General features: G+C 52.2%; 4 protein-coding genes across 6 annotated transcripts in view; 3 read left to right on the top strand and 1 right to left on the bottom strand.

Annotated features, from left to right (window-relative positions):
• Window positions 1-3,735, top strand: part of LOC115080169 (nuclear factor 7, brain-like) — a gene marked incomplete at its 5' end in the record, with an annotated part of 6,429 nt that extends 2,694 nt beyond the window's left edge. Inside the window, one exon of the mRNA XM_029584267.1 lies at window positions 1,157-3,735. Coding sequence (XP_029440127.1) covers window positions 1,157-1,629 — 473 coding nt within the window. The remainder of the gene's footprint in view (window positions 1-1,156) is intronic.
• A 12,148-nt stretch (window positions 3,736-15,883) lies between these two features.
• Window positions 15,884-25,714, top strand: EGFL8 (EGF like domain multiple 8). 2 transcript variants are annotated; one of them, XM_029584266.1, is made up of 9 exons: window positions 15,884-16,148; window positions 17,504-17,664; window positions 18,143-18,262; window positions 18,512-18,624; window positions 22,241-22,336; window positions 23,125-23,283; window positions 23,668-23,741; window positions 24,512-24,674; window positions 25,371-25,714. In XM_029584266.1, the coding sequence occupies exons 1-9, from the start codon at window positions 15,927-15,929 to the stop codon at window positions 25,421-25,423; spliced, it is 1,161 nt and encodes a 386-aa protein (XP_029440126.1). In that variant the 5' UTR covers window positions 15,884-15,926; the 3' UTR covers window positions 25,424-25,714. The 2 variants fall into 2 exon arrangements, with proteins under 2 accessions (XP_029440126.1, XP_029440125.1); XM_029584265.1 differs by lacking the exon at window positions 15,884-16,148 and adding an exon at window positions 16,631-16,827.
• Window positions 25,715-28,997: 3,283 nt separating this feature from the next.
• On the bottom strand, window positions 28,998-53,654 carry AGPAT1 (1-acylglycerol-3-phosphate O-acyltransferase 1). 2 transcript variants are annotated; one of them, XM_029584742.1, is made up of 8 exons: window positions 53,536-53,654; window positions 48,672-48,733; window positions 39,707-39,896; window positions 39,367-39,500; window positions 38,761-38,936; window positions 36,290-36,385; window positions 33,649-33,721; window positions 28,998-33,361 (listed from the first exon to the last, which is right to left on the bottom strand). In XM_029584742.1, the coding sequence occupies exons 1-8, from the start codon at window positions 53,613-53,615 to the stop codon at window positions 33,204-33,206; spliced, it is 969 nt and encodes a 322-aa protein (XP_029440602.1). In that variant the 5' UTR covers window positions 53,616-53,654; the 3' UTR covers window positions 28,998-33,203. The 2 variants fall into 2 exon arrangements, with proteins under 2 accessions (XP_029440602.1, XP_029440603.1); XM_029584743.1 differs by lacking the exons at window positions 48,672-48,733; window positions 53,536-53,654 and adding an exon at window positions 40,410-40,541.
• A 280-nt stretch (window positions 53,655-53,934) lies between these two features.
• Window positions 53,935-58,202, top strand: RNF5 (ring finger protein 5). The gene is made up of 6 exons (XM_029584744.1): window positions 53,935-54,174; window positions 55,645-55,663; window positions 55,930-56,042; window positions 56,145-56,199; window positions 56,340-56,451; window positions 57,391-58,202. The coding sequence occupies exons 1-6, from the start codon at window positions 54,032-54,034 to the stop codon at window positions 57,489-57,491; spliced, it is 543 nt and encodes a 180-aa protein (XP_029440604.1). The 5' UTR covers window positions 53,935-54,031; the 3' UTR covers window positions 57,492-58,202.
• The last annotated feature ends 11,185 nt before the right edge of the window (window positions 58,203-69,387 follow it).

Below are 69,387 nucleotides of genomic sequence, written 5' to 3'. Positions count from 1 at the left end.
AGAGCACGCGTGCACACACAAACACAGACATGCACATACCCCTACACACACACATACATAGATAGAACAGGCACACATGCAAGCACTTACACACACAAACATATCTGCTTACACACACACATGCATGCACACAAACACAGACACGCACATACATACATGCACACACAAACACAGACATGCACATACCCCTACACACACATACATAGACAGAACAGGCACACATGCAAGCACTTACACACACAAACATATCTGCTTACACACACACACTTACAAACACACATACAAACACACATATCTGCTTACACACCCACCCACGCATGCACATACAAACACACATATCTGCTTACACACACACATGCATGCACACACACACACATACAAACACACTCTGTTTGTATGTGTGTGTGTGTTGTATCTGCTTACACACCCACCCACGCATGCACATACAAACACACATATCTGCTTACACACACACATGCATGCACATACACACATACAAACACACATATCTGCTTACACACACACATGCATGCATACTTTAGCACAAGTCTAGTTTGCACTTTGGCGCTGTAGGCAGGATGTCTGTAGAGGTCCCAGTGCTTTCCAGAGTGGGTCTGTTAGCTTTCCAGGACCTTGCTCTCAAGGTCCCTCTCACAGGCGGTGAAAGCCCACTAAGCCTGCACACGCAGACACATACATGCGCCCGTGCCTGTCACACTCAGCCGTGCCCAGACACCTAAACCCACCCACCCGAGAGGCAATGCGTCCGCCTGTCTTGTTTCCAGTTTGCGCCCCCTGGTGTCGGGTGTGTGTGCCTGTGCGCTTCGACAGAGCGTGCGCCTGCAATTTCCTGCTTCTCTCCCCGGGTCCGTCCGCAGGAGGACGTGGCCGGCTGGACCAGCTGCAGCAGGGATGGGGTTAACCACCTCCACTGGCTCCCTCTCACGGCAGCTCTCAGGGCCATGCCCGTGCCCGGATGTCCCTGTGTGCACATACAAACCCTGTGCATATATCTGTGTCTGGCTGTGTATCTGTGCCTGTGAATGTTTTGCCTGTGCGGCTTTCTAAGGCAACGAGAATCGGACAGTTACGAGACTGCCACAGAGAGAGAGAGCGCGCCAGTGGCTTCCCTGACTCTTTCTTCTCTCTCCTGCAGCTCCAGCTTCCCTGACCTTCGATCCTCTCTCGGCTAACCCCTACCTGGTCCTGTCGGAGGATGGGACGAGTGCCCGGTACTCCTACGTGTCTCAGCCACTGCCGGAGAGCCCCGGGCGCTTTGCGTTCGGCGCGTGCGTGGTGGCCTGCCAGGGCTTCTCTGCGGGCCGTCACTATTGGGAGGTGGAGGTGGGGGATCGGCCGGATTGGGATATCGGAGTGGCCCAGGAGTCCGCGGACAGAGAAGGCTGGCTCGTCCTCACCCCGGACAACGGCTACTGGACCTTCGGTCAGGTGACCTGCGGCAGCATTGGTGTCTACCTTGACGTCGAGGCCGGACAGGTGTCCTTCTACGACGCTGAGACGATGAAGCACCTCCACACCTTCAACGGCACCTTCTCCGAGAAACTCTACCCTTTTTTTTTCCCGAGCGGGGACTGCAAGGCCAAACCCCTCCGGCTGCTGCGGCCCTGATCTGTGGCTCGCTGCTGCAACCGGTGTCACATCGTATGCATCCAGCGTCAAACCACCACCACCACTGACTCATCCCATCAGCCATCTCTCATCACTGCAACCAGTAACGCATCCTATTCATCCAGAGTCAAACTACCGCCAGCAGTGACGCATCCCATGCATCCTCCTCTCATCACTGCAACCAGTAACGCATCCTATTCATCCAGAGTCAAACTACCGCCACCAGTGACGCATCCCATGCATCCTCCTCTCATCACTGCAACCAGTGCACATCCTATTCAGCCAGAATCAAACTACCGACACCAGCAACGCATCCCATGCATCCTCCTCTCATCACTGCAACCAGTAACGCATCCTATTCATCCAGAGTCAAACTACCGCCACCAGTGACGCATCCCATGCATCCTCCTCTCATCACTGCAACCAGTAACGCATCCTATTCATCCAGAGTCAAACTACCGCCACCAGAGACGCATCCCATGCATCCTCCTCTCATCACTGCAACCAGTGCACATCCTATTCAGCCAGAATCAAACTACCGACACCAGCAACGCATCCCATGCATCCTCCTCTCATCACTGCAACCAGTAACGCATCCTATTCATCCAGAGTCAAACTACCGCCACCAGTGACGCATCCCATGCATCCTTCTCTCATCACTGCAACCAGTAACGCATCCTATTCATCCAGAGTCAAACTACCGCCACCAGCGACGCATCCCATGCATCCTCCTCTCATCACTGCAACCAGTGCACATCCTATTCATCCAGAGTCAAACTACTGCCACCAGCGACGCATCCCATGCATCCTCCTCTCATCACTGCAACCAGTAACGCATCCTATTCATCCAGAGTCAAACTACCGCCACCAGCGACGCATCCCATGCATCTTCCTCACATCACTGCAACCAGTAACGCATCCTATTCATCCAGAGTCAAACTACCGCCACCAGTGACGCATCCCATGCATCCTCCTCTCATCACTGCAACCAGTAACGCATCCTATTCATCCAGAGTCAAACTACCGCCACCAGCGACGCATCCCATGCATCCTCCTCTCATCACTGCAACCAGTAACGCATCCTATTCATCCAGAGTCAAACTACCACCACCAGTGACGCATCCCATGCATCCTCCTCTCATCACTGCAACCAGTAACGCATCCTATTCATCCAGAGTCAAACTACCGCCACCAGCGACGCATCCCATGCATCCTCCTCTCATCACTGCAACCAGTAACGCATCCTATTCATCCAGAGTCAAACTACCGCCACCAGCGACGCATCCCATGCATCCTCCTCTCATCACTGCAACCAGTAACGCATCCTATTCATCCAGAGTCAAACTACCGCCACCAGCGACGCATCCCATGCATCCTCCTCTCATCACTGCAACCAGTAACGCATCCTCCCCTCTCTATGTCTCTCTCTGAGTTCTGAGTGCTAAACCTGCACTGCTGTGCTTCCCCGAATCTCGGCTGTCTGCCAGCGTGAAGCACTTCGGGACCCGCCCCCAACAGTGAACGCCAGGTGGTGCCATCACCCCACAGCAGCCGAGGCCGAAGCGGATCCCTCCCGTGCACTTCAGTCATTCGGAAGAGGAACAGCAGGGCGGGAGGTGTTTGAAGATAACAGTAATAGCAGGAAATAAAAAACCAAAACAAAACAACCCAACAACATTTACTCTGACTGAAGAACAAAATCATGAAAAGATCCCGCCTCTTTTCCTTCTGCCCACCACCACCATTCATTTACAAAGTCTGCTTATGATTTCATTCCTGGGGCGATATTATCAGCAGAACAAAAAATAAATAAATAAATAACCAGAACACATCCTGAGCTTTGCGATCCAGCGCCGCGCCGCAGCAGCCAGGCGGGTACCGCGGCCAGATCCGAGGAGCCCTGCACGTACAGGCAGCACCCTAAAGGATCCTTTTATACACAGGGACATTAGCTACAGAAAGAATAATAATAATAATACTAAAACACATCCTGAGCTTCGTGCTCCGGTGCTGCCCTGCAGTACCCTGACTGTGAACTGCCAGCCTCTTTTCCCCTGGGAGGCAGAAGCAGCTGTGCCCGCCCTCACATTCTGTAATGTTCGGGGGGGGGGGGGGGGGGGGGGGAGGTGGCTCCAGATAAAATAATTTGTTTTGGGCCTCTGCAATCTTGCTTCCGCTCTGGCTTCCTGACCAGCAATGACCTGTTTCCCTCTCACTGCACATGTGCTGAGACAAGAAGGGGACGGAGGGATTTTTTTTTAAATGAGATTTCTGTCAGCACAAAGCGCACCGGGAAGGGGGAGGCTGATGGTGATGTCACCCCAGGATGCGCCCACCCTGGTTCCGGCTGTAAAAATATCCCAGGCCTTCCACCCGCTCCTAACCAAAGAAGTTGAGATGTCTGATTTGCAGTATTTCCAGCCCCTGCGCTCTCTGCATTTTGCTGGAGTCTCCCTCGGGTATTTCCAGCCACTGCGCTCTCTGCATTTTGCTGGAGTCTCCCCCTGGTATTTTCAGCCCCCATGCTCTCTGCATTTTGCTGGAGTCTCTCCCTGGTATTTTCAGCCCCTGCGCTCTCTGCATTTTGCTGGAGTCTGCCCCTGGTATTTTCAGCCCCTGCGCTCTCTGTGCTGGAGTCTCTCCCTGGTATTTCCAGCCCCTGCGCTCTCTGCATTTTGCTGGAGTCTCCCTCTGGTATTTCCAGCCCCTGCGCTCTCTGCATTTTGCTGGAGTCTCCCCTCTGGTATTTTCAGCCCCCATGCTCTCTGCATTTTGCTGGAGTCTCCCCCTGGTATTTCCAGCCCCTACGCTCTCTGCATTTTGCTGGAGTCTCCCCCTGGTATTTTCAGCCCCTGCGCTCTCTGCATTTTGCTGGAGTCTCCCCCTGGTATTTTCAGCCCCTGTGCTCTCTGCATTTTGCTGGAGTCTCCCCCTGGTATTTCCAGCCCCTACGCTCTCTGCATTTTGCTGGAGTCTCCCCCCTGGTATTTTCAGCCCCTGCGCTCTCTGCATTTTGCTGGAGTCTCCCCCCTGGTATTTCCAGCCCCTGCGCTCTCTGCATTTTGCTGGAGTCTCCCCCTGGTATTTCCAGCCCCTGCGCTCCCTGTGCTGGAGTCTCTCCCTGGTATTTCCAGCCCCTGCGCTCTCTGTGCTGGAGTCTCTCCCTGTTATTTTCAGCCCCTGCGCTCTCTGCATTTTGCTGGAGTCTCCCCCCTGGTATTTCCAGCCCCTGCGCTCTCTGCATTTTGCTGGAGTCTCCCCCCTGGTATTTCCAGCCCCTGCGCTCTCTGCATTTTGCTGGAGTCTCCCTCTGGTATTTTCAGCCCCTGCGCTCTCTGCATTTTTCCGGAGTCTCCTCTGGTATTTTCAGCCGCTGCGTGCTCTGCATTTTGCTGGAGTCTCCCCGTGGTATTTTCAGCCCCTCTGTTCATCCTCAGGGATCAGTCCTGTGGCTGGTTCTGTTCAAGCAGTTTTCAGATGTGAAACTGCAGAGGGATTAGGACCCATTTGTCTCCTTGCAGGTGGTATTAACATAGCCAGTTACGTGGAAGGCAGTGGGGGAGGGATGCCTGGGAGGCTGGGGTTCTGTACATACCATGTCCGTAGGTGTTGAAATGAACCTCAGGTGGCTTCTCACCTCAGAGGAGGTTTCCTGGCTTTGACTCCGCTAACTCCGCAATAAACAGCCATCTACACAGCAGGAGTGACTCCAAACCGGCCTGATTTATTTACCCAGGAGGGGCCCGAAACACGTTTGCAGTCCACACATGCAATGAGTGAAACAAGTTCTCCATTTCTAGGATGAGGCTGGGCCTTAGCTCACCACTGGGATGCTTCCCCAGGCTCCTTGGATATCCCATCCTTTTCGCCTGTCTCTTCAAATCCTGAGATATCGGGGTAACCGTATTCCTCTCTGCTGCTCCAATGGGAAATGTCCCCTGCTGTAACCGCCGTCCTGGCTTAGGCCGGGTACTGGGCTTCCAGGCAGGAGCTGATCCTCCTCCCCGGGAGCTGCGGGCCCACCAGGCCAAAAGGAGCTAGCTGGCCTCTGTCTGGTAGATGGTACTGGCTGTAGCTCCTCACGGCTGCCTCCTGGACCATCTGCCAGAATCTCTTCCAGAATCATTCCTAAGAACATGTGAGGGAGAGGTTCTGGAAGCTGAAATCCAGAACCTCCAGGGTGGCCTTCTCTGAAACGCTCCCTGCTCCACGCGCAGGTCCCCAGAGGCAGGAGGAGCTCCGGAGTCTCAATGTGTGGATGAGACGATGGTGCAAGGAAGAGGGATTCAGTTTTGTAAGGCACTGGGGAACCTTTTGGGGAAGGGGGAGTCTCTTCCGAAGGGATCTGTACTTGGACCGGTGCTTTTTAATATATTTATAAATTACCCTGGAAAGGGATACGATGAGTGAGGTGATCTAATTTGCTGATGACACAAAATTATTCTGAGTAGTTAAATCACAAGCAGATTGTGATAAATTGCAGGAAGACCTTGTGAGACTGAAAAATTGGGCATCCAAATGGCAGATGAAATTTAATGTGGATAAGTGCAAGGTGCTGCATATAGGGAAAAATAACCCATGCTATAGTTACACAATGTTAGGTTCCATATTAGGTGCTACAACCCAAGAAAGAGATCTAGGCGTCATAGTGGATAACACATTGAAATCGTCGGTGCAGTGAGCTGCGGCAGTCAAAAAAGCAAACAGAATGTTGGGAATTATTAGAAAGGGAATGGTGAATAAAACGGAAAATGTCATAATGCCTCTGTATCGCTCCATGGTGAGACCGCACCTTGAATACTGTGTACAATTCTGGTCGCCACATCTCAAAAAAGATATAATTGTGATGGAGAAGATACAGAGAAGGGCTACCAAAATGATAAGGGGAATGGAACAACTCCCCTATGAGGAAAGACTAAAGAGGTTAGGACTTTTCAGCTTGGAGAAGAGATGGCTGAGTGGGGATATGATCAGGGGCGGTCACGCTAGTCATGTGGTCTGCCGAGCGCAGCCGTGACAGAGCCGCACTCGGCAGACCACGTGGTATCTCCTGGGCCGGCCTGGGCAGTGAATCCCCGGGCTGGTCTTCATCAGGAATCCACCGCTGGATAGGATAGAGGTCTATAAAATTATGAGAAGAGTAGAATGGGTAAACGTAACTTGGTCATTTACTCTTTCAAAAAAATACAAAGACTAGGGGACACACTATGAAGTTAGTAAGTAGCACATTCAAAACAAATCAAAGAAAATTCCTTTTCACTCAATGTACAATTAAGCTCTGGGATTCATTGTTGGAGGATGTGGTTAAGGCAGTTAGCATAGCTGGGTTTAGAAAAGGTTTGGATAAGTTCCTGGATGAGTTCCATAAACTGTTATTAAGCAAGAAGACTTAGGGAATAGCCACTGCTTATCACTGTGAGATAGTTGCATGGGATATATTTAATGTTTGGGATCTTGTGACCTGGATTGGCCACTGTTGGAAACAGGATACTGGGCATCATGGACCCTCGGTCTGACCCACTTTGGCAATTCTTATGTTCACTAGATGCTCTGGTATAGGGGTCTACAGGTCTGTAGCCTTACATAAAAGTTACAAAAAGATCTGCAACAGAGTGGACTGGATAACCCTCGAGGGAGCAGACGCGATCTAAGACAGCTCAACGCGTGACCAAAACGCTTGTCAGCTGAGATTCAATGCAACCAAACTGTAGAGTCCTGCATTTGGGTGCCGAGAGTTCGAAGGGAGCAGCCACATGGGAGCAGGAATGAGAGACTGGCGCTCAACAACCAGGAGAGAGAGAGAGAGAGCGAGACAGACCTTGGGGAGGGGGATTGATCAATATATCCGAGGAGCTGAAGGTTGCCGAGCAAGGCAGAGCTGGAGGGACGTTGGGTTGCGTAGGGAGAGGCGTTCCCAGCAGGCGAAAAGGCGACCCTGCCTCCCGCGGTCGGCGAGGCCTCGTCTGGAGTACGGGCAACCAAAAGCCCTGTGAGATGAGGACTTTGAAGAGGGGGATAGGGTAGACATTCAAATACTCCAAAGGTGTTATAACGGAAATGAAGTCGGGCAGGCGAGAGGAGCCTCGCGGCCCGGGTTTCTGTGCTCGTCTCCCGCGGAGCTCTGGGCGGGTTCCTTCGTCCGGGGAGGGGGGGGGGGTGCCCATGGAGTCACGCGACCCGAGCCCGATTACTATCCGAGAGACCTTCGGCCTGTTGCCGACCGCCCCCCCCCCCCCCCTTACCAATGCCTCCCAGGTCACCCACCAAATTCCAAAGAGCGAAGGGCGGAGGAGGAGCGAAATATTTCCCCAGTGACCGAAGCTCCAGATGTGGCCGACGGAGCCGGCGCGGCCTCGACCTTTCGCCCCCGCCCACGGAAGGTGGCACAGGGCGAGGGGCCCGGTGGCCACGACGGCACATGCCGGCGGAACAATGGGGCACCTCTTCTCCTGCCCCCAGGGGTGGGGGGGGGGTTTCTGGAATTCCCAGCCTCGGGGGCTGGAACAATGAAGCCCCTTTCACCGTAAAGGTCCCCCCCACCACCGCTGCCGCGGCAGCAGCATCGCCCGCTCTCCCCGAGTCTGGCAGTCTCGAGCCGCAACGAGACGGGGAGCGAAAAAAAGGAAAGAAAGTCTCTCTCTCTCTTTTTTTTTTTTTTTTTGTCATATGCCTCGATGACTCAAGACCTTCCCAGAAGCCGCCGAAGCACGAAGAACAAACAGGAATTATGAAAAAAGCTTTTATTTTAATTCCCACCCACCCCCCCACCCTCCCGAAGGCAGCCGGCCGGCTGTGGGAGAAAAACTCTGCTATTGTCCTCCCAGAGTGACGGAAAAATGTCAGGGGAACGGCTGGGAGAGGAGGAGAGGGGGGAGAGAGAGGAGGAAAGAGAAGGAAGTGAGAGAGAGAGAGAGAGAGAGAGGAGGAAGAAGAGGAGGGGTGAGAAAGGACAGAGGGGAGAGAGACAGATGGGAGAAAGAGGAAGGGGAGAGAGGTAAGAGGGAGGGATGATAGAAGGGAGAAAGGGTTGGTAGGGACAGGAGGATAAGGGGGAGAAAGGATGGTAGGGGAAGATGAACAGGAAGGGGAAGAGAGCCTGGAGGAAGAAGGGAAAAGGGAGGGAGACGAAAGGAGGGAGAGGAACAGAGACAGGAAGGGGTGCGGAAAGGAAGGAGAAGAGGAGAGGTGTGAGAGGAGGGATAGGGGAGATAGGAGACGAGAGAAATAAGCAGAGAGAATGGGGCATTAGTTAGAGCAGCATTAGGAGGAACGGGTCAGGATTAGGTAGAAGGCTAAGAGTGAATGGTCAGGGTTGAAGGTTAGTCTTGCGATTAGGGGTGTGCTCAAGGCTAGGGTTACTGGGTGACGTTAGACAACAGAGCTGTGAGTTATGGATGGAATTAGGATGAAGGTAATGTTCAGATTAGAGGGTGGGATTAGCAGTAGGGTTAAGGTTAGGGTTGGTGCTGGGTTTGGAGTTGGGAAGCTGGGATTGGGATTGTGGGTGGGGATAGGGCTAGGGTTAGGGGGCTTAGGGTTGGAGTTGGGAGATAGAGTTATGATTAAGGTAATATTAGGACCAGGGGTTGGGATTAATGCTGGAACAGAGTTAAGGATCAGGTTTAGGATGGGCTTAGCATTACAGTTAGGGTAAATGTTAGTGTTCAGGTTGGCAATTTGGTTGAGAGGTTTAAGGCTCATTAATTAGTCATTAGGGTTGGTGTTGAGATTAGGGTTACTGGTTAGTATGGGTTAGGATTAGTGTTGGGGTTACAGGCCAGTGTCGGGATTGGGTTAGAATTAGTATTTAGGGTTAGGGTTAGTGGTTATAGGTTGGCATTTGGGTTAGCATTAATGACGAGGGTAAATATTAGGATTAAGATCAGAGTTAGGTATTGGTGGTTAAGGGGTTCATGCTGGAGTAAGGATGAGGTTTGGGATTAGGACAGAGGTTATTTGGGCTGTGGTTAGGGTTAAGATTATGGTTCAGATAAATAGTCGGGATGAGAATGTCTTAAATTACATTCTTCCTGACCTTAAACCAGACATCTGTGCTATCACTGAAACCTGGTTTAAACCAACTGACCTTGTCCTCATCAACCAACCCCCCACTCACTTCTACGATATCTTCTCCATACCCAGACAAAAAAAACGTTGGGGTGGTCTCCTACTTGCTGCAAAAAAAACCCCTCAATCTCCGATCACCACCCATAATAACTGAACCCAGATACGAACTTGGCCTATTTAAATTTCCCCTCCTCCAAGTATGCCTTGTCTACACCCCCCCTCCCCCCTCATCGAATTCATCGCAAAGAACATTGACATTGACTCCCCCGCCATCATTCTCGGTGACTTTAATCTACACGCCGACTCTATCCCTCCTTCCCCCAACTGCGAAGCCTTCCTAACTTCTCTGGACGCCATGGGCTTCAAACAAATTATCGACAGCCCAACTCACAAAGCTGGCCACACCCTTGACTTAATCTTCATAAACTCCCTCATCCACCTACCTGAACCCCCTTCCTGCACCATGGTCCCCTGGACCGACCACTCAATAATAAAATCAACTCTCTCCATTAACAAACACCCCAGCTCTCCTCCTAATCACAACACCTTCATTCAATACAGAAATCCATGCAACAAAGAAGACCGCATTTCCTCATTCCCTTCAGCCCTAATTGAACTAGACAGCTCAAACCCTCACAACGCCCTTTCTACCTGGAACGATATCAACACTAACGTCGCCAACAAACTCTGCCCCCTCATATCCAAACAAATAAATCCTGACCTCCATAACAAAAACCCCTGGTATACCCCAGAACTCAAAAACCTCCAACGCAACCTAAGGAACACTGAAAAGAAATGGCGAAAAGGGCCCTCGCCATCCTGACTTGCATCCTACAAATCCACCCTTCACAAATATAGAAATGCTATAATGAAAACCAAATGAGATTTCTACGCCCTTAAAATTCATAACTTCCAATTTAATGCCAAAGTTCTCTTCTCATATGTGTCCGAACTCACCAAATCTTCCCCACCCCCTATACCTGACCCAGTCTCCAAAATCAAATGCAACACCCTTGCCAAATACTTCAATGACAAAATCACTAACCTCATGATAAATCTCACCCCCCCAACCCCAATAAAAACACCTACCCAATTAATCCTCACACAATCATCAACTCCTTCAACACCATCTCTGCTTCCGAAACTGAAACCCTCATAAAGAAAATAAAACCCGCAGCCCACCCAGCTGATCCCATCCCTCCCAACTCCCTTAAATCGATCTCCTCCATCCTAGCCCTACCCTTAGCTGACATCATAAACTCTTCCCTCAAACATGGAATTGTCCCTGACACCTTGAAATACGCCATTGTCAAACCCATCTTAAAAAAAAACCAACCTAAATCCCTCTGAACCAGCCAACTTCAGATCTATCTCCAACCTCCCCTTCCTTGCAAAACTCCTTGAGAAGGTCGTCAACACCCAACTCTCTGACCACCTCGAGAAGCATAACATTCTCTCCCCCTCGCAATTTGGGTTCCGCAAATACTTTAGTACCGAAACCCTGCCCCTCTCCCTCTCCAACACCATCATCAAAGGTCTTGACAACGGCCAATCCTACATCCTAGCCTTACTCAACATTTCTTCAGCTTTCAACATTAGCCACAATATTCTTCTATATAGACTAACTGAAATTGGCTTAACTGGCTCTGCCCTCAACTGGTTCAAATCTTACCTTGACAACAGATTCTACAAAGTTAAAATAGGAAACAACGAATCCATCCCCATCAAATTAACCCGTGGTGTCCCACAAGGATCTTCCCTATCATCCATCCTCTTCAATATCTACATGTTGCCTCTCTGCAGACTCCTGTCTGACCTTGGTCTCACCCACTTCATTTATATGACGATGTCCAAATTCTCATTCCCATCACCGAATCCATCCCCAAATCCCCTCCAATTCTGTGAAAATTGTCTATCTTCTATTAATCATCTCCTATCAAACTTAAATCTTGCCCTCAATACCTCTAAAAACTGAATTACTTCTCATCTCTCACAACCAAACCACCAATCCCTCCACTAATCCCCTCCCCAATTCCCCAACTCCCCACACATTACATCAGGTAAGGGACCTTGGCGTCATACTTGACTGCAATCTCAACCTCAAAAAAAAAAAAAATGTATCAGCGCCACCATGAAAGATTGTTACCACAAACTTCATATTCTCAAAAAACTACGACCCCCTCCTTCACCTTCATGACTACCGCACTGTCCTCCTTCACCTTCATGACTACCGCACTGTCCTCCAAACAGTAATCTTCTCCAAACTTGATTACTGCAACTCCCTCCTACTTGGCCTCCCTGCTTCTTCCCTCAAACCCCTCCAAATGCTTCAAAATGCGACGCCAGAATTCTCACCAACGCCCGCAAATGCGATCACATCACCCCCACCCTAGAAGACCTCCAATGGCTCCCTATCTCCTTCAGAATATTAAGACCCTCACCATAATTCAACAAAACCCGTCACAATCCTAACATGCTGCATTTTACATATCCCCCCTCCTAAACCCACACACTCTCTCATCTCCACCAGAGACAGAGCATTGTCCATTGCTGGCCCCTTCTCACTGGAACTCAATGCCCCCTGACTTACGACTTGAGCCCTGCTCTCAGAAATTCAAAACAAAAATAAAAGACCTGGCTCTTTAATCAGGCCTTCACCTGACCCCTCTCCACCCCCTTACTGCTACCACATGACCGCAATTACCTGTACATATTCCCTTTCTGAGTTATTATTAATGGATTCTGTTATATTGTTACTTCTGTCCTCTCCTCTCCTTGCCTTATCCTCCTTCCACTATCTCTCTATTCTCTAACCTCTACTTGATGCTATATTATTCAACCAGTTAAATTGTTTAACGTATTTCTCTACTCCTTCTCTCTATCCGTTCTATGTATACCGATGTGATGTACATACGAACTTCGGTATATAAAAGCGTTAACTAACTAAATAAATAAATAAATAAACAAAACAAATAAATAAATAGGGTTGCTGTTGTGGTTAGGGTTTAGGGTTTGGATAGGGGGTGATGATTAGGCTTGGGGGTTGGGTTAGAAGATACTGGGTTTGTGATTTGGGTTAGGGTGAGACTGAGGGTTGGGTTAGAGGTTAATCCGTAGGGTTGGTGTTTGGTTAAGGTTTAAGGTTGGGGGGGTTTACGTTTTTTACTGGTTCAAGCTGTGCCATGACTGATTAACAGTTAGGGGTTTGGGTTCGGTTTGGGTTTAGAGGTCAGTAAATTTGTGGGTTAGGGGTTAGTGTTTGGGGAGAGTTTGAGATTGATCATTGGGGGTTAGGGATGGTGATGAGTTTAGGGTTCGTGCTTAGGGTTGGAATTAAGATTTAGTGTTAGGTTGAGAGACGGCGCTGGGTTAGAGGTTAGTGGGTTTGTGGTTGGATTTAGGGTGGGTGTTTAGGGTTAGGGGTTAGTGGTGAGGTAAGGCTGAGGGGTTAGGTTAGAGGGTAATCATTAAGATTAGTGTTTGGGTTAAGGCTCAGCTTTGCCGTTGGGGCTTAGGGTTACCGGTTAGGATGGGATAAATCTACGTAGTTTCCACGCCTCCATCCCATGTCTGAGAGACCCTGAAGAAGGAGGTGGGGGGGGGGGGGGGACGACACTGTTCAGTCTTTGTGCAAGGGTTGGGTGTGGAAGGCGGGAGGTGGCAGAACAGCGAGTTAACACCAAGAATATCAAAGCAATTAGGAACAAAATGCCCCAGTGTACGGACAGCTGGGCACAGGCCAGAGCGCTGCAGGGCTATGGGTCTCTGGCACGCGGAGGGCCTGTGCGTGAGGAGATGGACTGGAGAGAGGGAGGAGGGAGAGGCTGACAGGTTAGGGCCCCAATCACCTCCAGTGTGCCCAGTGTGCTTCAGGAAGAGGATATTAATCCAGGTCACAAAATGCACTTCCCTGCTAACCCAAACTCTAAATATTTGCTTAACCTCAGAGATAGGGGGAAGGGAGATGTCTCTTCCTTGAAAGCCAGACAATGCGAGAGTCCTTAACTGGAGACAGAAAAGCCACTTCTCTGCATTTTCAGCCTTTTTGTTCTTGGCGTTTTGCTGGAATTCCCCTCTGGTATTTTCAGCCCCTGCGCTCCCTGCATTTTGCAGGAGTCTCCCCCTGGTATTTTCAGCCCCTGAGCTCTCAGCATTTTGTCAGAGTCTCCCCCCTGGTATTTTCAGCCCCTGCTCTCTCTGCATTTCTCAGGAATCTCTCCCTGGTATTTTCAGCCCCTGCGCTCTCTGCATTTCTCAGGAATCTCTCCCTGGTATTTTCAGCCCCTGCGCTCTCTGCATTTTGCCGGAGTCTCCCCCTGGTATTTCCAGCCCCTGCGCTCTCTGCATTTTGCCGGAGTCTCCCCCTGGTATTTCCAGCCCCTGCGCTCTCTGCATTTTGCCGGAGTCTCCCCCCTGGTATTTTCAGCCCTGGCACTCTCTGCATTTTGCCGGAGTCTCCCCCTGGCATTTTCAGCCCTGGCACTCTCTGCATTTTGTCAGAGTCTCCCCCTGGTATTTCCAGCCCCTGCGCTCTCTGCATTTTGTCAGAGTCTCCCCCTGGTATTTTCAGCCCCTGCGCTCTCTGCATTTTGCCGGAGTCTCCCCCCTGGTATTTTCAGCCCTGGCACTCTCTGCATTTTGCCGGAGTCTCCTCCCTGGTATTTTCAGCCCTGGCACTCTCTGCATTTTGCCGGAGTCTCCCCCCTGGTATTTCCAGCCCCTGCGCTCTCTGCATTTTGCCGGAGTCTCCTCCCTGGCATTTTCAGCCCCTGCGCTCTCTGCATTTTGCCGGAGTCTCCCCCTGGTATTTCCAGCCCCTGCGCTCTCTGCATTTTGTCAGAGTCTCCCCCTGGTATTTCCAGCCCCTGCGCTCTCTGCATTTTGCCGGAGTCTCCCCCCTGGTATTTCCAGCCCCTGCGCTCTCTGCATTTTGCCGGAGTCTCCTCCCTGGCATTTTCAGCCCTGGCACTCTCTGCATTTTGTCAGAGTCTCCTCCCTGGCATTTTCAGCCCTGGCACTCTCTGCATTTTGTCAGAGTCTCCCCCCTGGCATTTTCAGCCCTGGCACTCTCTGCATTTTGTCAGAGTCTCCCCCTGGTATTTCCAGCCCCTGCGCTCTCTGCATTTTGTCAGAGTCTCCCCCTGGTATTTTCAGCCCCTGCGCTCTCTGCATTTTGCCGGAGTCTCCCCCCTGGTATTTCCAGCCCCTGCGCTCTCTGCATTTTGCCGGAGTCTCCCCCCTGGTATTTTCAGCCCTGGCACTCTCTGCATTTTGCCGGAGTCTCCTCCCTGGTATTTTCAGCCCTGGCACTCTCTGCATTTTGCCGGAGTCTCCCCCCTGGTATTTCCAGCCCCTGCGCTCTCTGCATTTTGCCGGAGTCTCCTCCCTGGCATTTTCAGCCCCTGCGCTCTCTGCATTTTGCCGGAGTCTCCCCCTGGTATTTCCAGCCCCTGCGCTCTCTGCATTTTGTCAGAGTCTCCCCCTGGTATTTCCAGCCCCTGCGCTCTCTGCATTTTGCCGGAGTCTCCCCCCTGGTATTTCCAGCCCCTGCACTCTCTGCATTTTGCTGGAGTCTCCTCCCTGGCATTTTCAGCCCTGGCACTCTCTGCATTTTGTCAGAGTCTCCTCCCTGGCATTTTCAGCCCTGGCACTCTCTGCATTTTGTCAGAGTCTCCCCCCTGGCATTTTCAGCCCCTGCGCTCTCTGCATTTCTCAGGAGTCTCTCCCTGGTATTTTCAGCCCTGGCACTCTCTGCATTTTGTCAGAGTCTCCCCCCTGGTATTTTCAGCCCCTGCGCTCTCTGCATTTCTCAGGAGTCTCTCCCTGGTATTTTCAGCCCTGGAACTCTCTGCATTTCTCAGGAGTCTCTCCCTGGTATTTTCAGCCCTGGCACTCTCTGCATTTTGTCAGAGTCTCCCCCCTGGCATTTTCAGCCCCTGCGCTCTCTGCATTTCTCAGGAGTCTCTCCCTGGTATTTTCAGCCCTGGCACTCTCTGCATTTTGTCAGAGTCTCCCCCCTGGCATTTTCAGCCCCTGCGCTCTCTGCATTTCTCAGGAGTCTCTCCCTGGTATTTTCAGCCCTGGCACTCTCTGCATTTTGCCGGAGTCTCCTCCCTGGCATTTTCAGCCCTGGCACTCTCTGCATTTTGCCGGAGCCGCCGAGACAGTCCAGCGGAGCAGGAAGACCCTGGGAATGTGACCTTTCCGGAGCGGCAGTGCTCAGTGGGTACATGAATACCCCTCTGTGTGTTTCTGTGGTGGAGTTACGGGAGGACACAGCAGCCCCGGCTTCCTCTGAGAATGCCCCTCCGCAGCCCAGCTGCGAGGGAAACAGCAAGAGGGAGGCGGCGAGGAGGGGATTGGCCCCCAGAGCAGGGAACCCTTGGTCTGTCTCTCCCAGGCTGCGTTTGAAGGTCCGGAGAGGGGATTTGGGATTGAGGAAAAGGCAGAAGGTAAGGGTGCTGGATTGGGTGATCCTCCGGGGACAGGGACCACGGGAAAAGATTTGGGTCTCTCTCTCTCGTTTCCTTTCTGTCTATCAGTATCTGTCCGTCTGTCAGTCTGAGGGACAGGAGTACAGGAGAAAGGTTAGACAGAAATGGGGGCGAGACATTCAGTGGCTCTCAGAGGGACCCCCCTTTACTGGCAGCGTCCCGAGACCCATGACAGATTGGGATGGGATGGGGGGGGGGTGTTTTAGAAAGGGGGGGGGGGCAGTTGCTCAGGAGTCAAGCCTAGAGGGGACTTATACAAGGATGGATTAAGGGTAAAATAGTATTTGTATGCGAATGGGAGTATGCGGGACCCCTCCCTGTTTCTCTCCCCCCCCTCACCCCTTCCCTATCACAGGAACAGGAGGATCAGAGAGACAGGAAAGAATGATGCCGGGTCCCTCTCTGCTGCCAGGGAATGGGGAGGTCCCCTCGGCTGGGGGGGGGGGGGGGAGAGGGGACTGGCGGCGGGGCACGGCCGGGTGCGCGGAGAGATGGGATCCTGACTTCGGCAAGGGCAGCCGCAGACGAGTCGGGAGCCGGGGAGCGGGGCCACCTGCTGCCCCAGTCACCTTCCCCCCCCCCCCCCCTCAGGAGGCTTGGGGGGGTGCCTGAGGAAGGACCGCGGCGCCCTCTGAAGGTGAGGCACCCCCACCGGGGTTATCCCCGTCCCTGGAGAGGGAGAAGCCGGGCCGGTCCCGCCTGCCACCTGTCCGTCCGTACAGGAGAGAGAAGAGGGGACTGTAGCGCTATACGGACCGGGGAAGGATTGTCACCCTACAAACCTTTGCCGGGCAGACTGGAGGGGGCATTTCACCTGCCGCGTTACTGTGGGAAGCACTGGGGGGGGGGATACAGGGATGGGGGGAGGGGAGGAGGGGGGAGGGGGGAGGGGGGTCGCGCTACTAACGGGTGCCCATCACAGTTCAGGGATTACGGAGGAGCGTCAGGGTCTCTCGCTTTCAGGGAGCAGCAGGGAGGGGGCTGTTTGTGTGTGCTGGGGGGGGGGGTTATTCCTGCAGAGGGGGGGGAGAGGGAGGAGGGGTGCGCGTTGGGGCTTTTCACGGAGCGGTGAGAGGGTGCCACCTTTTCCCGCGTCTCGGGGGGGGGGGGGGGGCACCGGGGAGGGAGGCGCCGTTTCCTGGGAGAACACCCCCCCCCCCTTATACGACCTGCAGATGCGATTCAGGGAGCCTCGAGCTCTGGGTTCCAATCCCCAAGTTCTGCCTCCTGTCCGCCCGGTGCCTCAGCTCTGTCGCTGGGCTGCGGCCTCCGGCCAGGTCACTCTGTCCCCTCTTTCTGTTTTTCTTTTCCAGCGGGGGCCTGGTCCCAGGCTGCGATTCTGCGGAGAAGGGCCCAGCGGGGGGGGGTTCGGACAAGCACTGACCATGAGGCTGCCGGGGCTGGTGGCTGCGGTGCTGACCTGTGCTTTCAGCATGGACCTCGGGGCCAGAGCCGAAGTACTGAAGGAAGGGAGGTAGGTGGCCCCCCCGCACCCGTTTCAGGAGGGGGGGGCCTTGTGGCGAGGGGGGGAGGTTTAACGTGCACCTCTCCTTATCTCAGATCCTTCCTGGGGGAGGGGGGGTGTCCCTGCACCTCCCCCCCTCCTCTCACCATCTAGCACCATGTATCCCTACCACCCCCCATCTCTCTCTCTCCCCCCCCCCCCCTGCCTCCCACTAATATGGTATCGATCGATGCCATCATGGGATTATTATTATTTATAAACTTTTCTATACCGATATTCTTCGAAGCGACCTCATATCAGTTTACAGTATAACAGCAGGTGGAAATTACAATGAACAGGAACTGGGGGGGGGGGGGGGGAGGGATACTAAGGCTGTGTAGCTAAGGGTGAGAGGGGGACCCTTGTTCTGCTCCCGTGGCATTCCTCTGTGTATACTGAAGGGGGCTTTTACCCCAGCTCTATCCTTTTATTCCCCCCCCCCCCCCAGGGGAGTCTGCTCCAAGCAAACCCAGCGGCTGCCGCTGGTCTACAACGAGTCGTATATCCAGCCCGTGTACCAGCCGTATCTCACCACGTGCAAGGGTCGAGGTACCTGCAGCACCTACAGGTAACCCCCAAGGGAGGGGGGCAGGTATGTGTGTGGGGGGGGGGCTGCAGAATTATTCCTCCTGACTTTAAAAGTTTATGCCTTTCTGGGGGGAATCTCTGAGGCATCCCAGCCGAAAGCTGTGGTTGTGGGAGGTTAAGTGACCAGCTGAAGGTCACGGGGCAGCTGGGGGGTGGGTAGGAGAGTGAGAGAGACAGGAAGAGAACCCCCCCATCCCCGTGCCCACCTGCTCCGATTCTGTCCCGACAGGACCACGTACAGGGTGTCGCACCGGCAGGTGAAGAAGGACGTCTTGCAGACCAGCGTCACCTGCTGCCCTGGCTGGCAGAAAAAGCATCCAGCGGCCACCAGCTGTGAGCAAGGTGAACTGGGGAGGGGTGGGGGGGAGGGGGGACACACACGCCTGCAAGGTCCTGCATGTTTCTGTTTCTTATTCTGTGTACGGGGAGGGTCTGCCTGGCTGTATTCTGCGTGTGCGCGAGACAGAGGCGAGGGACTCTGCAGGGCTGGCTCTAGGGCAAATGGCGCTCTGTGCCAAAAGTGGTTAATATGGCACTGCCCGCCCCCTTCCCCAACTGAGCGCTGCTCCTTGGCAGCAAAGGGTAAGGTAAGTCAGACTGGGAGGAGGTGGGAGAAGACCTCCCCCCCCCCCTTCACACCCCCGATTGACATGGATTAGGGGCAGTGGGCAGGTGTTATCTCTCACCCTGACCTCGGCCCTCTCCCCATTCCCCATCTCCGTCACCACCAGGGCCGGCCTTAGAAATACAGAAATAGACATTATCTCCATCCATAAATCCTGCATCTGCAGAATAAAAAGAGATCGTTTCATTTCCTATCAATCACATATCCCGGGATCACACATCAACAGCAGAACTGAGGCCAAGAAATCTCCAACACAAATTTCAAATTTTGTCGAAATAACCAAGAAGTAGAGCCCATCCCTAGCCCAGGCCCACCTTGGCCTGTCCTTAACTTTACCTGGCAACCAGGCTACAAGACATTGCAAGAAAAACTCCTGAGGGCCCTACATTTACACCGACGACATTCAACTAATTCTACCCATAGAGGACACTCTAGAGAAAACATTAAACCTAGCCAACATGTACCTAAGCATTAAAAAACAACTACTGACACAAACAGAACTTGTAATTAATATTGATAAAACAGAATTTCTTCACTTAGAACGAAAAAATTCTGAAATCAGTCAAACATCAATAATACTCAAAGACAACCAGAAAATTGAACTAGCAGAAAAAGTACGTAACCTGGGAATAATAATAGACCCTGAAATCAATCTGAAACAACACATATCACTAAAAGTAAAGGAAGGTTATGCAAAACTCATAGTACTCAGAATACTTAAACCACTGCTAACTCAAAATGACTTCCGAACAATACTACAGGCACTAATCTTCTCCAGCACAGATTACTGCAATGCCCTTATGTTAGGACTACCTAATACAACATTAAGACCGGAAAAAGAAAGCGGGACCATATAACCGAAACCCTAGCAGAGTTACATTGGCTACCAATTGAACACAGAATTAAATACAAAACCCTAAGTATCATTCACAAACTAATTTAAGATGAGAAATCAGACTGGTTGAACACAGCATTACGGGTACACGTCCCATACAGGAACCTCCGCTCAGCAAATAAAGCCCTCCTAACCATCCCAACAGTTAAAACAGCAAGGCTGACCCAAGTGAGAGAAAGAGCCCTATCACTAGCAGGACCCATAATCTGGAACACAATGCCTCCAGAGATCAGGCTACAAAGTGATCTCAAGACATTCAAGAAAAACCTAAAAACATGGCTTTTTAAACAAGCATTTTACAAAGAGACGGGAAAATAGAGAGAAATATTTCAGGAAAAGACAGAAAGGCACCAACATACAGTCCTTAGGACTATACAGTAGATTAGTCTATGAACTCTACACCACAATAAAACATAACTATAATACTATGTGTAATAAAACTACCGGTGTAAGTACCTCGGTACAATTGGTCATGAACTACTTCGCTAAATGACTATGTCTAATGATATATTGTAACCGAACATTTGACGGCACCTGTTAGAATGTACTATAGTACACTTTTACCTACACTAAATATGTGCCTACATGTAAACCGCTGCGACGGTATTTAACTTAGCAACGGTATAGAAAAGTTTTAAAATAAATAAATAAATAAATACATGCAATAAAGAAAGCCCTGACCAGCTCCAGCCACCCAGCAAAGCTAATTTTAAACCCATCTGACAGCATCGCATCAAGAGTTTTAAAAAACGGATGCAAGATGTTATTCAGATGATATTTAACTCCTCATAGATTACAGAAAATATACCCAAGGTGTCAGTTACCTGTTGGAGATGAAATACGTTACAAAGAGACCATAAAGCAGAAATAAAAATGTGCAGACAGAAATTGAACTGGAAACCACAACAAGCCAGACAGTGTATGCAGTGCCACATTACCATCCCTCATAAACCATCAAAGAATAACATCAAGAAATATAAATCATGAATTAATAATTGTAAAACCATACTATTAAAAAGAATACATGTTTCAAAACATAATTTTAAAACTTATACATTTCCCAAAACACTAATAAAATATTTCAAAACAGCAGAAACATCAAATAACATTCAATAATTAAAACTAATAAGGATTTAGAAATCTCCTGCTCTCCAAACCTGAGTTCTTTTGATTTCCAGTCATCCCAAGATTGTTGTGATCGTGGGAGGTGGGGGCCGCACAAAGTTCATCTCCTCTCTCACACATATTTACACATTCATTCTCTCGCACCCCCCCCCTCATACACATGCCTATGTTCTCACATACATTCCCTCTCTCATATATACACAGGCTCTCTTTCCTTCTTATACACACACACATGCACACAGGCGCTTACACATACATCAGTCATAAAAGTAAAACTATACTAACAGAAAGAATAAATATTTCAAAATAGCTGATAAACAGGACATCATTCAATAATTAAACACACTTTCATTTAAAAAGTTATCATAAACCAATAAAATATTTCAAAACAAAATTATCTCCTACTCACCATATCTGGGATCTTTTGATTTCCAGTCACTCTAAGATTGTCGTGGATCGGGTGAGGGGACTGCATAAACTTTATTCTCTATCTCTCATACGCATACATACACATACACTCCCTCTAACGTAAACATAGCAGTGTTCTTGCATACACAGGCTCTCCCTCTCTTTCTGTCTCTCTCTCTCTCACAGGCTTTCATGCAAACCCTTTCTCACACACACACACACACTTGGGCACAGGCATTCACATATGCACACAGGCTCTCTCACACACCCAAATATGCATATAGGCTCTCTCATACATCCACACACTCACACATGCATACAGGCTCTCTCTCTTTCTCTCTCACAGACAGTCTCACAAACATATATGCATACGGGCTCTCATGCTCTCTCGCACACACACAGGCTTTCTCCCAGGCATGCACAGAAAACATACTCACAGGGCCTCCCCTTTCTTCACGCCATGGCAAGATGGGCTATGCTGTGGCACCACAGGGACTTTAATAATCCGGCTGCAAAGTCCTTTTTGAAGAGGGGACAACATGACATTGTACCTCTACGGTGCCTCCTCACTCACGGCACCCTGTGCGATCACATGGGTCAAACCCACTCCAAAAGCTAGCTCTGAGTTTCTGTCTAGGGATCGGTAGCAGTCCGGCCTGTTCTGTTTTCCCAGTAGGAAGTGTATTGGTATTCTAGGACCCAGTGCAATACCTGGAGTGCTGTTTTTTTCAGAGGTAGGGTTGTTGCTGTGGGAGTCCTGGCAGTTAGTGCTGTTATCATACAGCAGACTTGCTACGCTGATACTGATGGGGATTTTGCAGGGTTTTGAGTCCTAGTGGCACAGTTTCTGGCAGTGGAGGGAGTCTGCATCACATCTCGGGTTCTTTCTCACTCTCCCCGCACAGCGCTCTGTCGCAAGCCCTGCAGGAACGGAGGCTCCTGCTCCAGACCCGACGTCTGCCTGTGCGTTCCAGGCTGGGGAGGCAAATACTGCCACATCGGTGAGTTACCCCCTCTCTCTCCATGGATTCCAATCACCGCAACCTCAGCCGACTCTACTGGAGATCTCTTACTCGCCTTTGCACTCCCTCATCACCCAAAGCTCTTCCTCCTATCCCCCCCCATCACCTCCCTATCTCCCATGACCCTGTTCTCTCCCTCTCACATGCTCTCTAATCATCCTCTTTCTCCTCTTCCCCTCCCATGCTCTCCCTCTCATTCCTTCTCTCCTGCTTACATGTTGTCCCCTCTCCCTGTTCTGTTCTCTTCCCCTCCCATGCTCTCCCCTTCGCCTGTCTCTCCCTCTCATTCCTTCTCTCCTGCTTACATGCTGTCCCCTCTCCCTGTTCTGTTCTCTTCCCCTCCCATGCTCTCCCCTTCGCCTGTCTCTCCCTCTCATTCCTTCTCTCCTGCTTACATGCTGTCCCCTCTCCCTGTTCTGTTCTCCTCTTCCCCTCTCATGCTCTCCCACCTCTCCTGTCACCATCTCTCATTCCCTCTCCATCTCACACTCTCCCTCATGCTCTCTCCCATTACTCTGTCCCTTCCTTCTCTCCCTCTCTCTCTTGCTTCCCCCTTCTCTCCTGTCACCATCTCTCATTCCCTCTCCCTGTCTCTTCCTTCTCTTTCTCACACTCTCCCTCATGCTCTCTCCCATGACTCTGTCCCTTCTTTCTCTCCCTCTCTCTTGCTTCCCCCTTCTCTCGTCACCCTGTCTCTCTCATTCCTTTTCACCTCCTCTCCCCCTTACTCCCTTTCTCTCATGCTGTCTTCATCTCTCTATTGGTAGATATTGATGAGTGTCGGACCCCAATTCATTCCTGTTCCCAGCAGTGTGTGAACACCCCAGGGAGCTACCACTGCGCATGTCACCCTGGCTTCTCCCTGGGTCCAGATGGGAAATCCTGCCAGGAGCTGCCCAGCCCCAGCCCTGCCTGGCCAACCTCAGGTAATGTCTTTCCCCCTTCTCACCCCTGCCCAGGCAGCACTACAGCTCCCTCACTGACAGGGAACAGTGTCAGTCAGCTGCAGGAGGGGAGCTAAGGTGACTCACTCGGTCACACATAGTCAGTGACAGATCTGGGGATTAGAACTCAGGCACAGAGGGGATGAAGTGCCTCACCCCATGGTCACACACTCACAGTCACACAGTGACAGAGCCGGGGATTAGAACTCAGGCACAGAGGGGATGAAGTGCCTCACCCCATGGTCACACACTCACAGACACACAGTGACAGAGCCGGGGATTAGAACTCCCAGCATGGAGATCCAACTCCCCATGTGGGTGTAGAGTGGCCCTGGGTAACGTTTCCTGTCTCTATCAACTCTACAGGTCCGAGTTTAGCCTCAGAGGAACTGACCAACGAGGTCAAGGAGCTCCGAGGAAAGATGGTGGACATGCAGGAGGTAAATCTCACGCAAAAGCTATGACATTGCACAGGGTAGGGTAGGACAGCTTCAGGTGCTACTGGGATGCCTGGGCCCAAGAGATAAAGGATCAAAATCAGCAGAGATAATACAAAGATCAATGGCCTGGCCACTGTGGTTAGAGTGACCTATGTTCTGGCCATCATGACTAGAGAAGCCTCCAGGCCAAAGAGATCTACAGCCCAACCAACGCGCCTAGAGAGATAGCCCAGCCACCATGGCTATAGAGGCCTAGAGCTGGCCACCATGGCTAGAGGGATCTATGGCCTGGCCTCTGAACCTACATATAGCAACAGCCTGGCCACCATGGCTAGGGAAAGCTCCAGGTTGCCCAGCCAACGTTGCTTGAAAGACCTTTAGCCTGTCCAGCCACCGTGGCCAAAGAGACTTGGATAGCCTGGCAACCGATACTAGAAAGACCCTACAGGCCAGCCACCAGGGCTAGAGACCCACAGCCCAGCTAGAGTGACTTATAGCCCGCCACTGTGGCTAAACAGACTGGGGGACCAGCCACCACAACTAGAAAGATTCATAGTCCAGGCGCCGCTGTCTTACTTTCTAGCATTCAGTCGTCTCTCCTCCTGTGTCAGCTACTGATGAGGTCTTTCAGTGTCTCTCTCCCCACGCTATGGCAATGACCTCCTTTCCCTTCCCGCCTGCCCTGAGCAGCTGCCAACTTCCTCTCTCCCTCATCTCCCCTCTCTGTCTCTCCAGCGGCTCTGACTTCCTCTCTCCCCCCCTCCCCACAGAGGCTAGAGTGGACACTGAGTACCTTCCAGAAGCTCGTCCCCATGCGGCTGGAGGACATTAAGGCGGAGCACGTGCAGGAGCTGTGGACCCGCCTCCGGCAGCTGGACCACCTGGAGTCACTGAGTGACCAGCTCATGTACATGGAGGAAAAGATGGGGTCCTGTGAGTATTGCACACCCCTCAGGGACTATAGGGAAGGGGGGGGGGGTAGAAGAGATCCCTCTGGCACCAGCCTCTAAGCTTCCTGTGAAGTCGGTGTACAGAAGGGGGGGTCCTCTTCCACCCGACTCCCACCACTGAGAGACCGGACATGTCGAGCACGACAGATCCAGCGTCTTCGCTGATCCAGTGTAGGCAGGAAGCGGCAGCTCTGATCGCCCGGGGGGGGGGGGGGGGGGGCCCACCATCAGGACCCTGGGGTGGGATGACGACCCTCGGTGGATACCAGCCCAGCAGTAGCAGGCTCGGAGTCCAGCCTGAGCGCGCACCACCCACTGCATTTGCGGGCAACGCCGCGCGGCCCGGCTAGGCCCGCACCCCCCTCTCTCGCCGCACGTTAAGGGTCACGGCTGGAGCTGGCGGGCACGGGGGGGGGGGGGAGGGAAGGGGTGGGCAATGACACCAGTAACAAATCAGGGCCTGGTGGGCAGAACAAATCCACCCCAGTCCCAGTCTACAAAGGTGGTAAAACCACCAAGGCTGGATTGGCCCCACCCTTGATGAGCAGGAGCCACGTGACCCCCCCCCCCATCAGTTGTACAGGTCGAAAAGAGCGCTGGAGACTCCAGCAGAATAGAGGGGACGGAGGACCAGAGGTCGGTCTGACTCTCTCTCTCTCTCTCTCTTTCTTCCGCACAGGTGCGTGTCAGGACAACGAGATCGGCTTCAGGTCGGATCCCGGCACCCAATGACCCCCCGACCTCCCCGAGAATCCTCCGCCCTGCGGCCTCTTCATCTGCCAACCCAGAGCTGGTGCTGAACACAACCCTCACCCCCGCCACATCCTCTGGAGCCAAGCATCGGGGTGAGGGGGGCGGACACCCCCCCTCACCCCGCCCCTGCGGCCTACAAAATCCGTCAGTCTTGTCCACCCCCCGCCTGCTGAAACCGGGATTTATTTTTCATATTTTAATCTAATTTATATTTGCAGTTTGGGTATTAATTATTAATAAAAAGAAACACATTTCTGATTTCTACGGGGAGGAGGCGTCCGGGATGTTTTATACAGAAGTCAGGGCCAGGGTGCAGCAGGTAACTCGCCCCCTGTCTCTCTCACCCATGCACTTTGGGAAATTTCACTCCACTTTCAAAGAAGCCCCTGAGCTCTTGGCTGCCTCTGGCCTTCTGCCTTTTCTCCTTGGCCTTAGGCCGGCCCATGCAGATGTTTGAAGGAGAGGGCGGTGTCACCCTCCCCTCCTTCCACCCTTCTTGCCAGGTCCTGAGAGCTCGAGATAAGCGGCTGTGAGAAGCTGCTCCACGCAGGGAAGTGAGTCAGTGCTCTGGTACCACCGGCACCACCCCCCTTCCCTTCCTGAAGCACAGCTGCCATGCCCCAAGGAGCCTCCGGCAGCAGCCCCGGCAAAGGAAGCGAAGACTCACGAAGGGGCGAGTCCCTCCAGCTTCCCAGCACCGGCTCCTCAACCCCAGGCACTGCCGAAATCCCAGCTCCGCTGCTTGGGTTGCTGCCTGGCTCCGAGCTATAGGCGGCAGGGCTAATCCAGGCCTGGTTTTAAAACCCCCCCCCCATAGGACATGCTGAGATCTCTACTTCGGATTTGCCCAGTAATTTCCCAGGGAAAAAAAAAAAAATTTCAAAACCGCAAGTTCCAGCCGGGACCTGCTCAGCCTGCACCCTAGCCACGCACCCTTGCCACGCACCTTCAGCTGCTTCTCCCTCCCCCGCCGTGGCGTGGGCAGGATTGAAAGGAGCTGCACACGCATCCGTGCACGTCGTCACGCAAACCGACGGGGCGCCATCCTGTGCGGCGTCCCCCGGGGGCTTTCGGGGGGGGGGGGGGGGCGTCCCGCTGCAAAGGATCGCAAAACCACATGGCGAGTTTTGAAAAGGGTTGGTTCTCAATTTCACGGCCTCCCCTGGGACGGAAGGGTACACGGGAAATATACACACACACAACTCTGAGGTCATATCATGGGTATAAAATTCAAAGGAAGCACTGCAGGAGTCCCTGGCCAGGGACGAGGGGGTCTGGGAGCCACAAAAGCCAGAATGGACAGCCGGGGCCCCCCCCCCCATCTCCTACGCCTGGGTTATGCTCCGGCGAATTTCTGGAGAACGCCACCGGCAGGTCTGTACCACCAGTACCTCGTGGGGTTTTAACATGCGTCCCCAGACGAAGGTGGCCCAGCTTTTTTTTTTTTCCATCGTGGCACAGGTGTGGCAAGGCCAGGAACTGTGCCACGGGTTTCCTTCAGAAACAAGGGGGCTCTGGGAGCCCCCTTCCAGCTCATCAGCTTGCAGAGACGACAGCGGGTAGGACTCCACCAGTGTTGCGTGTGTGTGGAGGGGGGGGAGAGGGGGCAGATTCCCTGAGATTCATATCTCGTTCAAACGCTGCGGAGCGAAAGCCAGGCGTGCCCTGGAGGACGACAAGAAGACCTCTAGTGCTAACCAGCAGGTCACGGCCCGAAGTCAGAAGCTTTACAGGAACATTAGGGGAATGCCATCTGCAGGTCCAAAGCCAACGACAATGTCCAGGTTCCCCGCATCCCATGGTTCAAAGCCAACGAGGATGTCTAGGACACAATGTCAAGAAGCAGGGCCGGTGCTTCCATCAGGAAACGGCAAAATCCCGCCGGCGCGTGGCACTGTACCAGAGCCGATATCACCGAAGCAAGGAGCGCCGCGCGGGAGCCACTGCCGCTGGAAGGAAGGAGCGCCGCGCGGGAGCCACTGCCGCCGGAAGGAGCGCCGCGCGGGAGCCACTGCCGCCGGAAGGAGCGCCGCGCAGGAGCCACTGCCGCCGGAAGGAAGGAGCGCCGCGCGGGAGCCACTGCCGCCGGAAGGAAGGAGCGCCACGCGGGAGCCACTGCCGCCGGAAGGAGCGCCGCGCGGGAGCCACTGCCGCCGGAAGGAAGGAGCGCCGCGCGGGAGCCACTGCCGCCGGAAGGAGCGCCACGCGGGAGCCACTGCCGCCGGAAGCAAGGAGCGCCGCGCGGGAGCCACTGCCGCCGGAAGGAAGCAAGGAGCGCCGCGCGGGAGCCACTGCCGCCGGAAGCAAGGAGCGCCGCGCGGGAGCCACTGCCGCCGGAAGGAAGGAGCGCCACGTGGGAGCCACTGCCGCCGGAAGGAGCGCCACGCGGGAGCCACTGCCGCCGGAAGCAAGGAGCGCCGCGCGGGAGCCACTGCCGCCGGAAGCAAGGAGCGCCACGCGGGAGCCACTGCCGCCGGAAGGAGCGCCACGCGGGAGCCACTGCCGCCGGAAGGAGCGCCACGCGGGAGCTGCCACCAATTGTCACGTTGTTGGGGGAAGGGGCGTGCGCACGCACACGACCAAAGATTCACCTAAGGCGCCAAACGCTCTTGCACGTGCCCCGGTCAGATGTTCCGGCATCCAGGAGACGATGTCAGAAGGTTTGGAAATAACCACCGGGTCCAGAGGACGATAGCAAGAGAGTTCAGGGCTAACCAGAAGATTAGGGGAATGATGTCAGAAGGCCCAGAGCTAACCACGAGGTCTGGGGGAACTACCTCAGAGGGCTGGGTGCCTAACCACCAGGGTCCAGAGGAAACCCGCCTTTGGAAGGTCTCAGGCCGTGCACAAAAAAAATGAGTTGACTTCGTGACGGTCGCAGGCGCTTGGTTCGCAAGAAGCGACGGGATCGGTCAATCCTGCGGCAAACCGAGGAGCAAAACAGCTTGAACGCGACAGCAAAAATCACACAGGGTGGGGCAGAGAGGAGAGGAAAGCAAGCGGGTTTTCTGAAACACAAAAGCCACGCACCCGGGTGGAAAGGCAACCGAAAGCCGCCAGGGGGAGCGGCTTCTCCCTGTCCTGCGGCGAGGGCGGCACTGCTGCCCGGTTCACCAGCAGGTCACCCACGTCCTTGCCACCCAACGCGGCCCCGCGGCCCTGACCCTCCCCTCAGGATCCACCCCGCACCGAAGTTTGCCCGGTTAAAACGCTAAAGCTGTTGAGCGTCACCCCCCTGGTGCTGTGCGGTCCACGCCAACGAGGGACGGTCCCTGCTCCGTGCAACTTACACATTTTTATTTTTTTCGTCGCCTCTGAGGGGAGGGGAGAGAGGGGGGGGGGGTGCTATAGGGAAGAACCGTGTCGTCTCCGAGGCCTATCCTGGGGGAGTTATAGTGAGGCATCGACACACCCGTGGCCTTTCTATCCAGGGGAGCGTGAGGTGGATCCTGGAGAAATTACAGTGAAGCGTCGCCCCATGTGAGGGCCATCTCTGGGGGGGGGGGGGGGGGATGTGTGTGTGTGTACAAAACAGCAGACGCAGAGGACGGTGTTAGTAACCAGGTGAGATTTATTAACAGGTGGTCTTACTACAGTATCACTGTGTGTTACTACATTATACAGACAACCACAGAACACACAGCCACATCTACAGGGACTGTACCCCCCCCCCCTCAGGAGGAGCAGGGCAACTCTCCTGCGGGCGTGCTGCTCCCCGAAGGGGCTCACACATCCAAAATCCCTCACAGCGTGTTTCCCCCCCTCCTGCCGTGCGCTCGAAATCTTTTTCCAACCTGGGGGAGGGTCTGGGAACAGGCTCGGGGCGTTCTCTGCTTTCCAAATTTACCGGGATTTGCTTTTGTAACAGACTGAACGGCAGGAAGGAAAATTCCCAACCTCAGAAAACGGTTAACGGAGCCAAAAAAAAAAAAAATATCTGCAGCGAAGCTCCCCGTGTGGAACCGATCCCTCTGCCGAGCGACACTGGAGCACAAAGCTCAGGCTGCGTTTCCTTTCCGTAGTCAATGTCCCTGTGTGTATAAAGGAGCGCTGCAGGCGATGCCTGCGAGCACAGTACTGCTGGCTCTGGGTCTCAGCTCAGATCACCGGTCGGGCGCTTTTGTTTGCAGTGGCGCGCCACAATTTAAAGCTCAGACCATGGGCCTTCTTATAAACAGCTGCTTTTGCAAACAAGGGGGGGGGAGTCCCTCTCGAATGCTGTCAGCAGCTCAGGAGAGAACCCTAGCTGCTCTTTCCTGTCCCATGGCACATCTGCGCTGACAGAGGATGTAACGGTACAAAAAAAACAACTTAATTTTCATGAGTTAAAACTGTTGAGTGCTGAAGTCACAGGGTAAACACACACGTGAAACTGTTGCAGGAAGGGAGGATAAGATCCAAACGAACACCTTAAAAGACAATGTCCCTGGGTCCTGCTTCCTTCTCCCCCGCACCTGCCAGCAGTCGCCCTGCCACTCCTCTCTCGGATGAGCCTGACTTCCAGGCCCACAGGTCAGGCCCCCCCCCCAGAGCAGGGCAAAGTCCGATACCAAATCAGTGTTTCATGGGATTGTGGCCCTGCTGTTCCCCAGGGCGGCTGTGGCCACGCAACCTGCTCTCGTGGCACGGTGCGGGCGCGCCTGTGTGTCAAGCCTCAGCTGTCCTCTATCCACTCACCTCCCCCCCCCCCCCCCCCCCCCCCCCCCCCCATCAACCCCACCTGCCTCTGTCCACTCAGACAAAACATGACAATCAGGACTCTCCCTCTGCCACACGCGACACACGATACCCTCTTTCCAACGTAAGGATTAACACTAGACATGACGGGACGGCAGCCGGCGGGAGTTCTGGGAACAGCGCTCTCTCTCTCTCTCTCATTCTTCCCCCTCCCTCCTCGCTGCCTTTCCTGACAATCAACAAATATCAGAAAACGACGAGAAGGGTCTAAACGGTAACAGACTGAAAAATAACCAAAAAAAAACAAACCAAAAAACTTAAATATAAAATAAATAGATTTACAAAAAAAAAAAAAACAAAACAGTAGCAGCACAGGTCACAGTTCTAGAATAAAAAAAAAGAGACATCTGTCAGCGAGGACAACCGGCAGCAGAGGCGGGGGGGAAATGTAAACCTTTAAGGAGTGACGAGAGCGGAAGTGAGCTGCCCTCTCCCCTCCAAAGCATCCCCTCACCCACACAAAGAAAACTCATAATCCCTTGGCAAGAAAGCAAATCTCCATGGCACCGGGTCAGGAGAAAGGGAGCAGAGCAGAGCAGCGAGCACGGCGCGCTCTCCTCCTCCTGCTGAGGACATCTTATTAAGTGCTAGGAAGGGGGCTCAGGGGTGGGATATCCCTGCCCTGAAATTCAGTGGCACTCCATAGGCTGTTGCTCTGCACCCCCACCACCACCCTAATCTCCCCCTTCGTCCAAGTGGTTGGATGGGGGGGAGAGGGGGGAGAGGAAATTACAGAGTTCCAAAGGGGGCACAAGGGCATAAACGAGGAGCAGGACTGGCACATGTGCACGGGGAGCAAAGGTCACACTTTGCGGTGCCAAGAAATATCCCGTTTTCCGCATCCCGTCTTAAGGCGGCAAGCGCAGGACCGGGGGTTACTCTCAAAAGGGGCCGGAGGAAGGTAGTGAGGTGAAAGGGGATTCCCCTGTGTGCACCTTGGGGATCTACTTATTTGGGGCAGGAGGGGAGATGACATTATCCCTGCACCCCAATTCCCATCTTTGTGGGAGGGAGCAGAAAGAGAAATGTAACAACCAAGAACAATTCACATTTTTTTAATGCAACAAATATATATATAGATATATATATGTGTGTGTGTGTGTGTGTGTGTGTATCTCTAACAACCGGGCTGGCTCAGAGTTGACCTACTATAGAGCTTGAAAACCTCAACCCTACAGCCTCCCTCCCTCCCCGAGGCACACTGGGTCCACAAAGAGGTCCAGGAAGGCTGAGATCCGGGGAGGTTCCCGCCAGTCCCCCAAACCTAAAAAGAGCCAGGTCCCTTATGCAGAAAGACTTCCCTTCCCCCTTGCTCCCTTCCTCCCATCCTCCTCAGAGATGAGGCTCCGGTTCTCTTCAAATAAGGAGGGACACTGGGGAGGGAGGGGGAGGTAGCACCCCAATTTTTCCCATCCACATGAACATTTCCGGTCCTTCACCATCTTTAACGTTCACTGTACGATAAGTCAAGGCAAGGCAAATCTATAGGGGGTCCTGATCCGGTAGTTACACGGGGGGGGGGGGGGGCAGAAGGATGGTGAGGCTAAGACGAAGCTGTGGCCCTTCTCATACCCTCACTCTCACCAACACGGACGTGGTGAGACATTCAGTGGTGCGGGGGGGGGGGGGGGGGGGTCTGGGACCCTCGCTTGCATCCCAGCCCTAGAGACATGGACAGAGCCAAGGTGTCCGCCCTGGGCAGCTCTTCTCCCTTCCCACACAATACAACAACATGGTTTGCGTAAAAATTGTACAGCTGCACCCTCTCTCCTTGGGATAACAGATTACTCAGAGTTGGGGGAGGTGTGGAGAAGGGGGGGGGGGGGCCTTCGAATCCCAAAAGGTGATTTTATTTCCAGAGAAGATAAAACGCATTCAGTTGGGTCACCCCTGCTGTGTTGATGTGAACAGACCCCCCCAACCCCTCCCAACCCCGTTCTCCCCCCAAACAGGCTGAGTGACAGTCAGGGCCCCTAAAAATGGAGGTGGACATCTTAAGCCAGCTTCCCCCTTCCAGGCACAGCCAAAGGGAAAGGCAAGGTGGGAAAACAGGAAGATCACCGTGAGAGAAAAGTTGACTTTTGGCCTCGGGTTTGTGGCATCCGGCCTGAAGAGCGGAGAAGGTCCACACCAGTGTCAAATCGGGCAAGAAATTCGAGAGCGGCGTCTGGAGGCAGAAACCCAGGTTGGGGGGGGGGAGGGCTGCCAACGCCCATCCAAAATCCTTTAGGAGAAGCTCAAGTCCTAGGTCCTACACCGGGGGGGGGGGGGGGGGAGGAGTATAACACCCCCCCCCCCAGAACGTCCCTCTTCGAGCACTGGGTGGGACAGCAGCTCATCTTCAGCCAAACCTGTCTCTGTGTGCGTGCGTAGGGGTGGGGGGGGAAGACATCGGGGCATCTCTCGGGGACACGGGAAGGAGAGGGCTGCGGGACGCCGCACGTTGGCGATCACCGCCGAAGAGAGAGCGAGGAGGGGAGAGGGAAGCTGGCAATCATTGGCACTTATAGAACGGATCGCTGGAATTAATGAGAAGAACGGTGAGCGAGTAGGGCGGGGGGGGGGGAGGGATGGGGGGGCCGCGATACCGTGGTCGGCTGCAGACGCACTGAACCTGCCCTGGTCCAAAAAAAAAAAAAAAATATGGAACATGCCATGCTGCTGCGCAGTCCGAAATGACTGAAATAAGGGATGGACCGTGCCATCCAGCTGAGCTGGCAAAAGGGGGAGGGGCCAGTGTCCTTTCACCGTCCCCCGTCACCTGCCACTGGAATGAGATGCGCTGGAGCAAAGTCTGCGGCGGGCGTGACGTCGCGCGTGACGTCGCGCGCGCAACGTCGCTCTCTGTTCAGGGTCAGCCCTCAGAGTCCTTTGTAAGAAACGCGTTTTACTGCCGTCGTTTGGGTTTTCACTTTCCTTCCATTCCTCGGGATCGCGCTGCTGGTCCTCCACTTCCCCCCTTCTTTTGCTTCTTCTGTGCTGTGGCCCCAGGTCTGGGCCCCCCCCAACTCCAGGGCCCCTTTCACTGGCTGCAGACGTCTTTCGTCTGGCCCGGCTCTCCCGACAGCTCCAGGAAGGCGGCGAGCATCATCTTCCGGACGCCGTCCGTCAGCTCCGGCACCCCGTCCGGTCCCAGCCCCCGCGTCTCCACCTTGGGGAGGATACGCACGGTGCACTTCCCTGGGGGGGGGAGGGGGGGGCATGGACAGAGAGAGAGAAAGTGAGAGAGAGAGAGGAGAGACACAAAGTAATAAAAATACCTCCAAAAAAAGAGAAAAAATCCCATCAAGAGAGGAGACCAGAGAGATATTGAGGGCGCGCCCCCCCCCCCCCCCCCGGTCACCCCCTCCTGTGACACATCCCTGTGCTGTGATGTCATCCAGTGCGCTACAAGCCACCATGACATCGAGGCGGGGGGGGGGGAGGGGGTAAAGCCTCAGTCTTCAATCAAAAAGGGGATTCCTCACCTGTGGTAAAGCGGCGTTCCTTCTTGTTGTAGAAATCTTTATAGGACGACATGACTATGGGGATGATGGGAACCTGGGGAGAGAAGAAAGTCTTTTAACCATGAGGCCTCGGGTTCTAATTTTCCCCTCCTGCGCGGGGGTTCTCCACCCATGAGGTATCTGAATGTCAGGACCCATGCTTGTGCTTTTACTGTCCTCCTCCTCTGACTAATAACCCCATCCTCACTCGCCTTCCTTCCACTAATGCAGATCTTACTTCAGCCCCTGAGTAATTTTGCCCTCCGTGTGAAAATATTCCATGGACTGAAGACTGTAATACAAAAGAATGCAGACAGGGAGGAGTAAATACATATCTAGGAGGAGGAGAAGAAGAAGATGCAACCATCCAGCATAAAACACTGAGAGACAAAATCAGCAAAAACTTGAACTTATAGAAGCGTGGATGAAGACACAAGCTATCAAAGAGCTTGCAATCTCTGCAGTTTCATACAGCTTTGGGGGTGCCGACTGGCCCAGAAAGATGTCAACCAGTGGGAAGTAAGAACAAGGAGATGGATCGGTGCCTGTCTCTGACACTGACACACATACTCTGCACACCACCCCTTGGGATGCCACATCCAAGCACACATATAGCAAAATGAAACTTCCTAAAGGAAATTAACCAAAAACTTTCTGAATGCTGGTGTGAATACCATCTGGTCCGGGCGATTTGCTACTCTTCAGTTTGTCAATCTGGCCTACCACATCTTCCAGGTTCACCGTGATTTGGAAGATGTAGTACCCCAGACTGTCAAACCGAAGAGTAGCAAATTGCCCGGACCAGATGGTATTCACCCCAGGGTTCTGAAAGAACTTAAAAATGAAATTTCCGATCTATTACTAGTAATCAGTAACCTATCATTAAAATTGTCCTGTGTACTTAAGAACATAAGACTTGCCATGTTGGGTCAGAACAAGGTTCCATCAGGACTGGGAAGTGGCCAATGTAAGACCAATATTTAAAAAGTGCTCCAGGGATGAACTGGGAAACTATAGATTGGTGAGCCTTACTTCAATGTTGGGAATAATTATGGAAACTATTCCATAGAACAAAATCACAGAACACATAGACAAACATGGGACACAGCCAGCATGGATTTATCCAAAGGAAGTCCCGCCTCACAAATCTGCTACATTTTTTTTCAAGAGGTTAACAAACATATGTATAAAGATGAGCCGGTAGATGTAGTGTATTTTTGTATCATCTGCAAATTTGATCACCTCACTTATCATTATAATGTATTAAAAAGCACCAGTACTGATCCCTGAGGCACTCCACTGTATACTTCTCTCCATTGAGAAAACTGGCCATTTAATCCCACTCTCTGTTTCCTGTCTTTTAATCAGTTTACAATCCACAAAAGTACATTGCCTCCTATCCCATGACATTTTAGTTTTCTTAGAAGCTGTTCATGGGGGCTGATGTCAAATGCCTTCTTAAAATCCAATTATTCCGAGTTGTTAAATTACAAGGGGATTGTGATAAATTACAGGAGGACCTTGCGAGACCTGAAGACTGGGCGCCCAAAAGGCAGATGAAATTTAATGTGGACAAGTGCAAGGTGATGCATATAGGGAAAAATAACCCTTGCTGTAATTATTTATTTATTTTATTTATTTAAGGTTTTTTTATACCGGCATTCAAGAACTCGTTCTCATCATGTCGGTTTACAGAAAACAGGGGTGCAAAAATATAACCAAAAACATAAATAAACATGGAGAAGAGAAGCAGTTACAATTAACAAGGGTTCATGAACTGGGACTATAAGAAATAAAAGAGATAGATGAGGATAATTATATACAAGTGTACAATGTAAATAAGGAGTCCTCTATAAATACAAGAGAACAAAATAAATTACACGATGTTGGGTTCCATATTAGGTGCTACAACCCAAGAAAGAGATCTAGGTGTCATAGTGGATAACACATTGAAATCATCGGCTCAGTGTGCTGCAGCAGTCAAAAAAGCAAACAGAATGTTGGGAATTATTAGAAAAGGAATGATGAATAAAACGGAAAATGTCATAATGCCTCTGTATCGCTCCATGGTGAGACCGCACCTTGAATACTGTGTACAATTCTGGTCGCCGCATCTCAAAAAAGATATAATTGCGATGGAGAAGGTACAGAGAAGGGCAACCAAAATGATAAGGGGAATGGAACAGCTCCCCTATGAGGAAAGACTAAAGAGGTTAGGGCTGTTCAGCTTGGAGAAGAGACGACTGAGGGGGGATATGATAAAGATTTATAAAATCATAAGTGGTATGGAACAGGTTAATAGGGATTGGGGTTTTCACTCTATCAAATAGCACTAGCACTAAACTAACCAGTAGCAGCTCGAAAGCAAAGTCTGTGGACAATTAACCCATGGAATTTGTTGCCAGAAAGGGCCAGCAAGGAGGCCGGCTTCAACAAGCAGACTCCAAGAGATGCTACCCTGTGAGACTCGGGGGGAAGGCAGGCCAGAACCCTTCCAAACTAAGCTCAGGTTCCAAGTTGGGTGCGCCTTCCGCTGGGAACGTACGCCAAAGACCAAATGCTGGGCCGTGATTGTACCAGGATATCCACCCCCCCCCCCCCAGGGCTCCCTCCGAGTCCTCACCTGCGCCTGCACTGCCAGATGGAAAGCCCCTCGCTTGAACGGCAACATCGATCCGTCGTGGTTGCGCGTGCCTTCCGGGAAGACCCAGACCCGGACCTGCACGGGGAAAGGGCGAGACAGAGAGAGAGAGATCGGTGAGGATTAGGGAACGCTCAGACCCTGCTCGGAGACTCAGAGAGAGATTATTAAAACAAAAAAAAAACCACACACACACACCCACACGCACACCCCTCAGGGATCGCTTTTCCATGTTCCACCAACAAGTTGGGACAAGGCAGGCACGCGCTGCACGGATCTGGAGCCCTTTTCAACTCTGGCCCTGTTAAAAGTTGACCTCCACCCACACAGTACTTGTTTCGCTGCCGTAGGCCGTGGGCATTGGTTGTTAAGTGTGTGTGTGGGTGGGGGGGGGGGGGGGAGAGGGTTGTTTTAAGGGGATATTCCGTCTGTTGTAACGCGCCGTCGTATACTCGTTCACCGACGTGTGTGGCGCTCGCTGTCACTCGCCACATACTGAAAGCAATACAAAATGTTTGAACATTTAAAAAAAAAAAAAAAAAAAAAATCACTCTTTGCCCTTATCGGATCGAGGTCGGCTACCATAGGGTGAATCTCCGGGCTGACCTCCCTAGAGCGCTGCCGGAGGAACCCTCAGAACCGCCACGCGGTCCGAACAGCTCGGAGATCAAGCGCCTGCCGTACGCAGATGATCTACCCATTCCGTCCCCCCGGACAATTTTCAAAGTCATTTACATGGGCAAACCCAACGCAATGGGCTTCTAGCCACGTTTAGGGGAGGCACATCCCCCACCCACCCCCCCCGGGGGCAATGTTTTCCGCAGAGCTGGAAGACATCACGAGCAGACTCGCGCTTTCCAGACCATGCGTGTCGTTTCTGAACGAAAAATCAAGCGTTACGAAAAGCAGACTCTGGAGTCGGCGGGTACTTCACACCCACGGCAAGTTTTACAGCGAAAATCCGTGGGTGGGGGGGAAAAAAAAAAAAAAAAAAGCCAGCGCAGGTCTTGACCCGTTGCAAACGGATTGAGGAAAAAAAACCAAAAAAAACCCCAACAGTTCCCAAGGCTGCTGGAGACCGTGTGCGAATCCTGGACCCCGAAACGCGAGTCTGGGAAACGCATTAAAAATATTAAAAAGACGATTTTCCGGAAAAAGCCCCCAAATCTTCTTCAAACTCAAATTTTACCTAAATAACCCAGAAGCAGAGCAGGTTGCAAAGATGCTACAACGGGGCTTCCCAAACCGTGAGCGACAAAACCTTCAGCTGGGATCACAAGTGCCCTCAGGCAGCAGCGCTCTTAGCAGCAGGCAGCAGTAGTGGAAGCCGGCGCGGAGCCTTTCAGCCGGCACGGACCCCCTGGCCCCGCAGGCCCCTCTTGCGCGAGTGTCCGAGGTATCAGGAAGCTCTGCGTGAAGAGGGACCAGGGGGCCTGCGAGCCTGCCCTGACTCCTGGCCTCCGCCCTGACCACTGCCGCCTGCGGATCACCGTCAGGCCTGGGACCTGCCGCGAGAGGGAGGGGGAAAGGCAGAACCTGTACGGGGGCCCGGTGGAGACCGCATAGCTCCTCTCTTCACGCCCCCCCCCCCCCCACTGAACCCGCCCGAGAGGAAAAGAAAACGCTGCCCCTGTCATCAGTCTGCCTCCTCCCTCCCGTCAGATGTCATCCATCAAATGTGGACAGTGACCCTAGCCAGGGAAGGACCAAATGCAGGAGGGGTTTGAGGGAGGGATTGGCTGTGGAGAGTGGAGGGGAGGGGGGGGGGGGAACGACAGAAGATCAACTAGGGGATGTAGAGGAGGATCTGGGGAGTGATAGGAGGGTTGGGAAGCCCCCCCCCCCCCCCGCGCCACAAGGAACAGCTCTAAGCCCCTACGTGCAAAGAAACTCTTGGCCAGCTCCAGGCCTCCAGTGAAACTGCTATTAAAATTATTATTCACTAGCGTCATTCTGGGGTCTGGGGTCTGTCATTCAGCATCTCAGGGAGAACCCTGCACCCCCAGTCAGGCAGATACTCCCCCCCCCCCCTAATAACAGGTGCGGGGGCGGAACCAGACACTTTCCCCCCTTTGCTATTCCCCAGGATGTTCAGATTCCGGGGTCACCTCAGTAAAACAGCCACACCGACTCCCTCCGCCCAGGCAGGGCGCCAGAACGCAAAACCCTGCAATAAAAGCCACCCTCGGCAGCTGTAGGGCAAAGGCGCCAGCCGCCCGCACTCCCGCACTCCCGCAGCCCCCTTCCTCTGAGCAAGGCGGCGCCGCGCACGCTGCGAGCGGCCCTAGAACACCGATACACCTCCTGCCGGGGGAAAAAAAAAAGAACGCGCTAGCCATACGGCTGCCGAGCCCTACGCAGACGCCGCACGCTAGCAGACTCCCTCGCCTCGGTCTGGCACGGACAGAGCCTCCCCCCACCCCCCCCCCCACCCCCGGAGAGGCAACACTCACGTCCTCGTGCAGCATGGTCTGAGCCACCTTGGACATCACGCTGATGGCGTCGTCCGTCTTCTTGCGATTGATGAAGATAATGCCCGCGAGCCAGCAGGCGAGGCCCGCCGTGCCCGCGTACATCAGCTCTCTCTTGGCGATGGGCACGCAGCGGTTGGGCAGGATCTCCATCATCCCTGGCGAGAGAGAGAGAGAGAGAGAGAGAGTCAGTGCCCCCCACATGAGATGGGCATGGAAGGCGAGAGACGAACTGCCCTCTCACTGCTAGCTGAGGGTCCCTCCCACCACCCCCACTCCTACCCGAGGGTCCTGAGTCTACAGCGCTGGGACTGTGCCGGGAAGAGAAGTCTACCGGGACCTTTCCTGAGATTACCATCAGGGCAGGGGGGGTCTCCCGGATCGGTATTACCGGGGCCGACCCTGTCATGTACCGGCACCGGGCGGCACCTGGGTCATGATTACCGGGACAGCTCCGGGTCCATATTATCGGGATTGCCCCCCCCCCCCCCCCCCCCCGCACCTCCCTGGGGAGTCCTGGCCCAGGAGTCCTGGCTCCGTGCGGCTGGGATTTTTCTCATTTTGCACAGCGAGGCCGGCGCCGTTTACCCAGCAGATCCAGTTCACTCTGGTGATTGGACACCACCACGTAGGGCTCCTTCAAGCTGAAGTTCTCCCAGCCTCGAACCTCTATTTTGATCCCGTAGAGGTACTTAATATGCAGAAGCATGAAGCGGAGGATCCTGGGAAAAGAAGAGCAAGGCAAGATCCAAAGAGAAAGGGGGGGGGGGGGAAAGGGTGGGATATTGTTAAACTTGGAATCTAAATTATCACCAAAACGAACAAAATTTTGACATCACCGCGAAGGCAGAAGCCGAAACCCGGGGCCTTCGCCGCGACCTCGCGTGACACCACCACCCGGATTCCGCCGGCGCCCCGCCGCACTCACTTCATGTTCTCCACGTTGCGCCCCCGCACGGCGCAGATGGGGATGGCGAGAACGGCGAGCAGCAGGATCCAGCCATTGTAGAAAGCCATTTTACAGAAGTACTTGAAGGTGGCGCTCCACTCGTACAACAGCGGGACCAGGATCAGTACCCCGATGAGGAGCCACTGGCCCAGAGAGATCTCCATGGTGCCTGCGGACACGCGAGAGAGAGAGAGAGAGAGAGAGAGAGAGAGGAGGTTAAATACCCAGAGAGATAGGGAAAGGGTATTTAAGTACCCCACAAAGATCTACCCAAGGGCGCCCGCAGACAGAGGAGAGGCGGAAAATACCCAGAGAGGTATCTGTGGCACCCGAGACCAGAGGCAGAGAGGTGTTGAGATCCGGGACACCCCCCGCAGCACTACACATCACATGCACACTGGCTGAGGAGGCCTCGGCTGCCCTGTAGCGCTATACACACAGATAGGCACTGGCTGGTGGGGTCTGGGCTCCTCCGTAGCACTATGCACGCACACACGCGCACACACACACAGAGTGTCTAGTAAGAGTCAGTGCAAAACCGAGGTAGAGGGAGACAATCTCAGCTCTGCCCCATCAGCTCTCCAAGGATCCGGCGCTCCCTCCCTCCGTCTTCACGTGCCTGTGCTAAGGGTACACAGGGCCCCAGCACGTCGCTAAAACGTGCGCCAATATCCTGCCTTACCGCTCTCTGAAGCGCCTCGCTGGGCCGCCCGGCCTTCAGGCGTGTGGATCAGGCAGGAAAGCTTGTCCATCGCCAGCACCCCCACCACCACCACCACCATCCTGGCCTCGTTCTCCCCTCCGGCTCAGTGATGCCTCGATCACGCGTTCCACCCCCGGCCTTCCTCCTCCTCCTCCCACGGAGAAGTCTCAAGGACTCCCGGCGGCAGGCGTCTGCTCGCTCTTCCCACATGTATTACACAAGTAGGAGAAAGGGCGAGTGCTAAGGGGGCCTGAACTCTTGGCAGGGAGACTGTCAGGCAGGGAAGCTTCTTGGGAAGGGGGGAACCGGGCGCCGGAGCCAGACACCCCAGGTCGGTGATCGGCTTCCCCCGTCACGCCGGCGCGGACGCGTCCGTCCGTGACGGTTTAGGTAGGGGGGGGGGGACAGAGCGGATGTCACGAAAGGGTTCCCACCCCCACCCCCACACTTTCAGCTCGGTCGGAACCAGCCCCCCCCTTTCATCTGCAACAAAGCTGGGCCAGCCCCCCCCCCCCCCCCCGACCCAATTCCTCACAATCCTCTTGTGGCTTGTCGTCAAGTTTGAATAATTTTGTTGTCATCGGCCAATCTGATCACCTCACTTGTTGTTCCCGGATCCACGGGGCTCTTCCCCTATTCACCCTCCTCCATTGGGAACATTTACCATTCAGCCCTACTCTCTGTTTTTTATTTTTTAACCGGTTCCCAATGCCCCCTATCCCATGACTTTTTAATTTCCTAAGAAGTCTCTCACGAGGGCCTTTGTCAAACGCTTTCTGGAAATCCAGATGCACCGTATCAGCTGGCTCACCTTTGTCCGCATGTTTATTTACGCCCTCAAAAAAAAAATGTAGCAGATTGGTGAGGCAAGACTTCCCTCGGCTAAATCCACGTTGGCTTTGTCCCATAAAAACCATACTTATCGGTACGGGGATTTTTTGTTTTTCACTAATTTTGTCCTTTAGAACAGATTCAACCATTTTTCCCAGCACTGACATCTGTGGTTTCCTGGATCAACCCGTTTTAAAAACTGGCGTTGCGTTAGCAGCCCTCCAGTCTTCAGGTACCAGCCCTCCAGTCTTTAAGGCCCATTTCTCTGTTTTATCAGCTCTCTGGGACGTCTACCAGCTGGTGACTTGCTACTCTTTAGATTGTCAACTTACGCTTCTACATCTTCCAGATTCACTGAGATTTGATTCAGTTCCTCTGAATCATCACCTTTAAATATCACTTTTTACATGGGTAAGAACATAAGAAATTGCCATGCTGGGTCAGACCAAGGGTCCATCAAGCCCAGCATCCTGTTTCCAACAGAGGCCAAACCAGGCCACAAGAACCTGGCAAGTACCCAAACACTAAGAAGATCCCATGCTACTGATGCAATTAATAGCAGAGGCTATTCCCTAAGTAAACTTGATTAATAGCCGTTAATGGACTTCTTCTCCAAGAACTTATCTAAACCTTTTTTTAACCCAGCTACACTAACTGCACTAACCACATCCACTGGCAACAAATTCCAGAGCTTTATTGTGCATTGAGTGAAAAAGAATTTTCTCCCATTAGTCTTAAATGTGCTACTTGCTAACTTCATGGAATGCCCCCTAGTCCATCTATTATTCGAAAGTGTAAATAACCGAGTCACATCTACTCGTTCAAGGCCTCTCATGATCTTAAAGACCTCTATCATATCCCCCCTCAGCCATCTCTTCTCCAAGCTGAACAGCCCTAACCTCTTTAGTCTTTCCTCATAGGGGAGCTGTTCCATCCCCTTTATCATTTTGGTCGCCCTTCTCTGTACCTTCTCCATTGCAGCTATATCTTTTTTTAGATGCGGCGACCAGAATTGTACACAGTATTCAAGGTGCGGTCTCACCATGGAGCAATACAGAGGCATTATGACATTTTCCGTTCTATTAACCATTCCCTTTCTAATAATTCCTAACATTCTGTTTGCTTTTTTGACTGCTGCAGCACACTGAGCCGACGATTTTAAAGTATTATTCACTAAGATGCCTAGATCTTTTTCCTGGGTGGTAGCTCCTAATATGGAACCTAACATCGTGTAAGTACAGCAAGGGTTATTTTTCCCTATATGCAACACCTTGCACTTGTCCACATTAAATTTCATCTGCCATTTGGATGCCCAATCTTCCAGTCTAGCAAGGTCTTCCTGCAATTTATCACAATCTGCTTGTGATTTAACTACTCTGAATAATTTTGTATCATCCCCAAATTTGATAACCTCACTCGTCGCATTCCTTTCCAGATAATTTATAAATATATTGAAAAGTAAGGGTCCCAATACAGATCCCTGAGGTACTCCACTGTTTACCCTTTTCCACTGAGAAAATTGCCCATTTAATCCTACTCTGTTTCCTGTCTTTTAACCAGTTTGTAATCCACGAAAGGACATCGCCTCCTATCCTATGACTTTTTACTTTTCCTAGAAGCCTCTCATGAGGGATTTTGTCAAACGCCTGCTGAAAATCCAAATACACTACATCTACCGGTTCACCTTTATCCACATATTTATTAACCCCTTCAAAAAAATGAAGCAGATTTGTGAGGCAAGACTTCCCTTGGGTAAATCCATGTTGACTGTGTCCCATTAAATCATGTCTTTCTATATGCTCTACGATTTTGATCTTGAGAATAGTTTCCACTATTTTTCCCGGCACTGAAGTCAGGCTCACCGGTCTATAGTTACCCGGATCGCCCCTGGAGCCTTTTTTAAATATTGGGGTTACATTGGCCACCCTCCAGTCTTCAGGTACAAAGGATGATTTTAATGATAGGTTACAAATTTTAAATAATAGATCAGAAATTTCATTTTTGATTACAGTTCCTTCAGTACCCTAGGATGCATACCATCTGGTCCAGGTGATTTGCTACTCTTTAGTTTGTCAATCTGGCCTGCTACATCTTCCAGGTTCACAGTGATTTTGTTCAGTTTGTCTGACTCATCACCCCTGAAAACCATCTCCCCAACATCCTCATTAGTAAACACGGAGGCAAAGAATTAATTTAGTCTTTCTGCAATGGCCTGTAAGCCTTGTAAAGGAGACCTGCCATCTCCCCCAAACTGTGTCAAGGAGACCTGCCAATTCCTTCCAAATAGCGATGCTTTAGGCCTTGTAAAGGAGACCTGCAGTTTCCCCCCATGCAGTGATCCTGTAGGCCTTGTAAAGGAGACCTGCCGTTTCCTTCCAAATAGTGATGATGTAGGCCTTGTAAAGGAGACCTGCAGTTTCCCCCCATGCAGTGATCCTGTAGGCCTTGTAAAGGAGACCTGCCGTTTCCTTCCAAATAGTGATGATGTAGGCCTTGTAAAGGAGACCTGCCGTTTCCCCCCCGCCAGGGTTTCCATGGGGAAAAAGCACCCGCAAGAAAAAAAAAAAAAAAGTGAAAGCACGCCCGTGCTTTGTCCGTGAGAACTGTTGCAAACCACCAGGGCGAAAAGTGCTCAGAATATAGGACCTTCTGAGGTCCCCTCCCAGCGCTGACTCTCCTGGTCACCTCCCAGCCCTAATCTTCCCATATTTCTAGATGCCCCCCCCCCCTGAAGTCCCACCTTTCTCATTATAGGTTCCCTCCTGAGGTCCCTTTCCAGCCCTTTGGGAATCAGCCAGAAGGCATCCGGAGATTGGGGAGCCTCTCCGGGTCACCCCAGAAAGGGGCCGACATCGCAGTGCGCAAGCGAGGCGTCTCTCAGAAGCACAGGGGAGGCGAGAGACCCGGGGCACCGCATGCCCTTCCCCCGGGTTAATTTCTGCTCCGTGCTGGAGGACGAAATCGCTTTAAGCTGCAGGGCAGGGAAAGCAAGAGACGGGAAAAATCAACTGCCCTGCCTTGGCTTATGAAAAATGTTACCGGCCCTGACTCCTAGCTTCTAATCCCCTTTCTGCCTGCGAGCCGCACTCTGTCTCCCCGTGGCTCAGTTCTCGTCCCCGGCTCCGTCACTGACCCTGTGTGCGTGAGAGTTCCTCTCTCTCTCTGTGCCTTAATCCAGAGAACCGGTAGCGGAGCGGGGGCTACAGTTTGCACAGAACGAGCTCTCCCACTTGTTCTGTGCTCACAGTCACTTCCTCGTTCTTCAGGCAGGCATTCTTCCCGGCGGCGGGGAGGGTGTGCTTGTGTGAGAGAGAGAGACTCTCCTGCCCTGTGTCGGCGGCCCTATACACTCAGACCCGACCGCAGGCAAGGATCCGCACACGGCTAAGGAAGGCCGGAGAGAAAGAACATGACCTACATTAAAAAAAAAAAAACAAACACAGCCCAGCAAAATCAGAGGCCGGCGAAAATCGCCTGCCACCTAGCCAGTGCAGGAGGCCACCTCTTATACTATCACCAGTTTCCTGTGTGGCTGGCAACATTACAAAGCACCCGTCACCAGCCGCACCGGTGGTTCTTAGTCTTATTGGGTCACGTGATGAAAGCTGTGGAAACCCCCCCCAAAACAAAAAAACAAAAAACGCACAAGCTATGAACCCCCATGAAGCCCATCTCCGGACCCCAGTTTAAGAAAGCCCTGCCTTGTACCGCAAGAGAGAGACTGCGCAGCGCATCCGTGACATCACGGAAGCAACGGTCACCAGCCAGCGCAAGACGCCGCCTCGTATACCAGGAGGAGGCGCGAGATATAGGCCTGCACATTCACTGTGGACATCCTGGAAACCACTCCGGGGGCCAAGCTGCCTACCCCTGCCTTACTCCATAAGCGAATCCATGGGCTCCGAGGACATCACAGAGCACCTGTCAGGCAGCCAAGCAGGAACATAAGAACATAAGAAAATGCCATACTGGGTCAGACCAAGGGTCCATCAAGCCCAGCATCCTGCTTCCAACAGTGGCCAATCCAGGCCATAAGAACCTGGCAAGTACCCAAAAACTAAGTCTATCCCATGTAACCATTGCTAATGGCAGTGGCTATTCTCTAAGTGAACTTAATAGCAGGTAATGGACTTCTCCTCCAAGAACTTATCCAATCCTTTTTTAAACACAGCTACACTAACTGCTCTAACCACATCCTCTGGCAACAAATTCCAGAGTTTAATTGTGCGTTGAGTAAAAAAGAACTTTCTCCGATTAGTTTTAAATGTGCCCCATGCTAACTTCATGGAGTGCCCCCTAGTCTTTCTATTATCCGAAAGAGTAAATAACCGAGTCACATCTACCCGTTCTAGACCTCTCATGATTTTAAACACCTCTATCATATCCCCCCTCAGTCATCTCTTCTCCAAGCTGAAAAGTCCTAACCTCTTTAGTCTTTCCTCATAGGGGAGTTGTTCCATTCCCCTTATCATTTTGGTTGCCCTTCTCTGTACCTTCTCCATCGCAATTATATCTTTTTTGAGATGCGGCGACCAGAATTGTACACAATATTCAAGGTGTGGTCTCACCATGGAGCGATACAGAGGCATTATGACATTTTCCGTTTTATTCACCATTCCTTTTCTAATAATTCCCAACATTCTGTTTGCTTTTTTGACTGCCGCAGCACACTGAGCCGAGGATTTCAATGTGTTATCCACTATGACACCTAGATCTCTTTCTTGGGTTGTAGTACCTAATATGGAACCCAACATTGTGTAATTATAGCATGGGTTATTTTTCCCTATATGCATCACCTTGCACTTATCCACATTAAATTCATCTGCCATTTGGATGCCCAATTTTCCAGTCTCACAAGGTCTTCCTGCAATTTATCACAATCTGCTTGTGATTTAACTACTCTGAACAATTTTGTGTCATCTGCAAATTTGATTATCTCACTCGTCGTATTTCTTTCCAGATCATTTATAAATATATTGAAAAGTAAGGGTCCCAATACAGATCCCTGAGGCACTCCACTGTCCACTCCCTTCCACTGAGAAAATTGCCCATTTAATCCTACTCTGTTTCCTGTCTTTTAGCCAGTTTGCAATCCACGAAAGGACATCGCCACCTATCCCATGACTTTTTACTTTTCCTAGAAGCCTCTCATGAGGAACTTTGTCAAATGCCTTCTGAAAATCCAAGTATACTATATCTACCGGTTCACCTTTATCCACATGTTTATTAACTCCTTCAAAAAAGTGAAGCAGATTTGTGAGGCAAGACTTGCCCTGGGTAAAGCCATGCTGACTTTGTTCCATTAAACCATGTCTTTCTATATGTTCTGTGATTTTGATGTTTAGAACACTTTCCAATATTTTTCCTGGCACTGAAGTCAGGCTAACCGGTCTGTAGTTTCCCGGATCGCCCCTGGAGCCCTTTTTAAATATTGGGGTTACATTTGCTATCCTCCAGTCTTCAGGTACAATGGATGATTTTAATGATAAGTTACAAATTTTTACTAATAGGTCTGAAATTTCATTTTTTAGTTCCTTCAGAACCCTGGGGTGTATACCATCCGGTCCAGGTGATTTACTACTCTTCAGTTTGTCAATCAGGCCTACCACATCTTCTAGGTTCACCGTGATTTGATTCAGTCCATCTGAATCATTACCCATGAAAACCTTCTCCATTACGGGTACCTCCCCAACATCCTCTTCTGTAAACACCGAAGCAAAGAAATCATTTAATCTTTCCGCGATGGCCTTATCGCGGAAAGATTAAATGGGGACAGACAGCTCTGGCAAGAGGGGGCAGGGATCAGTTGCAGCCGCACGCTAATAGGAAAGCTTTAAGTAAACACATTACTGGATTGTATTCTGTTTACACAGAGAGAATATCTCCCCCCCAACACATACAACACACACACACACACACACATACGCACACTCCTGACATCTACACACGCACACAGACACAGACATCCTCAACCATGCATGCCCCTAAATACACCCCCAGCCCCTGTAAGCAGCCTGATAAAATGAAGCAGGACGTGGCACGGGCGGCCGTGCTTGGAGGAAGAGGTGCTACATTAAAGACAACCAGATAAACATCCAGGTAAGAATGAGGGACAGGCAGAGAGGGTCCTCGGCAGCGGGGGCGTGAGGGGCAAAGCCTGGGACGGGCACAGAGGATCCTCAGGGGTGGGGGGAGTGAAGTGGGATGGGCACAGAGGATCCTCAGAGGTGGGGGGAGTGAGGGGTAAAGCTTGGGACGGGCACAGAGGATCCTCAGGGGTGGGGGAGTGAGGGGTAAAGCTTGGGACGGGCACAGAGGATCCTCAGGGGTGGGGGGAGTGAAGTGGGATGGGCACAGAGGATCCTCAGAGGTGGGGGAGTGAGGGGTAAAGCTTGGGACGGGCACAGAGGATCCTCAGGGGTGGGGGGAGTGAAGTGGGATGGGCACAGAGGATCCTCAGGGGTGGGGGGAGTGAAGTGGGATGGGCACAGAGGATCCTCAGGGGTGGGGGGAGTGAAGTGGGATGGGCACAGAGGATCCTCAGGGGTGGGGGAGTGAGGGGTAAAGCCTGGGAGGGGCACAGAGGATCCTCAGAGGTGGGGGAAGTGAGGGGTAAAGCTTGGGACGGGCACAGAGGATCCTCAGGGGTGGGGGGAGTGAGGGGTAAAGCCTGGGAGGGGCACAGAGGATCCTCAGGGATGGGGGAGTGAGGGGTAAAGCCTGGGACGGGCACAGAGGATCCTCAGGGGCGGGGGAGCCAGGGGGATCAAGGTCAGGACGCGGGCAGCACCGGGTGGGCCTGCAGGCCTTGCGCTCTCACGTTCGCCAGAGGGTTTCAGGAATGACTTTGGTGAGAGGGGGGGGGCTAAGGCGAGGGCTGTCGAATTATGGCAACTGCCTGCGGCCCCAGTGCCACCAGGTCCCTCCCCTGCCAAAGCCGAATAATTTCACTGAGGGGGAAACTTCAGGGGCCTCCTCCCCCGATACCGGCTGAGGCTCACTCTGCCCTAGGCCCCAGGGTGTCTAACCCGGGGGGGGGAGGGGGGGGAGAGATGACGCCACGGATTCACCCCTTCCTGCTCCCCAGGGACCTCCCCCCCCACTGCGCGATTATTCTGGGCTTTCCCGCCGCGGGCGGGGAGAGAGCAGCTCCGCACCGGTTATCATGGGGCTTGGTGGGGGGCGGGAGGGGGGGGGGGGGCCAGTAACCTGTATCTATTGCCCACCTTTCCGAATACAAATTCACTCACATTCACCGTCAAAGCTTCACCCTGATAGAAGCAGGAAGGCCTTCCGGCGGGGACATGAAGTGCCAACCTGGCCCCTTTCCAAGCCCTCCCTCTTCCCCCCCCCAGCAAAGCAAGAGAAACCTCCCGGCCCTCCCCCCCCCCCACCACCCCCCAGTCTTACCCTTCTCTCCGTGGCCTCCGCGCTCCTGCCAGACTCCCCGCACCGATCCCTTCCACTGGGGACTTCAGGGAAAAAGAAAGAAAGACAAATCCAATCTTTCCGCTCTCCTTGTTTGCGACGAGCGTGCCCGGTCCTTTCTTACTCTGTGGGGGAAAGGGGTGGGGGGTGGGGAGGAAGAGAGAATCCCCCCCCCCCCCACGACCACCACCCCCAGACCCCAATGTAAAGCAGAGAAGGGGAAAGCAGCAAAGTATTCTCTCTGGAGTGATGGTGGAGAGGGGGGAGTGCTTATTTCAGGGGTGGGGATGGGGGGTGCTATCTCCTTTCCTGGCAGTCTGTGGGAGCTCAGGGCTTTCTCCTCCTGCTATGTCAGACGGCAGGGAGGAAGAGGACGAGCGGCCTGGGAAAGGATGCGGAGCCCGGGAGGACACAGCAGGGAGAGCGCCCGGGGCGTCCCTCCTGCTCTGCCGGGGGAGGGAGAGGATGCGGAGCCCGGGAGGATGTGCCGCCTTGCAGGGCCTCCCGCCCCCCCTCCCCTCCGGATAGGGGAAGGGTGCTGAGGCTGCAGGGGTGCGCCAGCTGTGGCCGCCAGATGCTCTGGATGCTGCCGGGAAGGGGGGGGGTGTCCCCCTCCCCTGGGGGGGGGGGGGTGCGCGCTCGCTGCCTGCCTGCTCCTGCCCTGCTCGGCCCAGGGAGGGAGGGGGAGGCAGGAAGGGGAGGGGAGAGGCTCCGGCGTGTGCGGACGGGCAGGGCAGGCAGCCAATGGGGCCGGGGAGGGGAGGGGGGGAGGGGAGGGGGAGGCGGGGGCTCTGGATGGCCGTGTCTGCCACTGCTTGGTAGCTCTGGCTGCCTGAGCTCCTGTGCCTTCTCCGTCCATGCAGTTCCACTTCTACTGTTAAACATGTCTGGGGCACTGCAGGGTGTACACAGCACTGCACAGATACACGTAAGAGACGGCCCCCCGCCAGGGAGCCAGGGGAGGCAGGTAAGCACCCGCCTCCCCACCTGGCCGAGGTGAGCTGCATGCAGACGTGGCTCCTGCCGTGGCAGCTGGAACCGGAACTTCCCTTAGACAGAAATCAGAGCAAAAAAAAAAGCAGCTGCGGTGGATGAATGGGGGCCCCTGCCAGTGTCACAGTCACACCGGAAGGAATGACGCCTGTCACCGGGAGGGGGGCAGGGATCTCACCGCGGGTGAAAGGGGGGGGTCACTTCAAAGAAGCAGATGTTTGCGCCCGCCTTTACAAGTCTACGTACGCATCGCACCTCTGCGTGCGCTACAGCTGCCTGTGCGTGTGTGCGCGCGGGGTCCTAGATTGGGATTGTGTTAAGAGCTGCGCGGCCAGAAACGTCTTCGCTGCCTTTCGTTTTTAAATTTCCTCGCTTTTGGGTTTGGTTTTTTTTTTAGTGCACACTAATTGAAATGAAAAAATTGATGCATCTAATCCATACGTATGGGTTACGTGCGCGAGTCTCTCTGATACGCGTCTATGTAAATGCTATTTTTATTTATCTAATTTGTATATTTCGCTTTTCAGCACTTCAAAGCGGATCACATTTGGGTACTGTAGTTATTTCTCTGGCATATATGTGTGTGTGTGTGTGACATTGATTCTTCTTCTGCCCATCCATCGAAATTATATTTCTTTCCACCGACAGGCACACGTCAGCAGGTAAGACTTGGCCTCAGCGAGTTCCTGTACCGTGCGGCCCTTGAGCGCCGGGCACAGCCCCCAAGGGGTTGCACCACTGTTACAGGCCTCATTCTTCCGCAGGTCCAGGAAGGCGATCAATCGCCCCGATACCCACGCTAATAATCCCAGAGGCAGGACCTTCGAGCCACATGTGTTGTTATTATACTCTTGGTGGATGGACACATGAAGAATCAATATCACATGCCTGTCAGCGTCATGCGGATATGAATGCATGCTTTATGTCTCTGTGTCATACTGTTCTGAATAAATGTATATATCCCTATGCATTCTCTGGGCTTAGATTTGGATTTTAAACATAATTATCATCCCAAATCCAAGTTCAAGGCAAACTCTGGGATGTCCCTGCCCCAGAGGGCTTCCAATCCAGGTTTTAACCTGAGGCACTGGAGGGTGAAGTGATTTGCCCAGGGTCACAAGGCGTTGCGAGCAGGATTTGAACCCTGCCTTCCTCAGTTCTTTTCCTGATGCTCTAACCGCTAGGCTACACCTCTACCCCAGGCATTATCTCTCTGCACGTGGAATGGGTGTCTGGATAGGTGTCTTATACTGAGGTGTGTTATGTCTCTGTGCATCATTCCAGTGCACGCATACATTTGGGTGATACCTCTCAGTGTTTTACAGTTTTCCATAAAGTCCATTCATGATAAATTATTTCATTTTTATATTATGGAGGTGGAGCGTTACACAGCTCTCTACAGCACAGCGTTGCCCGCTCACGAAAATGGTTTGTTTGTTTTTAATTGACAGTCTGCCAGATTTTTACTGGCAACCTTTTTTTTTTGCCATCGCCGTTTTGAGCACAGTGGGACTCACTATGCCGAGATTCGTCCCCCTTTCCCAGCTAAGAAAATAATCCCCAACTCCCACCTACTGCAGCGTCAGAGAGCCTGAGTGCACGGCACCGGAGACGCGGGATGGTTTCTACTGCCCTGAAATTATCTTTACGGTCAAGTCATATATTTGTTTTTGGTTGGTTTTTTTTACTGTCAGTAAATGCACTCACATTTGGCATTCCAGCCGTCACAGACAGTTGCAAAGTGCCAAGCAAACAAAACTAATTAAATAAGGGCCCGCTGAAAGAAGAAAGCCTTCAGTTTCTCAACGTTAACCATCTTCTGGGGATCAGTGCTCCCAGAACCCCTCTTAGGAAAGCCCTTTAATAGGGACGATAACGTCTACAGTAGCCTCCCCACTCTCCGGCACGTTATCTTGGCTTAAGAAGTTACAGGTCTCAGTTTAAAGAGAAGAGTTGGGGGGTGGGTGCCCTGCAACCCTATGCCGCATCCACCCACTCCAGTTCCTGCTTTTCCTCTAGAGATTGTTAGTGGCACAGAGGCCCGATGCCTTCAGCTTTAACAAATTGGACAGAACAGTTCAGGAAGAACTTAAAGGCGCCCCGCTAAGAGGCCTCATTCCTTTCTGATCAACACAAAGTTACCTGTTCCTTGCCTAATCCCACCTGGTTTAGCTCTTCCCAACCCTGGCCTCACTGTACTAACTCAAAGACCTTTTATTTGCTTTTTTTTTTGCCTGTGTGTCCTGTCTGTCCGTCTTGCGAGCTGCAAGGAGCAGAGACTGCGTATGTCTGATAGCGCTACACAATTCTGCTCCCTACTAGTAGAGTTGCCCTTAACTGTTACGGCCACAGTGGTCTTAACAGACCTGGTGATATAGCCACAGGTCTTTTGTGCAGTGATGTCAATGTACGCAGGTGCGCTAAGGAAAAGTGCCACTTCCCAACGGGAGGGGATCTGAGTTTGAACAGAAGTCCTGCATCCATGTGATGCAGAGGGAGATACGAACCAGGATGCCACAGCGGGCAGCCAGTGGGCCTTGCCCCTTCACAAGGGAGGCTCCAGGGGACAGGGGATATGGAGCTATTCCCCACCTTAGGAAGGTGGCTGAGGCCCGGGGACAGAACTGGCCAGAACTTGCAGGGAGGAAGGCGTCTCCGAGTGCAGCAGAAGTTAAAATCCCGGGACAGCGGTGAGAGCAAACCAGAAGTAATGGGTGGAGGGGAAGGAGGAAACTGCGCCCATTCCTAAAGGCATTCTTGGTTGCAGAGAGGACGGAGTCTCAGTGAGAATTTTGGAGGGGAGGAAGTCACTCACTGAAGGAGAGGTCATGCAGAGTTTCTGCCTGACATGGGAGTTCAGCCAGAAGGTTTCCTAAGTGCAAGAAGCGGGTGCTGGGGACAGACCCTGGGGAGGAAGGGTCCCTGCCCCAGGGAGCAGCCCTGCCCGAGGGAAGGTCGATGCTGCCGAGAGACCGGGTTTGATTTTTTTTTTGTGCCGGTTGTGGATTTTTTTGTAGTGCGGTGCATTATTCAACAGTATTTTTGGTCAAAGTGTTGCCCATCTTCAGTGCCAGTAAAATAACTTTTTTTTTTTTTTAACAACAGTCTTGGAGTCTGAGTGGTGTTTTGGTGCTCACTGGCGTGATGAGTGGAGGAGCCCACGAGAGAAGAAACCCTAAGGGCCTTGGAAAAGGAGATTCCCCTTCTTTCCCCATGCGGGAATACCTGGGCGGCCATGAGGTCTGCTGTGTTTTGGGAGCCACCACACGAAACCCTGGGTCCAGGACCAGGTTGGGACGGGGGGGGGGGGGGGGGTTCACACAAATAATAATAATATACGTGTGGCAGTTAGGAGGGAAATATATGCAGCCTTCTCCAGACTTTTACCAGCCCCTTTGTGGCCAGCGGTGACACCTTGAACACAAAGGTGTGGGGGGTCCGGGGACATCACCGATGACGCGGTGCAACGCAGCGTGAGGTGGCAGTATCGCAGGTGGCGGCATCACATGATACCCTGTCACATGGCGTGGGGGCACAGCAGTGACATCACCGGCAGCACCTCGTCATGCGCGGAATGCAGTGACATCACTTGTGCCATCCTGGCATGCTGTTGGGGGCAGGATGGTGACATCACCTGCGACACATCACACCAAGGGGTTGGGACGCAGCGGCCTCATTGCTGGCACTTCACTACGTGTCCTGGGGCACAGTGAATGCCTTGTCAGCATTCTCTATCTGCTACATATGAATATTACCTAAATTATTAAAATGGCATCAATCTAAAAAGAAATAAAGCCTTCCTCAAGACGCAGGCAGTCAACCAATAGCGGGGTTACGATGCAAACTAGCTTACCCAGAGTTCCATGCTGTCAAGGCCTGCAGCAAGACATCACACCAGAGAGGGAAAGCTCTAAGCACCGCCCCTACGTACATACTGTCCAATCAGAGTAAGGAAACATTGTCCTACCTCACCTAGAAGAAAAGGAAGAAGGGGTAATTAGAACGGAAACTGACAGAGAAAACTGCCCAATCAGAAGGCGCAATTTAAGAAGCTGGCAGCTCTATCCACCAATCAGCGGCTGTACGCCGGAGAACTGCTTACGCCATCTTTCTGCTGATTTCTTTTTTTTTTTTTTTTCCCCCACAATTCCTTTGTTGTTACCCCGGCTCAGGGCACGCCAATGGAAGCGGGCCAGGGGGCGGGGCGGGAGGGCGTGCACTCATTATAGCAGGCGAGGGGTGGGAGCGCAGCGGGAACGCCACCACCCAATCCCGTGCTCAAGTAGAAGGTGAGGAGCCAATCGGGAGGCACGCCGGACGAGCGACGTCACGGGACGAGGAAGCGAGCGATGGCGTCCGGTGCGGAGCGCGGCCGGAGCGGCGCCGAGCCCGAGCGGGAGAGGGAGAGGGAACCTGGTGCAACCTTCGAGTGCAACATCTGTCTGGACACGGCGCGGGACGCGGTCATCAGCCTGTGCGGGCATCTCTTCTGGTAACGGAGCGCCGGGGTGACGTCAAGACACGCGACGCGGCCACCTAGACGCGCGTGACATCACCGTTGCGGCCGTGGCGGTGACGCTTCCACCCCACCCAGACCTCGTTGCGTGTGACGTCATGACGCCTGATGCAACGTGACGTATCCCCCTTTTCAGCCGGAGAACGCGTGCCGGGCACGTGTCTTAAGCCCCGCTTACGTCATACACAGCCCGTGCTTATATCCACGTGGTGTTGCTGTCATCGCTCGCCGGGGGGTGTGACATAGCTTTTGGGGGTCAATCTGCTAACGTACATGAGGGCAGATGAAGCCTTGAAAAGGTTCATCCGGTCTGCCCTCAGAGAAGGGTAATAACTGCTGCTTCCTGCAGGTTAATCCTCTCCCCTGCAGAAATGTTACACCAAAATCACCACTGGCTACCTTGGGTCTTCGTGTCCTTCCTCCAGCGATAAAAGTGAGGTGTGTGCGTTAGCATGAGGATGAATCGCAGTGCCTTCTGCAGTGCTTCGACTTCCAGAGGCGAAGCTGCAATGGTCTGTAGTCACATCTGTGGAATTGGACTCTTGCCTTCAAAGGCAAGGGTCCAATACCCTATAAGCAGGGCCCCCAGCCTCCCACTATTCAGTTCAAAGTAGCAGTCAAGCCCAGTGCAGCAAAGGATGAGGATGTGGCCTGCTGCTTGATCTGCAGGCAAAAAATAGAGGAGCAAGGAGGAATGGTTTGGGAAAAACTTGGGGGGTATGTGTGAAAAGAGCTGGGGGGGAGATGTGTGCATTGACAGTTGGGGTGAGAGTGTACTTAGGATGCAAAAAGGAAGGGAGAGAAAGAGACCCCCCCCCACACACAAATACAAGATCCCAGAATCTCTCTTCCCCTTTCCCCATATCTCGCTTCCTTCCTTCACCTCAATGCCTCTCTTCTCACCCCCTTATCCTTAATGCTTCCTCCTCATCTCCCCTTTCCTGATCTTCCCCACATCAATACATGGGATTCCCCATCCATAAAACTCCCAAAAGAACAAACTAATTACTCAGACAGAAAGCAAGGTTGGAAAAACAATTTTTATTACACAAAATAAATCAGGGCTATTTAATGTGCAAAACAAATTGAGTTTGTGGAAATGCGCCACGCAAACATTGCCACAGAATATTCTAATGCTTGCCGCAGAATCTACGTCTGAGCTACAGCAGGAAGTCGATTTTGGCACTAACACTTTCCTGCCCCTTTTTATCACTTCTTCCTTGTATCCCTCTGTACTTGGGTTGGTCCCAAAAGCTCCTTCCTGGTCCACCTTCCTTGTCAAGCGATGCAAAAATGTTATTTAGTAAAGTAAGCCATGTCCGAGACACTTCTCCTGATTTTAAATGGCTCAAATACTCGGGTGCTTTCTCGAAAAAAAAAAATATATATATATATATTGCCTGGCTATGAATGTGTTAATTCTTCCTCTCCCTTTCTCCCTTGCAGCTGGCCCTGCCTTCACCAGGTGAGTGCAGTTTGCCTACATGAGGAGGGGTAACTACCTAGCGCACACAGTTAAGGGGTCCCCCCCCCCCCTCTCCGCATAGGGCCAAGCAACGCTGCGTCTGGCAGCTTTCCCTGTGCTGGCTCTGGGGGTGGCCATTTTGTAACCTTTGAACTGACACCTCTGTTTAGCCAGCTGAGGGAGGGGAGCAGGACCCTGAGAATTTTGAATAATTCACATGGGAGCGGAGGATCTCCCTTTCCTTACCCTCTCTCTCTGCCTCGCAGTGGCTGGAGACTCAACCCGATCGGCAGGAGTGCCCCGTCTGCAAAGCTGGGATTAGCCGGGATAAAGTCGTCCCCTTGTATGGCAGGGGCAGCAGCACCCAGCAGGACCCCAGGTAGGAACCTGCAGCAGCAGCAGTGCACCCAGCAAGAGGCTGGAGCCATAACTTGCTACCGATTTTGTATAACTCTGGGCCCAACCTTCCTTCACTCCACAGGTTGAAGACGCCGCCGCGACCACAGGGACAGAGGCCAGAGCCGGAGAGTAGAGGGGTGAGTCTGTCGCCAGCGCCTGCCTTGCTCTAAATTTCTGCGACCCTCCCCTCCTAGTCCCAGCTCTACCCCCCCCCCCCCCGAGTGCTGCTGCTGCTGTTGCTCATTTTGGTCCCCCGCTGCTCTCTCTCTGTCCCCAGGGTTTCCACCCCTTCGGAGATGGCGGTTTTCACATGTCCTTCGGGATCGGGGCCTTCCCCTTTGGATTCTTTACCACAGTATTCAACGGCGCGGATTCCTTCCAGAGAGGAGGTCAGTCACGAACCCCAAGCCCAACTCTGCTTCTGTCTGTGCTGTATCTGTTCCGTGCTGGATGTAGGAAACTCTCTTCCCTCGGGATAGGAGGCAGGCTAGAGGGCAGCATTAAATGGTCAGCTTTCCATATGGAGCAAGGTCGTTGGTGGAGTGGCCCCCGGGGGTCTGTATTGGAACCTCAGGAACCTGGGCAACTAAATGCGAGATGAAATTTTAAATGCGGACAAGTGCAAAGTAAGGCCCACAACGAAAAATAATCCCAACTGCAGGCACTCGACACTGGGTCCTGTGCTTAGGCGTCGCCACCCAGGAAAAGGACCTTGGGGGTCCTTCCGGGACAGTACCTTGAAATCTTCGGCTCAGTGTGGGGTGGCAGCCAAAAAAGGCAACCAGGATGGTAGGAATCATTTGAAAAGGAACAGAGAACAAACCCTGCGAACATCAGAATGCCCTTGCATGGACGGATAGGGTGACCGCACCTTGAGCGTTTGGCTGTGGTTCTGGTCACCGCCGCCCCCCCTTCTCAAAAAAAAAAAAAAAGTCATAGTGGACAAGAAAAAAGTAAGAGAAGAGCGGATAAAGAGGTTGGTGAAGCTCCCTTAATGGAGAAAGCCTAAACAGATTAGGGCTCTTTAGCTTGGTCAAGAGACTTCTGAGGATGGGGGGGAGGGGGGTATTATAATTCTGCTTTATAAAATCATGGGGGGGGGGGTGGAACGGTTAAATAGGCACCCGGGCTAAGCGCTGGGCATTTTTCTGCCGTCATTACTCTGGCTCCGCCGGGCGTGTGTGACCTGGACCGGCCCCCGTCGGAAACGGGGCACGCTTCCTGTACCTGTTCTGTGCCGAGGCAGTGTGCGCGCGCGTGGGGAGGGGAAATAATGTTTTGTTTTTTCTCCTGTTCTCTCTCTCTCCCACCCCCCCCACCCGCTGCAGAGGCGAACAGAGTCCCTCACGGGGGCAATGGCAGCGGCTGGCAAGACTCGCTCTTCATCATCCTGGCGGTTTTCTTCTTTTTCTGGCTCCTGAGCGTGTGAATCCTGCTTCCCGGGAGCGGGGGAGCACAAGATACTGTGACCCCAGAGACTTCGCTTGTATCCCCCCCCCCCAACCTGTGAGGGGGGGGTGGGCAGTAAAGCAGATGCCCTTCCCCCCTGTACTGCCCTCCCTGCCCCTTCTCTACAGGCGCTGGCCTTTTCAATCCTCCGGAAGAAAGAAGTGATGGGGGTGGGAGAGCTCTGCCTGCCTTTCACCTCTGTTCCCCCCCCCCCCCCCCCAGCTGCTGCAGTGAGGATTATGACAGCCGAAGTGGATTCGGGGGTGGGGAACTGCAGTTTGGCAAACAACTGGCAGTCTCTCTCCCTCTCCCCCCCATTTCTTACACGGACCAGAAGGTGTGGTCCTGCCAGGGCTCACCCCACATTCATGGCCGTGAAGCCTGGGAAATCTCCCAGCGTGCTTTGCAAGACGGAGGGTCAGGGGTCCTCCTTCCTAGATCTCGACCCCCCCACCCCCCCACCTGCCGGCAGTAGATCCGACAAATAGGAATTTTTAATTTCTGTAACTTTTCTGTGGATTATGCAGAGATGTGGTGTGTGTGTCACTTTCGCTGTAAAAAAAAAAAAATCTATCAAAGCAGAAAAATATAAAAAGGAGAAGTGGAGGCGAGAGCAGAAACGGAGGTGTGCTGGTGTTTTCTGGGGCCTGCAGGCTGACATTTCACACTACATAATCATCAGTTCTGGAAACGGTTTCCAGCCGGGGCTCAAGTGGCGCCGAGGATGCCTCGTGCCTCCCACCTTCCACGTTTCCCCAGACGGACATCGCATGGTTTCTGGTACCCAGGCTCAACGGAACAGGGAGACGCGGAGCGGGAGAAATACATCCTCTCCCCCCCCCCCCCCAAAACCACGCAGTGAGATTGTGTTTTTCCTGGGGGAGGGGGGCCCTCTGTGCATGCACGGAGATGGTCATGGGGGTGGGTGCCCTTCAGGTTTCAAATCTCCTTTTCTGCATCCACCCACCTGCATTTCTGCCTCCTTGGGTCCTGTTTTGATATCCCTCCCCAGTGCATCTTGGGATCTGTAGTCTTGCCTTCCCTGCCCCTCCTAGCGCACTCTGGGAACTGTAGTTCTGCATTTTCTATCCTTCCTTGTGCATCCTGGGAGCTGAAGTGCTGCTCAACCTTCCTGTGCCTCTCACTAGTTAGGTCCTGGCCCCCTTCCCCAACTGTCTGTGAAGGAAGGGAGGAGAGAAAACCCCTCCCAGCACTGACAGGAGTGCTTGAGTCTCATCTATTACAATTATTGTGACAATTAAAACATCTAATTAAAACATAATTAGCAGGGCCATTGAGAGGTGCTTTTAGACCATAATAGCACCTTGGAATGAAATTAATTACTGATTTGTACAAGGCAGGATGAACACGGGCCAGCGAGCGCAGTCTTTCAGGGCTCAGATACAGCAGGGGAGGGAGGGGGCAACTTTTCAGAAGCAGGGTATGTTAAATCTGTTAGAGCTATGTGGGATTCTCCCACAGGTCACCTTAGTCCCCACTCGAGATCATGCCTTGGTCTCTTGAGGAGCACTAAGGCAGAAAAAACTCTTTCCCATGCCATCCTATTGTATAAGGACCATGTTATAACTCATGCCCTGACCCTACACCGACTCCTCTGTCCAACCCCAACCCTGCAGGGAAACCCCTCAATCACAAAATGTCTTCATGCTACTACTAACACCCACCAGGGGTTGAATCCATGGCTACATGTGGGTTGCAGCAGACACTGTAGGTCTCACCTGCACACATGCCTTTCCTCTGACACCCATCCAACCAGCACTGGCTTCCGCTTGCCTTTTGGCAAGCACCCTGCCCATAAACTATTCCCTGAGGGCTTTCTAGGGACACTGCGATTCCACAAACCTGGGATTCCACAGAGAAGCATTTGCAGACCACACATCCGAAACACTGGTATCACCCAGCTTCTCACCTACCTGGGATGCAATCAGTCACAAGCACGGTGCTAATAAACTAAAGAGTTTATTTAAAAGGAGGAACAGTTGAATGTTAAGATGCTACATAAAACTGCATTGCAGTAGGCAGGGGAAAAGAGGAAAGGGATTCATAGTAACATTTACAACTTATTGAACCTCACTGCAGGGCTGAACATTACCCTTGTCTCAGTTAACAGTGACAATCCTGAGTAACATTTGGCAGCCTGACCCCCAGTGGTATCTCTCTCTTTCTTTCAGCTGCTGCCAACTGTCACTTTCCCAAACAGCTATTTTTTTTTCTCTCTGGAGCCTGGCAGCAGTGATGGCATGAGCCGGCTGTGTCCGAGATTAACCCTGTCAACTCCCAACTGCTGGTGACTTTTGAACACTGGTACCTGCTTGTCCAGTAAAAGGAGTTCTAAATAAATAACATTAACAAATTCACTGCACCCTCTCCTCTGTCCATCTTCTATCCTTCTGACTTTAATGGGAGACCCCCCCCCCCTTCCCATCCTCCACACCGTCCCCTGCTCATACAGAGAGACCCACTCTGCCCACTTCCCACCCCTGACCCTGCAGAAATCCCCTTCTTCACCCAGGTCCCACCTCTGTCAACACCCCCCCCCCCCTGGGCCCCCCCCCCCCATCTGCCCACCTCCCACGGGGAGCCCCCTCTGCTTGCCTCCAACTCCTCACCAGGCAGGAAGACTTCCTTTTACCCAATTACCACCACCCGTTTCCGTCCTCCATTGACTGCAGGGCAGGAGCGAAGCGCAAAGGCGAAGCTATACGTGGAGGTCTCGGTACTGGATTAACAGGGTAATTCTAGTTTATTTAAACAGCAAATTTACATTTAACCAATATTTGCACTGGAAAGGAACCTGAAGTCAACACTTCCTCCTTGAAATTCCGGGGAGCCCATGAATGCTCTTCAGCCTATGCTAGTAACTGGGGACACCACCTCGCTGATCAAGGTGTCATTTTTTTTCTCCTTACTACCGAGGCACACGCAGCCGGCCACGGCTTCTACTAACTACACAGCGCGAGCCCGTCGAGGCTTACTCGCCTGTAACCCAATTCCACAGATTCTGTCCAGATAACTGGGCGAGGGCAGTTGTTACTAGGGATGTGCTATCGTGCAGGACGAATGCCTAATTCGTCCTGGTTTGCGGACCCCCAAACCCGAAATAATTTTTCCCGAAATTTCGGGAAAAATTTGGTTTCGGGTTAGTGCGCACTAACCCGAAATTCGGGTCGTCCCCCCCCCCCGAATTACAAAAGACCGAACCGCGGGAAATAGGCGCACATTCCTAGTTGTTACCCCTGTTAACCCTCGGTCTCCTGATAGCACGGATGCCACGTCACCCAAGTACCAAACGCCACGGAAAGTCAGACCTGGAAGGTGGGATCCTCCCAACTTACGGAGGGTATCTGTGATACCCCCAAGGGCACTGAGGCCAGGCAAGGTCATCAAAGAACGACCTCCTGGAGAGTGTCATGCAGTGTGCCACGAGATGCCAGGATGATACCTTACGAGAGCCTGCACATGGGATGGCCAACGGCATTGTACCCTCGTGGACAGGCCTTCTGTCCAGCTGGCATTGGCGGCACCACCCTTCAAGAGAAGATGCATTGCCTCCGCAGCAATCCAAAACTGAAACAGTGTGTGCTTGTTTCGGTCTGAATCAATGGCACAAGCGTACAGGAGTTTATCATATTTAGGGGTCCCCCTCTCCCCCCGAATTTTTGGCAAACACACAGACGTTGAGACTGAGCCATGGACTGAAGTTATCTGGATAACGTCGGCCCGCTCAGAAACACCCCTCGGTATGTCCTCCCCCCATGCCCTCTCCCCCTTTATCCTGAGAAGTGAATTACCCGATAAAATGTCTCCGGTCGGAGAGGCAAACGTCGCCCTTTGAATGGCGACCTCACCGTGTTCCTCCCCACCCTTTGAAGATTTCACCCTGAAAACATTTCATAGTACATTCAGCTCTGGGCTACTGGAAATACAAAACTTAAGATAAAACGGGAGGGCAAAAGAAATGTCTTTAACACAAAGTGGCTGCATCATATTTTTCCATCTTGACATCTTGCAGTCTTTGCTTTCCTGCCTCTATGGGCTGGGTCGACCCTCGCCAAAGGAGATAGCCCCCTGTCCTCAACACAGATTTCTGGTGTTGACTGAATCCACCCACCCCAACTAATCTGGCTTCATTAGGCTCCCATCCACAGTGGTTTCCATTTTTCTTTTGCTATATTCGTTTCTACCATCTCCCACAGCGACCTCTCACATCCGACTTCTGGAACAAAGCAAGTAATGTCATCACCTTAAGGGCGCCTGCAGATGTCTTCGCTCCCGTGTGGGGCAGTAATGCCCTGGGTGGCCTTATCCATCTGCACTTCCCTCAGTAAGAGGTCTACGGAGAAGCCGTGTAACAAGACAGTGAGTGGACAGGCTTGCCTGAACCATGACTGGATCCTAAAGCCCTCTCCCGGCCACCCATTTACAACAGGGGACACCATGCGCAGAGTGGCCCAAGGATGCCACCGTGCCTCAGAAAGACAGCTACGGGCGGCTCGGGTGATGGCTTTTTCCCTGATCCAGATTCAGCAAGCAGAACGGAAATCCCTCCCCTCTCTCTCCCAGTGCCAGAAGGCCTGCTTGTTGGCGATCTGCCCGACTTTTTACAGCACAGGCCTGCTCGAGGGGAGAGGAGAGACGAAATCTTGGCTATGTCACAGCCCTTATTCAATAGAGAGACGGGTCTCCAGTTCATCAAGCGGTCTCTCTCTTCCATCCGAGCTTTCTCGCGTGCCACTGGCAAATGCGGATCCCGTTTGCCTTAAGAAAGCATGGTCGGTAGCCGTCCGTTGGACCGACCTCTTTCATCATGGCCTTCGATGTGGTTTTAGCATATCCGGGAGCCCCATTCCGGGCTGCTCTCCCCCCCCCCCCCCCCCAACTGAAGTCGCTTTCAAACACCAGGACCCAGGGATGTCACAGGGAAGGGCTTCGCCCCCGAAAAAACACTTCCTTTCTCTTTGGGTTTGAGGGCTGAAGATGATGGAGTCGGCCCCTTCCGTTTCCACACCCATCAGGAGGGGGGGGGGGGGGGGGGGCGCTGTCTGGACACGGCTCCAGCACTTCCCCCCCCCCCACCGGCTGGGTTTGCCCATGCGTCCAGAATCGCCGCCTGCATCCCATTCAACAGGCCGTACTGAGGAGCCGTCTCTCCGCTCCCGCTTATTCAGGCTGCACGGTCTACTCTCCTTCCAGAAGCTTACCTCCCATCTCGCTTTCCTCGGACAGTCGGGCCCTGCGTCTCGTGACGCCTCGTAGCGCCGTTAACGTTCCAAGTGGCAATGGTGGTAACTTCCCTGGCCTCGGCGTTGACGTAATTCAGCAGAAGTATATTTCCTTCTATTTTTTTTTTCCTGCAGCCTCCTCTTTCTGGGCACCTCTTGAAGGCCGCGAGGAATATCCATGCTCACGCACTCGCGTTCAGTGGTTGGTGGCCACACTCAATGGCTGTGCCCCCCCCCCCCCCCCCCCCTCACCAGGATGCTCTCAGGATGTCATGCAGTCTCTTGGTCAGTGGGAAGGTGTCTTCTCCATCTATAGCACCTCAGAGTGATTAGAGGCAGGGGGAATTTGGAGTGTTGCCCCAGGAAGGGCCTGGCTCTAATGCCTTGGGGGACTCACATCCTGGAGGGGGTCTCCTCTTTTACCAGAATCAACGCACCGGGAGCTTTCTGCTGCCATTTCTCCCTCACGATTCCTCTCCCTAGGGTGCACTCATATCCTGCTCAGGTGTATCAGGCACAGAAGCTTCGCACACAGGCTGACGTTTCGCAGCCTCCTATTCCATTTGGCTCGGCAGCTGGCTTGTAGTGGGTTTCTGCTCTGAGCGCAGTCATGGCTGACTCGCTTGCCCTTCACCTCGCGGAGGACAGAGGGGCAAGGCTTGTTCAGTAGTAAGGAGGCAGTTGGGATATGCATGCAGACAGTGCACATAGAAGTGGACTTCCTTCACGCGCATGTTGCATTTCACTCGTTCCATGCACTAGCACAGATGTAGCCAATTCGTTCAAACCTGCCACATGGGGAAACGAATAGGAGCCTCTCCCCCTTCCAATCAAGAGGCAGGTGCTGTATGCGGCCATCTGCCAATGGGAGACGCACCGCTGCTTTCCAGCCTGCAGTCCAGAAGCCCTCCGAGTCCAGTACGGGCCCCATTGGATTCTCTCTGTAGCCAGGTGCCCACCTCACAGGCCTCAACATCCTCAGCTTTAAAGGTGCAGCATCCTCAGCTTTAAAGTTGCAGCATCCTCAGCTTTAAAGTTGCAGCATCCTCAGCTTTAACGTGCACCATCCTCAGCTTTAAAGGTGCAGCATCCTCAGCTTTAAAGGTGCACCATCCTCAGCTTTAAAGGTGCACCATCCTCAGCTTTAAAGGTGCACCATCCTCAGCTTTAATGTGCACCATCCTCAGCTTTAATGTGCACCATCCTCAGCTTTAAAGGTGCACCATCCTCAGCTTTAACGTGCACCATCCTCAGCTTTAATGTGCACCATCCTCAGCTTTAATGTGCACCATCCTCAGCTTTAAAGGTGCAACATCCTCAGCTTTAACATGCACCATCCTCAGCTTTAAAGTTGCAACATCCTCAGCTTTAAGGTGCACCATCCTCAGCTTTAAAGGTGCACCATCCTCAGCTTTAAGGTGCACCATCCTCAGCTTTAAAGGTGCAACATCCTCAGCTTTAAGGTGCAACATCTTCAGCTTTAAAGGTGCAACATCTTCAGCTTTAAAGGTGCACCATCCTCAGCTTTAAAGTGCACCATCTTCAGCTTTAAAGGTGCACCATCCTCAGCTTTAACGTGCACCATCCTCAGCTTTAAAGGTGCACCATCCTCAGCTTTAACGTGCACCATCCTCAGCTTTAACGGTGCACCATCCTCAGCTTTAAAGGTGCAACATTCTCAGCTTTAAAGGTGCAACATCCTCAGCTTTAAAGGTGCACCATCCTCAGCTTTAAAGGTGCACCATCCTCAGCTTTAACGTGCACCAACCTCAGCTTTAGGGTGCAACATCCTCAGCTTTAAAGGTGCAACATCCTCAGCTTTAGGGTGCACCATCCTCAGCTTTAACGTGCACCATCCTCAGCTTTAAGGTGCAACATCTTCAGCTTTAAAGGTGCACCATCCTCAGCTTTAACGTGCACCATCCTCAGCTTTAAGGGTGCACCATCCTCAGCTTTAAGGTGCACCATCCTCAGCTTTAAAGGTGCAACATCCTCAGCTTTAAAGGTGCAACATCCTCAGCTTTAAGGTGCACATTCCCCGCCCTCGCCGTGTTCTGCGAAAGGATCGTTGCAGCGAAATCCATCCACGCCGGGGGTGTCCTTCACCTTTTCGTCCCGGTTCCCAAAGGTGACCCCCCCAGCTCTAAATACAATCTGATGACAGCTTCCTGAGATATAAATAAAGCCTTCGCCTGCCGGGGGCGGGGGGAGAAAGTTTTAAGTTCCTCTCCAAGAAAACTTTGCCGAGCCTCATTTCTGGCAGGGGTGCCCGCAGTGACTCCCTTCTAGAGGAATCTTGCTCCACACCTTGCTGGGTTTTTTTCTAGGCCGATTCTGCTGCTTGAACAGTTCGGAAAATAAAAGGTGAGCCTGGAGTTTTGGGTTCTCCTTTTTCCAGTTCCTTCGGGGTATTTTCTCCAGGTGTGAGGTGCATGGGCGGCTCTGTCTCGGTACAGGAAGCGCAGTGGACGCTGCAGGGACGGTGCGAGGTGCAAAAAAAAAAAAAAAAAAAGGCACGCAGGTCAAACTGTACGTTTCAGTGACTCGCTGAGCGAACCGAAGCTGGCGCAACCACTGCGCGGTACAAAAGTTAAAACAGGACGCCTCTCTGCTAATTTTAAATGCACGGTTGGCATTCATTCGCAGCCTTTTACGGATTCGTAGTAAGAAAGCAGTGAATCCGGCTCGTGCAAACGCTCGTGCACCCTTGCAGCCGGCATTTGGTCACACCTCTTCTGCACAAATAACGGCTTCCAAATGTTTCCTGCAGCCGGCTTTTTTATTCTTGCCCCTGGAATTTTTTTTTTCTCCCCTGCAAAACTTTTCCAGCTCAGAAATGTTCTCAGAGCCCTCTTGCGTGCACTGCGGGTTTTTAGATTCCCCCCCCCCCCCCCCCCCCACAAATTTTCAATAGAATTCAAAGCCAGAAGACTGTGAAGGGCGTTCCAAATCCTTCATGGCCGATTTTGAGGTTATGTTTCTGATCGGTCTTGATGAAATATCCAACCTCTTTTCAGCTTCTTCGCTCACTGTGGGACATTAGCTTCTAGAATATGTTGATATAATAATATGTTGATATTTAGTTGAATCTGTTCTCCCTTCCACCCACACAAAATTTCTCTGGGTCACCGGCTGCCACGCAACCTTAAAGTAGCGTAGATCCACCCACATGCTTAAAAGGTTGGCAAGGTGTGTTCTTGTCTTCAAATTCTTTATTCTTTTTTTTTTCTCCAAATGTATCTTGCGTAATTATGGCCACAACAGTCCAAAACACGTTTTTCCAAAAAGTTTCAAGCTTATCAAGGTTTGGAGTACTTTAGAGAATGACTTAATATGATGAGGTTGTGCAAAAGGTTTCCTTCTGACAACGCTCCCATCCAGATCATTGTTGCATAACCAATGCCCTACTACAGATAACTACTTCAGTGCCAACTAAACGTTTCAGCAATTTGTTCAGAGGCATCTGTGGGTTCTGTTTTGCAGATCTGACCAGTTTTCGAGCAGGTCTATCAGAGATTTCGCTTGGTCTTCCAGATCTTGCCTTGACATTTTATTTAAAAGTATTTCTACTTTGTTTATAACAAAATGTGCTAAACAGATTACAATATAAAACATTTAAAACATGTTACACACATCTTACGCACACAAAATACATAAAACAAAATTACATAAAATACACTAAAAACTAAAAGAAAATGAACTTGTATTAAGAAAATGCTTGAGTAAACAAATATGCCTTAAGGAGCTTTTGAAATGACTTTATGTCATTGGTAACCTGAGGTCACAGCAAGATCTGGAAGACCAAGAGAAAAATAAATCTCTGCTAGTTCCACATAACTTCCATTTTTTAACAATGTTTCTGACAGCTGAAATTGCTACAGAGCTTTTTAAGAGCTTTTTATAGTCTTCCCTTGCTTTGTAAGAGTGAATTATCTTCATTTTCAAATGTTCAGACAGCTGCTTGGAGGAGCCCATGATCGTTAATAGTAGCCAGAACAACAAAATCAGAATATTTAAACAGTGGAATTGTCTTCCACCAAATAGAAGGCCTAATGACTCAATTGTTTTGGGTCTTAATAACTCTTTTTTTTTTTCTTTTTTTAAAGTTGTAATGAACCAACCGGAAGGGTGTCCAAACTTTTGTGCATGACATATTCGGTTTTTATTAGGTTCAATCTGTTAAAATCAGCAAATAAATAGTGATTTTGCCTTAAAAACTGCAGAAAGATGTCGTGTTTAACTTTGTACCGTGTAGAGGTTGTGTCAGCCTCTGTTCACTTAGAGATGCGCTGAAACATACAGTTTGACCAGGGGGCGCTTAAACCTTTGGGCACAGCTGTATGTGCGCGGGGGAGGGGGGGTCTCAGTAGCAGAACAGAAGTTACTGCTACAGGGCAGAGAGCGAGATGCATTGGCAGGGGTAATGGAGGGGGGAGGGCACCCGCAGCGGAATATTTGGGGGAGGGCTGTGGTGGAATTTAAATCAATCATCGGGGGAAAAAAAAAGTTCATTCATTAGCATATTCCAAGAAACTAAATGAATCCTTTTATTTAAAACTCAGGAGCTACGGTTTACAAGTGAGTCTAAGTTTTTAATCCCTTTAAGCAGGAGGAAAAAAAAAATATATATATATATTGTCCCAAAACATCCTCAAAACCAACCAAAGGAAAAAAAAAATTGTTTTAACTTTTAATATACTTGTGAACTGCAAAAATATTGAAATAAAACAGAATACAGAAGTTATTGGAAAATATCAAATGAAAAACAAGGAGGGGAAAAAAATAACCCGTGACAAACAAGTTGCTGTCATTTACAACGGCAGGAGGTTACCTTTCCCACTAATCATTTTTTTTTTTTTTTTTTGGTATTTTTTCTTATATATATATTTTTTTTTTGTTAAACACAGACATAATAAAAGTTATTCCCGCTGTACACACTGCCCCGGCTGCTTTTTAAAATTTCATGTATGAATTAAAAAAAAAAAATAAATCTGGAAACCTAAGGATACGAAAAGTAAACCTCTTCCCTAAATAAAATTATCACACCCCAACCCCCCCCCCCTCCATCCCCAAAAAAATACAAGGAGAGTTTGCTGCTGGCCTCCTCCCCCCCCAGCTTTCGTTTTGGTAATGAATCTCTTCTCTCTCAGTCTGAAAGTTACTTTTATACTACAATCAAGTCCGGCTGTGGCAGGGACCGGGGTTACCACCTCGCCCCCAAGTCACCCTACAAGCTGATCCAGTCCTGGTTTTGCCTAGTGCATGCAGGGAGTTGTAGTTTTGATTTCTCCTCCAGGGGAAAGAAAAAAAAAAAAGTCAGAAACTGTGAGTCCACAGCTACAGGGCTGGATCAGCCTCCCTGGGTCAGGTGGCGACTCTAAGGAGGACTACAATCCCCAGGATGCACTGGGGAGGGACAGGGCAGGAAAGAGTGCCAGGACATGCCGGTAACCCACTTCAGGACTGCTAGTCCCAGGATGCACCGGGAGAAGAGCTGTTTCTCCTCCTCCCCCCCCCCCCCCCCCCCCCCCCTCCCTTTACACTCCAGCTCCTGTTATGACCTCCCTTAGGCTGCATGGGGAACGCCCAAGTGGGCCTCGCACCATGTTTAATTATTTGGCACCGTCTCAAACGTACCTCAGTGACCCCCCCCCCCCTTCCTGGTCCGGAGACTCGCGCACACATCGGGCAAAGGAAACGAAAATCCATCACTCCCCTACCCCGACCCCCACCTACCATCCCCACCGAAGGTAAAACAAAAACCCAGCTACAAAAAATATTTACAAGCAACGTCAGTGCAGCCCCCTCTCTGCTCTTCTCTTCCCCCTCCCCATTCCCATCAACCCTTTTCTTAAATGAAACCCTGGATGGAGGCAGCCCTCACCAACCCCCTCCAGTGCATACAGGAGCTCTATCTGCAGGAAGGGACAGCACCCCTTGTTCTGGGAGAGCACGGAGGAGGAGGTATGTATGAAATCTCTTACTACTTGGGCACAGGGGAAAGGATGCTGCCCCCAAGCTATAAAGGACTTGAGAGTGAAAAAGAGTGAGTGGTAGTGAGCGAGAGTGAGTGAGTGAGTGAGTGAGTGAGTGTGAGTGAGTGTGTGTGTGAGTGAGTGAGTGTGTGTGTGTGAGTGAGTGTGTGTGTGTGTGTGTGAGTGTGTGTATGTGTGTGTGAGTGTGTGTGTATGTGTATGTGTGTGTGAGTATGTGTGTGTGAGTGTGTGTGTGTGAGTGAGTGAGTGTGTGTGAGTGTGTGTATGTGTATGTGTGTGTGTGCTGCTGCCTCTTGCTGCAGGTCACACTCAAGTTACTGGAGAGTGGCAGTGGAGCACAAAGCTCAGGATGTGTTTTATTTCCGTAGCCAACGTCCCCGATGTGTAAATGATCCCTTCGGGTGCTACTTTTGTGTGTGTGTGTATGTGTATGTATGTGTGTGTGTGTGTGTGTGTGTGCTGGCTACCAACTCACCTTTTACGCACTCAAGTTACTGCAGCTCTCCCCCCTCCCCAGCTCCCACCTCAAGTAATATTGCAGCATGACATTTCTCAGCCCCCCCCCACTCGTGTCCAATAATTCAGCAGCTGTGTTAAAGCAGCAGGAAGGCATTTCACCCCAGCGAGTTTACGTCGC

The sequence above is a fragment of the Rhinatrema bivittatum genome, chromosome 19 (assembly GCF_901001135.1).
Source record: "Rhinatrema bivittatum chromosome 19, aRhiBiv1.1, whole genome shotgun sequence".
NCBI classification, from domain to species: Eukaryota; Metazoa; Chordata; class Amphibia; order Gymnophiona; family Rhinatrematidae; genus Rhinatrema; species Rhinatrema bivittatum.
Note: the sequence above shows the minus strand (reverse complement) of the source record. Positions and strands in the feature narration are given on the sequence as shown.

Coding starts and splice junctions, on each gene's coding strand:
- AGPAT1 (XM_029584742.1), bottom strand. CDS start 53,615: ATGTACGTAGGGGCGGTGCTTAGAGCTTTCCCTCTCTGGTGTGATGTC. Junction 38,937..39,366: donor GAGTGAACTGGATCTGCTGG/GTAAACGGCGCC, acceptor CTCTCTCGCCAG/GGATGATGGAGATCCTGCCC. Junction 36,386..38,760: donor AGACCATGCTGCACGAGGAC/GTGAGTGTTGCC, acceptor TTCCCCGTGCAG/GTCCGGGTCTGGGTCTTCCC.
- RNF5 (XM_029584744.1), top strand. CDS start 54,032: ATGGCGTCCGGTGCGGAGCGCGGCCGGAGCGGCGCCGAGCCCGAGCGG. Junction 56,043..56,144: donor AGCACCCAGCAGGACCCCAG/GTAGGAACCTGC, acceptor TTCACTCCACAG/GTTGAAGACGCCGCCGCGAC. Junction 56,200..56,339: donor CAGAGCCGGAGAGTAGAGGG/GTGAGTCTGTCG, acceptor CTCTGTCCCCAG/GGTTTCCACCCCTTCGGAGA.
- EGFL8 (XM_029584266.1), top strand. CDS start 15,927: ATGAATACCCCTCTGTGTGTTTCTGTGGTGGAGTTACGGGAGGACACA. Junction 22,337..23,124: donor AGGCAAATACTGCCACATCG/GTGAGTTACCCC, acceptor CTCTATTGGTAG/ATATTGATGAGTGTCGGACC. Junction 23,284..23,667: donor CCCTGCCTGGCCAACCTCAG/GTAATGTCTTTC, acceptor TCAACTCTACAG/GTCCGAGTTTAGCCTCAGAG.